Source organism: Megalobrama amblycephala, linkage group LG13, assembly GCF_018812025.1.
Source record: "Megalobrama amblycephala isolate DHTTF-2021 linkage group LG13, ASM1881202v1, whole genome shotgun sequence".
Taxonomy (NCBI): Eukaryota; Metazoa; Chordata; class Actinopteri; order Cypriniformes; family Xenocyprididae; genus Megalobrama; species Megalobrama amblycephala.
The window spans coordinates 34,792,293-34,862,187 of NC_063056.1; the positions used below are offsets into that span (position 1 = coordinate 34,792,293).

The 69,895-nt window shown below is 37.4% G+C and overlaps 8 protein-coding genes across 11 annotated transcripts; all 8 read left to right on the forward strand.

Annotated features, from left to right (window-relative positions):
* The first annotated feature begins 12,069 nt into the window (after nt 1-12,069).
* LOC125244030 (apolipoprotein A-I-like) lies at nt 12,070-13,916 on the forward strand. Its single transcript, XM_048153946.1, has 4 exons — nt 12,070-12,173; nt 12,322-12,376; nt 12,686-12,836; nt 12,931-13,916. Exons 2-4 carry the CDS (start codon nt 12,337-12,339, stop codon nt 13,505-13,507), a joined length of 768 nt encoding a protein of 255 aa, XP_048009903.1. The 5' UTR covers nt 12,070-12,173; nt 12,322-12,336; the 3' UTR covers nt 13,508-13,916.
* Nucleotides 13,917-22,983: 9,067 nt separating this feature from the next.
* Nucleotides 22,984-24,467, forward strand: LOC125243921 (apolipoprotein A-I-like). Its single transcript, XM_048153781.1, has 4 exons — nt 22,984-23,045; nt 23,150-23,205; nt 23,306-23,456; nt 23,549-24,467. The coding sequence occupies exons 2-4, from the start codon at nt 23,166-23,168 to the stop codon at nt 24,123-24,125; spliced, it is 768 nt and encodes a 255-aa protein (XP_048009738.1). The 5' UTR covers nt 22,984-23,045; nt 23,150-23,165; the 3' UTR covers nt 24,126-24,467.
* LOC125243920 (apolipoprotein A-I-like) lies at nt 23,009-28,327 on the forward strand. Of its 2 annotated transcripts, none has more exons than XM_048153780.1 (4): nt 23,009-23,045; nt 26,973-27,028; nt 27,129-27,279; nt 27,372-28,327. In XM_048153780.1, exons 2-4 carry the CDS (start codon nt 26,989-26,991, stop codon nt 27,946-27,948), a joined length of 768 nt encoding a protein of 255 aa, XP_048009737.1. In that variant the 5' UTR covers nt 23,009-23,045; nt 26,973-26,988; the 3' UTR covers nt 27,949-28,327. The 2 variants fall into 2 exon arrangements, with proteins under 2 accessions (XP_048009737.1, XP_048009736.1); XM_048153779.1 differs by lacking the exon at nt 23,009-23,045 and adding an exon at nt 26,776-26,874.
* A 667-nt stretch (nt 28,328-28,994) lies between these two features.
* LOC125243963 (apolipoprotein A-IV-like) lies at nt 28,995-33,787 on the forward strand. 2 transcript variants are annotated; one of them, XM_048153847.1, is made up of 4 exons: nt 28,995-29,117; nt 29,224-29,280; nt 30,445-30,595; nt 32,850-33,787. In XM_048153847.1, the coding sequence occupies exons 2-4, from the start codon at nt 29,241-29,243 to the stop codon at nt 33,424-33,426; spliced, it is 768 nt and encodes a 255-aa protein (XP_048009804.1). In that variant the 5' UTR covers nt 28,995-29,117; nt 29,224-29,240; the 3' UTR covers nt 33,427-33,787. The 2 variants fall into 2 exon arrangements, with proteins under 2 accessions (XP_048009804.1, XP_048009803.1); XM_048153846.1 differs by lacking the exons at nt 28,995-29,117; nt 29,224-29,280; nt 30,445-30,595 and adding exons at nt 32,251-32,345; nt 32,444-32,499; nt 32,607-32,757.
* A 3,258-nt stretch (nt 33,788-37,045) lies between these two features.
* LOC125243950 (apolipoprotein A-I-like) lies at nt 37,046-38,490 on the forward strand. Its single transcript, XM_048153823.1, has 4 exons — nt 37,046-37,149; nt 37,248-37,303; nt 37,411-37,561; nt 37,654-38,490. The coding sequence occupies exons 2-4, from the start codon at nt 37,264-37,266 to the stop codon at nt 38,228-38,230; spliced, it is 768 nt and encodes a 255-aa protein (XP_048009780.1). The 5' UTR covers nt 37,046-37,149; nt 37,248-37,263; the 3' UTR covers nt 38,231-38,490.
* Nucleotides 38,491-39,397: 907 nt separating this feature from the next.
* si:dkey-7f3.14 (apolipoprotein A-I-like) lies at nt 39,398-41,041 on the forward strand. The gene is made up of 4 exons (XM_048153824.1): nt 39,398-39,494; nt 39,585-39,640; nt 39,968-40,118; nt 40,227-41,041. The coding sequence occupies exons 2-4, from the start codon at nt 39,601-39,603 to the stop codon at nt 40,525-40,527; spliced, it is 492 nt and encodes a 163-aa protein (XP_048009781.1). The 5' UTR covers nt 39,398-39,494; nt 39,585-39,600; the 3' UTR covers nt 40,528-41,041.
* Nucleotides 41,042-46,296: 5,255 nt separating this feature from the next.
* Nucleotides 46,297-47,735, forward strand: LOC125244108 (apolipoprotein A-I-like). The gene is made up of 4 exons (XM_048154080.1): nt 46,297-46,394; nt 46,493-46,548; nt 46,649-46,799; nt 46,892-47,735. The coding sequence occupies exons 2-4, from the start codon at nt 46,509-46,511 to the stop codon at nt 47,466-47,468; spliced, it is 768 nt and encodes a 255-aa protein (XP_048010037.1). The 5' UTR covers nt 46,297-46,394; nt 46,493-46,508; the 3' UTR covers nt 47,469-47,735.
* Nucleotides 47,736-51,982: 4,247 nt separating this feature from the next.
* On the forward strand, nt 51,983-67,290 carry apoeb (apolipoprotein Eb). Of its 2 annotated transcripts, none has more exons than XM_048153367.1 (5): nt 51,983-52,224; nt 52,623-52,687; nt 65,759-65,912; nt 66,034-66,321; nt 66,447-67,290. In XM_048153367.1, the coding sequence occupies exons 2-5, from the start codon at nt 52,645-52,647 to the stop codon at nt 66,805-66,807; spliced, it is 846 nt and encodes a 281-aa protein (XP_048009324.1). In that variant the 5' UTR covers nt 51,983-52,224; nt 52,623-52,644; the 3' UTR covers nt 66,808-67,290. The 2 variants fall into 2 exon arrangements, with proteins under 2 accessions (XP_048009324.1, XP_048009323.1); XM_048153366.1 differs by lacking the exons at nt 51,983-52,224; nt 52,623-52,687 and adding exons at nt 64,982-65,076; nt 65,478-65,542.
* The last annotated feature ends 2,605 nt before the right edge of the window (nt 67,291-69,895 follow it).

The following is a 69,895-nucleotide window of genomic DNA, read 5'->3' on the forward strand; positions in this document are numbered from 1 at the left end:
TCTCATCTTATTTGCAAATGCTTAAACACAGCAAGTCAGAAATGAAGACCCAATGTTCCAATCTTTAAATATAGGATAAAATCTATACTTTTGCAACAACAGCAGTACTGGAAAAGTACTGGGAAAAATATAAAACAAATACTGAAACAAATGATAAGCATTTTTAATTAGCAGATCACTGAAATATTGAGAAATAGTTTCCAATCTCAGTTGGAGGCACAGTCAGGGGATGAACTTCTTTCCATTACATGGACACACAGTAAAATAGGACTCTTTGAATCGGATTTGTTCAGTGTGGATGAAGAACAACAGAGGAGCAGAGAGAAAATAATATCTGGGTGAGGGAGAGGAATAGATGAAGGAGGAAAGGAGAAGTTGGATCAGGACAAGGGAGAAGAAGAGGTGTAGGAGAGGAGGAAGAATGCTGGACTGTGCATCTCTGTGTTTTTTCACTTACATGTGGAACCTATGAAAGCTTATTTCTGCCATGAATACAAAATAAAAAAGGTAATTATGTCTTTTTATCTCACAATTCTGACTTTTTAAACTCAATTCCTATAGTTTTTATATCACAATTCTGAGGGAAAAAAGTCAGAATTGTAATATGTAAACTCACAATTGCAAAATAAATAAATAAATAAATAAATAAATAAATAAATAGAATTGTGAGATAAAAAGTCACAATTACCTTTTATACTTTTTTTTATTCTGTGGCAGAAAAAAAGCTTCAACAGTAACTAAAGGCCATGTATGTTGGATTTGTTGTTGATCAATGGCAGCAATTTCATGTTTTCATTTCAGTACAAGCTTCATGTAAAGCTTTTACTACAACAATTCCACTACCACTGTTCCATATATGCAGAATATGTGGTCTGCGTAGGGCACTAGCTACCAAGGGGACACCATCCCACCCTCTATGGGCACCATCACACACCCAACCCCAGAAAGAGATTTCAACCAAGGGTCCAACTGAAGTTCTGCGTAGGGGACTCATCTGACCAGTAGTTGCCCTGAGCAGTTCTGTTACTTTCTTCTTCTTCTCTTTTTCTACTGCACATTCTATAAAATAATGACTCACTTCTGTTGCCAAGAATGCACACATTCAACACTCAACCAAAAATGTAGAATGGCTTACATGCATTATACTATTACTGTAGTAAAAGGAAACTGAATTATAAAAACAATGGATTTCATATTTTCTGCAGGTAGAACTGAAACATGACAAGTAAATGCAGTTTTCATAATGCCATCAACTGTTAGTATTTTGACGGTCATTGCACTTTGATTGACTATTTGTTCATGTTGGATAGAAAACTAGTGCTATGTTTTGACAGAACGACTCAATTTTGAATCAGGTTTGCTGTATTTTGATGGATGGATGGTATATGTTGAAAAAGGTTTTTAGCGTTTTGAAATGATGACTTTGTGTTTATATAACAAAATATGGTTTTGGGCAGAAAATTAACTATTTGGCTAACTATGTGATGTTTGTGTGTTGCTGTGTTAAGAGTTTAGAAAAAGTACTTTAAGTATTGCTAAATGCTTGTTAGCAATTGAAAAAAACTGTAAATCAATCAAAAGTGGCAGTAAATACATTTATAATGTTACAAAAGATTAGATTTCAGATAAACACTGTTCTTTTGAACTTTCTATTCATCAAATAATCCTGAAAAAAATATTGTACACAAATATTTTGTACAATTGTACACATTAAATGTTTCTTGAGCAGCAGATCAGCATATTAGAATGATTTCTGAAGGATCATGTGACACTGAAGACTGGAGTAATGATGCTGAAAATTCAGCTTTGCCATCACAGGAATAAATTACTTTGTGAAATATATTCAAATAGAAAACAGTTATTTTAAATTGTAATAATATTTCACAGTATTACTGTTTTTACTGGATTTTTAATTAAATAAATGTAGCCTTGGTGAGCAGACGAAACTTCTTTTAAAAACATTAAAAATCTTAGTGGTTCCAAACTTTTGGACTGTACTGTAGATTTCTGTTGAAGACTCTTGAAAAAGTGACTCAAGTATTGAGAAATGGGTCCTAGCGATTGTAAAAAACTGTAAATAATAAATATATATATAAATAAATATATCATATTTTTAAAAAGATTTTGGAAGACCCTGGCCAACTCTGAAGTAAAAAATAGTAGAAAATTAACTGCCGTCCTTACTGGTGAAAATTACCGATTATCTAATTGTAAACTACCAACTATCAGTTTGCCCTTAACTACAGAATAGTTATATTATTGACTGAGGAGTAAATGCTTAATTCCTCTTTTGCTCTAGATTCTACATAAACTATGAATCGGAATAAAACTATTTAAATCCACTTCAACTCAGTGAAGCAATCTTGATAACATCTTTTAAAACCATCACAAATGGAATAAAACCATCCTGAAGTTTTTGTTTCTGAAATTACACATAAACCAGCATCTGTTCACCATTTCTCGCATGCAGGAACAAGGGTAAATGATGTTCGGTAACACTTTACTTGAAGGGGTGTGCATAAGACTGACATGACACCTTCATAATCTTGACATGACACGTGTCATGAATATGAAGGAGGTTTTATGCATGTTTATGACAACTCTCATTAAATGTCATTCGCTCAATTATGTCATTTTTAATGCAAAGATGACATTGTTTGAGATGTCTTTGTTACGACAACTTGACATAAACCAACACATCATAACCTGTCAGTGTCTTTGTCATGACAACTTGACATTAGCAAAACATCATAACCTGTCATAAACATGACATAGCAGATTAATTATCAAACTTAAAAAAACTACTTAGTTTTATGGGTTAACATTACATTACATTATTTTGGTAACACTTCAGTATAGGGAACACATATATAAATGATTAACTATGACTTTTCCCTCAATAAACTCTTAATTTACTGCTTATTATAGTTAATTGTTAGGTTTAGGTATTGGGTAGGATTAAGAATGTAGAATAAGATCATGCAGAATAAGGCTTTAATATGTGCTTTATAAGTACTAATAAATAGCCAATATTTTAGCCATATGAATGCTAATAGTAATAAGCAACTAGTTAAAAGACCCTAAAATAAAGTGTTACCATTATTTTATAACAGTGTCATCTTTTTTACAAAATGTGAAATTGTCTATTATCTGACCTTCTGTTGGAGGAAACTTAAAAAAAACAAAACACAAAAAAACACAAAAAAAAACATGAAATGAAAAATAGTCATGACGCTGTTATAAAATTATTTGTCAGAGTATTGTCACTTAATGACATTTTAATGACAAGTTCAATTTGTACCACTGTACTTGAGCTCAAGATACATATTTATGACACTATTATAATGGCCTCATGACAGCCAATGTCAAAACCAACGACATGACAGTTTAATGTAATGTTAACCCATAAAGCTAAATAATGTCAAGTTGTCATGACAAAGACACTGACAGGTTATGATGTATTGGTTTATGTCAAGTTGTCATAACTCGGACATCTCAAACAATGTCATCTTTGCATTAAAAATGACATAATTGAGCGAATGACACTTAATGACAGTTGTCATAAACATTCATAAAACCTCCTTCATATTCATGACATGTATCATGTCATGATTATGAAGGTGTCATGTCAGTCTTATGCACACCCCTTCAAGTAAATTGTTACCTGATGTTCATAAAGAACAAATGACAACATTCCCGATATACCTGATTATGATGTTGTACAGTTCATATTAGCTATTTCTCTCTAAAGCTGTTATGCTAGAGGAATCTCTGTTCAAGATTGTAATAGCAGAAGTGATTGAACATGAGTATGAATTTCTGAATCTCTGAATTAAATGACCAACCTTATTATCTATATATAATTTACACGATTTACAGTTCTTGTTCAACTGCTAACATAGTTTTGTCCAATCTGTAGTCAAAACTCTAAACACAATTAGCACAACATCCGTCTGTTGTAACCATACCATTAACACAATTCATGTCGTTTTCACACAAAGTGCAGTTCTAAAATGCTTAAATTTTCTTTTATTACAAGCTTACTCAAAATCATGGATCTTTCTGATCTTATTTACAAATGCTTAAACGCAGCATGTCAGAAATGAAGACCTAATGTTCTAATCTTTAAATATAGTATAAAACCTACTTATGCAACAACAGCAGGTCAAAAGTATTGAAAAATATAAATACTGAAACAATTGATAAGCATTTTTTTAAGTAGCAGATCATTTAAATATTCAGAAATAGCAGATTGCAATCTCAGTTGGAGGCATAGTCAGGTGTTGAAGTTCTTTTCATTACATGGACATACAGTAAAATAGGACTCCTTGAAATGGTTTTGTTCAGTGTGGATACAAAACAACTCAGAGGAAAAAATAATGTCTGGGCTAAGGGAAAGGAATTGTTGAAGGAGGAGAGGAGTAGTCAGAAAGAGATTTCAACCAAGGGGGCAACTGAAGTTCTGCATTAGGGGACTCATTTGACCAATGACCGCCCTGAGCAATTCTGTTACTTTCGTCTTCTTTTCTACTGTACATTCTATAAAGTAAAGACTCATTCATTTTTAGATAGTATGTTGCCAAGAATGCACACATTCAACACTTAACCAAAACTGCAGTAAAAGGAAACTTTTTGAATTTTGAAATGTGTAGAGTTTGTATTTATTTAACAAAATATTGTTTTGGCCTGAAAATGAACTATTTGGCTAATTGTGTGTTGCTGTGGTTATGTTTTTTTGTTTGTTTGTTTTGTTTTTGTTTTGTTTTCTCCAAGTTGCCAGCCAGCACCAGCTTAGTATAATATGACATTAATGGCACACTGTAAATTCTAACAAGTTCAGTTTACTTAAAAAAAGTTTGGAAACCGATTGCCTTATTTTTGCAACGCAAACTTAAAGGGAAAACTGAAGTTAAGTTAATAATCTATTAAAAGTAAAGAAATCTAACTCTTCCCAAGTAAATTAAGTAATAAATATCAAGTTAGTTTAATGTCAATTCTAGTTAACATACTCTAGAATATTTACTAATCTTACTTAAGATTTAATAGTAAGATTACAAGAGAAATTCCATTTAACTACCAGTGTTATATTGTGTTCTGCAAATATCTTTAATACTATTATTCTCAACATGGCTTTCATCTGCCATTTTACGCTACGTAGACTTAAAAAACTATGTGCAATCGGTTTCCACATTTTCTTCAAGTAAAGTGAAAGAAGAATAGTATGTTGTACTGACAAAAGCTTTGTTAGTATAGTTCACTTACACGAGAGTAACTAAAAGAAGAACTGTAGAGAGTACTTAATTTACTTTAAATAAAATTTTATTGTCACCATTGTTGTGGTTTGCATGCTGAATGTTGAGATCTGTGTGTGACTCAAGTGGTCAGCTAGAAGCTACTGTTACAGATACTCAATTAAAAGTTTAACAAGATGTTGATAACATAGTGTTAGCACAGACATTTTAAAACATTACTACTGAATACAAAAATTAAACATCTAACTAAACAACACTCAGTTAAAAATCAGATCATCTCTTAAAAAATATCTTTTTGTTATTTCTCTTCTTTTAAAACCACAAACAATGATTTCTTGATGCATGGCTGCACCAAAATGGAGAGAATTATAAAATCTTCCCAACCAAGTTCCAAGTGCCCAACCAAAGGGAATATGAATCACCATCATGGTAAGTATAAAAAAAAATAAAAAAATAAAAAAATAAATAAATAAAAACTTTTTAGGAATATCAACATCAAACTAATTGATTTTAACTTGGGTTTTCTGAGTAAACAAGCCATTAATAGACAGCAAGAATAGCGTTAACTTTTATTTCACTAAAGTAGATCCACTCTGCAAACATAACGTTGAATCCTCAGTCCATGTGATTCTGCACTGTGTGGAGAATTCTTGAATTTTTTTTGTAATTTTACTCAAATTACATTAGTTATGGGAACTGTTTTTATAGTAAGGAATACTATTTGACTTTGCAGTGCAGAATGATTGTACATGAGTTTGAAGTTTCTGAATCTCTGAATTATATGACCAACCATATAATTTATATATAATTTACATGATTTAACATAGCCTTTGTTTAAAGTATATAAATTTAATGGGTAACTTGTAAATGTTGTTATATATGTATAGCAACACACTGTAGCTGAATTTCAAAGCGGCATTGTTCCCATTAGGTGCATTTTTTTTTTTTTTTGAATGTTTGTCACTTTGAACACTTTAACATGCTGCCTTTGCACTTGGCATTACCCCACTAGAAATTTTACGTTCCCAGAACATTATCAGAACGTCCCCACTGGTGTTAAGGACGCTGTCTAGTAACGTTCCCAGTACGTTCAGAGACGGTCACGATGTGGAGTTCTTTTAAGGTTTGTGGGACGTTATTTGGCGAACCTTCGCGGAACATTCAAGACGTTCTCTGAATGTTTAGGGAACCATAGTTTATTTGGAAATGTTCTCAGAACATCCCTGCTGCCCTTGTCAAAAAATTGAATTGAATTGAAAATTTTAGCTAAATTACAAAAGTGGTTGTTCAAACAAAAACAATTTTTTCTTAAATGTCTTACAAAAAAAAAGCTCTTTACAGGTAATTCCTGGATTAATATTATGAAACCTTTTCTTTAAAATGCAAATCTCTTGCAGTATATCATCAGATATCATCAGCACATGCATGAGCTAATGTAACTGCTGTATCACTGCATCAGCAACTACACAGTAACCGCAGCCTTTAAATAAAGCAACATGCAGCAGAACATCAGTGTTTTTGGATCATCACTGACTGAAGCACAGGCGCTACTCTCCAGCACAACGATAACCTCACAAATCTCAGATAACAGAAACAGAACATTAAACACTAACAGATCTCTCTAGATCTCAGCATCTTCACTTATTACAAACCACTCATTTCTTTCAAAAATCTTCTTAATGAGATGTTGATGTTTTATCAAAATTTATAAATGTCACCGTTACAGAGGTAAGCGCTTGCTTTAGTTGGGTTCCTGACCTTTGACCTTAGATTTTTGTTTGGTTGTAACTGTGCGTTTCTGACGCACATTTGTTACCAAAAAAATGAGGAAAAAAAAGTCTTATTAAATAGATGTGGTTGCTCATTGTTGTATTATCATACAATGTTCTGTTTTGGTTATTTTATGGTTGTGTGATAACATTGTAAAGAGAACGTTTGGGAAGTTAACAGAATGTCCTATGGTAATAGTCCTCTAAACATTCCCAAACCATCCTGAATGTTCCCTGAAGGTTTACCAATTAACGTTCCCCAAACCTTAAAAGAACTCCACATCGTGACCGTCTCTGAACGTACAGGGAACGTCACTAGACAACGTCCTTAACACAGTGGGGACGTCCTGAGAATGTTCTGGGAACGTAAAAATTTCTAGTGAGGTAACCTGTCACTTAGTAACCTTCCCAGAACGTTCAGAGACGGCCACAATGTGGAGTTCTTTTAAGGTTTGGGGAACGTTATTTGGTGGACCTTCAGGGAATGTTTAGGGGACAATTACTATAGGACATTCTGATAACTAACCCTCTTTGTAACGTTCTCGCACGACCATAAAATAACCAAAATCGGGAACGTTATTAAATGACCAACAAAGGACCGTGTCGCAAAGTTCAGTAAATGTCCCAAATATCCTGTAACATTCTTATGTGACCATAAAATTAACCAAATTGGAATGTCCCTCTAAAATCACATAAGGAACCTTGAACTGCAGCACTTTCATTACCAAAAGACGATGTTTTTGTCTCAAATGTTCTGTAAAATTTCAGAATTTTCATAATTTTTAGAGAACTTTTAGGCAAAGTTGCACAAGGTCACGAGAATGTTGCCTTCTACATGTGTGTTTTATAGAAAATAATAAAGTTTGAAGTCACCATTATGGAGGTGAGCATTTGCTTTAGATGGGCTCTTGATTCTTGATACTTTAACATTAGTTTTTCTCTGGCTGCTTTAACTGTGTTTTAAAAACATGTTTGTTATAGCAAAAAAAGAGGAAGTTTGGTCAGATAGGTTTGGTTATTTAATGATTGTGATTCACTAATTCTCTCCAGAGGCTAAACTCTGAGTGTATGAACTGTTAGTTTTGCATTAATTAATGGTTAGTTTTTTGGGGGTTTTTTTCATAGTTTTTATATTTTTTATAAATTCGTTATACGGACAGAGTTTTGAGCAGTGTCTTTGAGACTCACACAGACATCATGAATCAGCGTATGAACCTCAACAATCGTGACACTAAACAAAAATCTTTTTTTGTTGAGGATCATTTGCAGAATCTTGATGTCTGTGTGAAGCTACATGATACTGTCTGAATAATTTCTGCACAATGATAAAAACTTTCAAAATATCAAAGCAGGACAGGATTTTATGCATTGTCATAGGACTATGACAAAATGAAAGAAATACAACATTCAGAGATCAGTGAATAAAGCTACTGTATGATAATAAAATCATCAACAATGAACAACCACATCCATTTGATCAGATGTTTTTCCACAAAGAACATACTTTAGAAACACACAGTTATAACAACTGGAGAAAAATTAAATTTAAAACATCAAGGGTCAGGAGCCCAACTAAAGTAAGCGCTTACCTTCATAACGGTGACATTTATAAATTTTGATAAAACATCAACACCTCATTAAGAAGATTTGTATGAAAGAAATGAGTCAGAGAGGTTTGTAATAAGTGAAGATGCTGAGATCTAGAGAGATCTATTAGTGTTTAATGTTCTGTTTCTGTTATCTGAGTTTTGTGAGGTTACCATTGTGCTGGAGAAAGCCTGTGCTTCAGTCAGTGATGATCCAGAAACACTGAATTACTTGTAATGAGCTGTTTTTTGTAAGACACTTAAGAAAAGTTAGTTTTTGTTTGAATAGCCACTTTTGTTAGTCAATTTAACTAAAATTTTCAATTCAAATTTTTGACAAGGGCAGCAGGGACATTCTGAGAACATTTCCAAATAAAATATAGTTCCTTAAACGTTCAGAGAACGTTCTGAATGTTCCCTGAAGGTTCGCCAAATAACGTCCCCCAAACCTTAAAAGAACTCCACATCATGACCGTCTCTGAACGTACTGGGAATGTTGCTAGACAACGTCCTTAGCAACAATGGGGACGTTCTGAGAATGTTCTGGGAACGTAAAATTTCTTGCGGTGGAGAACGTCACTTTCTACGTGGGTTACCAATTTTGTTGCAATACTGATATTGTTTGTATTTAAGTTGTTGTATAATAAACTGTGTTTTATCTGTGTTTTAAGATAATTCAGTTCACTTTGTATTTATTCACTTGGGTTGATGGAGTTAATATCTGTGAGGTGTTTAATTCTGTTCTACGTTATTTTCCAGTTGTTGCTGCTTTTCCTTTGTTATATGAGCATGATATTATCTTTCCTGTAATTACTGCTTTATCCGTTTCCCATAATAGTAGTGGTCAAATTTCTGGAGAGCGATTAATCTCCAGAAAGAATGGCCATTCTTTCTTAATAAAACTATCAGAGTCTGAGTCATGACGTAATAATGTATTGAAGCGCCATCTGTTGGGGAGCTTATTGAGTATTTAATGTGATGGAAATGGGGACATGGAAGCTGATTATGATTAGATAAATTGTAGTCTCTGTTAGATGCTAGGTGTGAATTACTGGTCAATTCGGGAAAGGGTTAGGGTTTGGGACTGGTGTAAAGATAAAAATTATATTCTCCAACTATCGTCCAGAATGAGTCATGTATTGCTTTATTATTTCTGTAGAATGCAAATTTGGTTGCCTGGGTGTTGTGCAAAGCCTCAAGCTGAACCATGCTTGGAGAACCTAGCAAGTAGAGGCAGTTTGCCTGGTGGCCTCCCTTCTTGTAATGTATCACTCTATAATCAGACAAGTGCATGGAGTCTCCTGGTTCCTGGAGAAGATCTTTGCGCAAGTAGGGTGAAGCACTCTCCCCCATGACTCTAGGGTATTTAAGTAGAGCTTAAGATCCCCTGCAGTTTCCCTAGGGTTGAGTTGCATTGGCAAGATCTGGCTTTTTATTCTGTGTCACTCTTGTAATGCGAAGGTTTTATTCTCCTCCTTGAATGTAGCAGTAGATCGAAGGTTATAGTTGAAATACTCCCTTTAGTAAGATACTCCCTAAGGGTTTGTCCATGCAGAGTATGAACACAGCTAGCTCCTTTATCAGAGCTTTTACTCTTGAGGCCTTTAAGATTCTTGCCTTCCCTGTGAGGGAGGGAGGAAGGTTGCACAGGCCAGGACTTACCTGGCAGCAAGGAATAGAAGGCTGGTTACCTTCTCTTGCTATCTGAGATACTGGGCTCAGGGATTGGCTCCACTAAAGAGTCTTTGAGTCGCATTTGGGCTCTTGGAGTTGCATACAACTTAGTGAGGCAGGCATCTGTTGCATGTATTTGTTGGTCATACTGTAATAAAGTCTGATTTGTTTTACTTTTAGTTCTTTATGGAAAATCAAACACAAGTTGAATCCTCATGAAAATAGGTTTGCACTAATATTTTTACAAAAACAGCACATACCTATAAGAGAGTGACACAGATTGCATGTATTTTTTCCCCTGTGCTCTAAATTCCCAAGGCTACAGTAAATGTTTTTTTATGTGTGGAGGAAATCAGATATCCAGTTGAAGTGTTGTAAGCGGACTCTGCCCCTCCACGCTGGCTGGATGACGGCAGAGGTGTGTCTGGTTTGGGGTTTAACAGAACGTAATGCTGAATGAGTCATTTAGGGTAAACTCTATAGCTTGATTCATGTGAAAACAAAAACTCTCACTTGCAAATCAAAGCTCAACATAAATGATCACATCAAATTATGTACACTGAAAATATACAATCTAAGTGAATATGGGGAGTCAAGTCTCTTAAGTATTAATAAGAGCATTTAAAGAATTTTTGCATCAAATAAGCATTTAGTTTCAAAATCCATATATGTTTTGAACAAAATCTACTCAACAAAAGCACCATTGTCCATGAGCAGAGCTATTTATCACCTGTCCACACTCAAGTCACTTTTCAGATAACACAAAAATCATCTGAATCAGAAAAATGACACATGTAATCCAAAACAAGTATGACCCCATTTAATGCTCCAGTGTTTCCTATGTTGCTATTTTTTATTCAAAACGACTATTTTTTTAAAGGCATAGTTTACATAAATATGAAAATTCTGTCATCATTTACTCACCCTCATGTCATTCCAATCCTCTACTATAATCAGGATGAGATTTGACTTTCTTTCTTGTGGCTTTCAAACCTCAAAAATGACGCTTCAAAAAATAAATAAAAAATAAAAATTACAATAACAAATGATTATTTTTGGTGATTGTCTTTTTCACATAAACATATCATATGGCTTGAGACTTGGAAAAGCTTGCATAAGCAGTCCCCATTATTTAGAAACATTTTTTAAAGCACTTTTTCAAGTCATATGTTTTCTACAGAATCTATCATAACAAAATGTATTCTTATTCTTAATTTTTTTGCCTAGTAAAAGTAAATTGCAAAAAACGTTTACATAAAACATGTTTTCTGATATAAAAGATAAAGTACAAGAAAACTGCCCCCTCAGTTGAAAGTTTACGTCCCAATCTAAATACTGTGGAGGCACAAAGGTCATAACTTTATAGTGCTTAATTAAAAATATGAAATAAAAAAGTAAACTGCGTTTTCTGCCCACTTGCTTATAACAGTATACTTATTTATTTGTAATATTAAACTAAATAAAGGTTAATCAATCATTGATCATCAGTGAATTATAATGACCAATAAACTGTAAATTCAAAAATACCTTTCAAAGATCTCATTATCTAAAGCAAACAACAGAGATTGAGTTCAATTCCCACTGAATACACCATGGCTCTGTCTAGACTCTAGAGAAAGGTTTTTTTTTTTTTTTTTTTTTTTTTTTTTTTAAAAGATTCAGTATCAGTAGGTTCAAAGCACAACATCATGTGACAGCAGGCTGAAGTGATGGTGGGGGAGCGGCACTGACAGCATGGCACTGGATGCTGGACTTTGATTTTTTTTCTGTAGATTATTCAACTGCACGCATACACACACACACACACACACATATATATATATATATAAAGCCTCAGACTGTCTGGACTCACAGAGGCTTACTGAACTAAGCAATACCTGGGGGACTTGAAGGTAATTTAAGCTTAAAAGACTATAAAAATTACTAAAATACTTTTGCAAATAGTATTTTAGTGTCAGTAAAATATATTGTGTAAATAAATATTAAATGTTTTAAACATGTAAATGTAAATAATTAATTTGTTTTTTACTCCTTTTTTAGCAAAAAACTGTGAAGATGAAACTGTATCTGATTCTTGCCTTTGTGGCATTCACAGGTAAATCATGTTGTTGTCTTTTGTGACCAAGAAGCTGAAATGTCCTACCTATTTATCAACACATTTTGTAAAATTAGATAAAGCCTATGTCAAGACTTCAATTGAATTTTAATTTTTACATTTCATGTTGAAAAACTATACTAAAAGAGCAATAAAAAGTATTCAAAAATATGGGGGGAAAAAACAAAAGAGAAATTAATTATACAGAAAAATGCAAACATGAACAAGGACACATACTGCAATGTTTAGCTGTTTGAGCAGATTGGAAACTGTCTGGTGGACTTAGAATTATTTGTATTTTTTTTTCAGGTTGCCAAGCCAACCTTTTTTATGCTGATGAGCCCAAGCCACAGCTGGAGCAGCTGACTGATGCATTCTGGAGTTATGTTGCCCAGGCCACACGCACAGCAGAGGACACCCTGAAAATGATCAGAGAGTCTCAACTGGGTCAAGAAGTCAAGTAAGTAATGTCCAGAAGTCTCACTATATGTTTTAAATACTAAAATCTCAAACTGTATTAACTTAAATACACGTTTTAACTTTTCACCTCCCAGTGTTAGACTGACCCAGAGTGCTGACATGGCCAGTGAATATGCCGTCACCCTCAAGAAACAGATGGATCCTCTGGCTGAAGAGCTGATGACCAAAATCACCAAGGAAGCTGAAGTGTTGAGGGAACGTTTGAGCCAGGACCTGATCACTGTGAGAGACCAGCTGGAGCCCTATGCTGACAAGCTCAAGAGCCAGATCCAGCAGAGAGTGGAGGAGCTCAGGACGGCCATGGCTCCATATGCAGAATCCCTGGATTCTGAGACCCTGAAGGCCACTCTGCTCCAGAAGAGTGAGGAGCTGAGAGGAAACCTGGAGCAGAGCGTGAAGGAGCTGCAGGCTCAGCTGGAGCCCTACACTGCTGAAATCAAGGAGAAGGTTGACCAGCGTCTGCAGGAGTTCCAGAAGACCGTGAGCCCTCTGGCTGAGGATCTTCAGACCCAGATTAGAGAGAGAGCCCAGATGGTCCAGCAGAGTCTCACACCCTACGCTGAAGACCTGAAGGAAAAGCTGGACCCCTACGCACAGGACCTGAAGGACCAGCTCACCTCCCTGTACGAATCCTTCATCAAGAGAAATTAGATGCTTCAAAGACTTCTTCCTGTGTCACTAACAGAACTGTTTTTCCTTCCATGAGCATTGTGACTCCAAATTCCCATTTATCTCCATAACTATGACCTACATTATACTATTAGGCATCAACAAGATCTTTATGGTCTTATATTTTACAGTTGATAGACCAAACACTAATATACAGGAAAGGTGTGTTTTTTGTTTGTTTTTTGCTAAAATCCTGTTGTTTACACCATAACCATTCATTTATACAGATGCAGAATACATTTTGCTCACTTTCTGTTGTATATTTATTTCAGTTTAGCAATTCTTTATTACCTCTGACAGAAAATGTGTTGTTTCTTGGAAATTTATAAATGCCAAGTGTATAATTTGTCTTATTTATCAACAATAAAACACCTGCCATTTATTACCACAATGTTTCTGAATATTATGTCCAATTGTGTAAATCAGCATAGCTGAACTGTCATTCTTAATGTTCATTATGCTTGCAGACAAAATAAAAGTTAGGCTTATTTCTTTAACAAAGAATCTACACACATTGTTATCTACATACATATATAGCAGACAGATTTATACAAAATTTCTAAAAGTCTGTATGAGTGACAAAAGGATTATTTAAATAAAGCAACTCTTAACAAAGGACGTGTAGAAATGATAAAGGTCATCTCAAATGATTTCTTCTAACACATAATAAAGATTAGATAAGTTTGAGAACTTTCCAAAAATGGGAAGGAAATGGAGACGTTAACTGAACTGACGAATTGGGATCTTGTCTGAGAGCCCAGTCACCTTTGAGTGTAAACTGAATGAGCCAATGGACATTGGTGTGTAAGATTTGCATTGTGCATTCCTCCCCTGCAAAGCAGGTATAAAGGAAGAGTGAGTGTAGACACACATTAAGTTTTCGCTGAGGAGCCAAGACAGTGTGTTCCAGCCCTTCAGTGGTGGTACAGCAATTGTGGCAATAAGATGTAATGTCTCTGTACCCTCCTTCAGAGAACGAGGGTTACATACATAACCAAGACGTTCCCTTTCTTTCAGTCACATCTGATGTTATGTCAGAACTGAACTCACGAATTGGGATCCATACCAAAGCGGCACTATTGCTGACCCTTCCAATGCCCTGTATAAGCTGCCAAATCCCCCCGCACCTGCTGGGGCAGAAGAAGGACAGGGCTTAGACAGAAAAATGTCTATCACTGATGTTCTGTACAATGAGACATCCCAGACAGCAAAATATTGTTGGCCCAGATCCGGCCCACATTTGGCCCGTGTGGAATCCACATGTACCAGATGTGGGCTGAATCTGGACCAACACTCTGTTGCTGTCTGGGATTGCATAACACTGGAAAAGCATATCCCTGTAAGTGAATGCTGCAGAGACCACATCCTGCACATAGGAGATATTATGTGGAAATTACACACATGGACTGGCCAATCAGGGAAGTGCTACATATGGAAGGTCTCTGTGGTAGACTCAGCCTAGTTGGGTAAAAACAATACCGAGCAGAGAGCAGCTCTGCCAGGGAAAGACATGGGCTTGCCATGAGGGAAGCCGATCTGTGGAAGAATACACATGTGGGATCACCCAGTAGGGGGAATCACAACTCATGGGCTGACCTTGGGCACACACACAAGTGCTAGACCTAGCGTCTGACGCTCCACCACATCTTGTAAATTCTCACAAACATGTTAGGTGTTGCCCAGCCCACAGCTCTACAAATGTCTGCTATTGAGGCGCCATGCGCCAACGCCCAGGAGGATGCTACACTCCTCGTAGAGTGAGCCCTCACCCCCAGGGGGCACTGCTGATCTTGAGCTTGGTAAGCCAAGACTATGGCATCCACCATTCAGTGGGCAAACCTTTGCTTGGAGACAGCCTTTCCCTTCTGCTGTCCCTATAGCAGACGAAAAGCTGGTCTGAAGTCCTAAAGCTCTGTGTATGGTCCAGGTATAAATGCAAGATGTGGCAACATACACCTTTCAGGGTGGAGGGAGACAGCCTTCACAGGTAGAGGCCTTGTAGAGGTTGCTCTCGCTGAAGTGATGGTGTCTACCACCACGGAGGTAGATCACCCAAGTCCTCCATGTCTCATCCAGAGACCACACGTGGAGGGTCCAAAGGTCTGGACGCGGGTGCCATAGGGTGCCTAATCTCTGAGAAAGCAGATTCTTCCTCAGAGGAATGCGCCATTGTCGTGGGCAGCATTAGTTCTGGGAACCAGGTCCGTTTGGGCCAGTAGGGCTCAACTAGCAAGACCTGCTCCTTGTCCTCCCTGACTTTGCACAGTGTCTGTACGAGAAGGCTCATTATGGGAAACGCATATATGCGTAGGTCCCGAAGCCAGCTGTGTGCCTGTGCATCTATGCCGAGGGTCCTATTGGTCAGGTAATAAAACAACTGGCAGTGGGACGTGTCCCGGAGAGGCAAACAGATCTACCTGTGCTTCCCAAAAGCATCTCCAAATCAGCTGGATCGTCTCAGGGTGGAATCCCCCAGGAGTACAGGCTGTTGTGAGAGCTCACCGAATGCGTGATTAAGCTCGCCCAGGATGTGAATGGCACAAAGCAACCTCAGATGCTTCTGACTCCAAAGAAGGAGATGGCAGGCGAGTTACGATATGTGACGGGAGCATAGACCACCTTGATGGTGAATGTACACAACTTCATGCAGCAGCGGTTTGAAGCGGTGCAGAGCAAGCCATACAGCTAGCATCTCAATGCAACTGATGTATCAATGCAGTCGAGGTCTGTCCAGGAGCCAGATGCTGCATGCCCAGTGCACAAGGCCCCCCAGCCGACATGTTGTCAGGTTGACAGAGTCCAACTCCATACTGAGAAAAAAGGTCCTCTGCACAGGGTGAGTTTGCTCTTTTACCAGTTGATCCGAAGCCCCAGATGGCTGAGGTGTTGGAGCACCAGGTCCCTGTATTCGCACCACGAGTGGGCCTGTATTCACAACCGCAAGTGTGCCAGTGAAAGCCAGTCATCGAGAATGCGAACATTGTGTTCCCTCATAAGAACAAGGGCTGCCTCCATGACTTTTGTGAAGACAAGAGGCGACAGGGAAAGTCTGAAGAGGAGGACTTTGTACTGATATGCTCATCCCTCGAACGCAAAGCATAGAATCGGTCTTCAGGTTGATCTCTGCAAACCAGTCTTGGGGTTGAATGCATTCAAAAACCCGTCCCTGCGTCAACATTTTGAATAGGAGCATATGAAGGGCCCAATTCAAAATGCGCCGGTCCAAGATTGACTGCAACCCTTTCTTGGGTACAAAGAAGTATGGTTTGTAAAACCGTGTCTTCAACATCGGCTGTATCACATTCTTCACCAGTAGGACTACAATCTCTGCCTGCAGGCCAAGATATCGAGCCTGGGGGGGACATCGGTCGAAATTATTCACATAGCCGAGTCTGATTGTCTGAATGAGCCAGCAAAATGGTCTGGGGAGCGCTAGCCAGGCCCTGGTTATTCGCTGAAGTAGTCCTCCCCTGGAAGGAGGAACTAGATCAGGGCATAGCAGAGAGGACTCCACCTCATTTGAGGTACTCAAATCTTTTCATATTTCTATATTATATTGTGACATTTCTAGCATTTTTTTCTGCCATATATTATTATTTGTCACTGATATGTCGTAGATTGCTATACTGTATGTCCAATTCAGAAAAACCCACGAGTTTAATAATTCCTTGATTGCAATATTGATTATGCTAGACTATAGGTGTGTTTGACAATGGCTGCAGTTGCTGCATGCAGTTGGGGAGACACTTGGACACTTTCTGCTTACTGCGTTTTCTCGCACTGCATTTGAATATTTATCACAGTTTAAGTGAAATAAATGCAATATTTGTCAAATACACAGATGTTTCAGGGACATTTTTCATTCAATACTTTATGTACTGCTTACAGCAACTGTTTGTACAAGAATAAAGTTCCACATAAGAATATTGTCACAGAAGAGTGCAGACAGGTAAGTAGAGTATAAACAGTTTATTCAACAGGTCTGTATGAAACACTGGAACTGGATTCAGCAAACGGTGAGTTTAGTTGCATATGAATATCAACTGGTAACTTAGCTGGCAATTCACTGAAATGTCCTTGCAGGTGCACACTGGTAGAGGTGAATGGGAACACAGCAGACTTGGATCTAAAGACAGAAGATGGATGTCTGAAGACAGGACACGGAGGATCAGGTAAGTACACAGGTAAGTACACAGGTAAGTAGCAGGTAAGGGGTCCGTACAAGTTAACAACGAGACCAGACACACTGTTGCAGTTCCCATCTGTTCTGAACTCCATTTCCCACTCCCTGGCCCACACCTGCACTCACTCCACCACTCAGTATTCACCTGCACCTGATCCTCATCATCACCCAATCACCACCAGATACTTAAGCACAGCACTCACTAGTGATGGGAAATCGAAGCTTTCTGAAGCATTTGAGGCTTTCATCAAATTGTGCTGAAAAACGGTTCATTACTCGAAGCTTTTAACACATGCGCATTAGTGACATCTGGTGGTCAGACTTGTTTTCTCCACCATATCTATATCACCGCGGAGCAGATCTACGGTTTGAAAAAGCACGTGACCAAAGCTTCGGAAGTCCGTGACATACGGAATTGCTCTTGATTTGAATTAGTTCTATCTAATCTGATGTAATCTCATTTAAATTAATTTGTGACAATGAGACCACCACTTGTGTCATTTAAATGTAACCTGGTTTCACATACTGATCAATAATATAAAATATACAATGATGTGATCATAACTGACGCGAGTAGTTAAAAAATATTTTGGGTGAGCTGTTTAACCCTTATGTTCTGTTCAGTGTTTCTGAGACCCCATAAAACATGATTTCAGACAGGACCACTTTGGCAAGTTACTTGAGTTTATTGAACACAATTATCTTTGGCGGTATGGTTCCTTATGGGGGTTCTTGCTCCAAAATTAATTGAACATACAAGAGCTTTAACATTAACCCCCCAGAACCATCAGCTTGGAAATACATAGACAATTAAGACACTTAGTAATGTCTTTAAAAGCGAACATGGTAATCGTGTAGATATGGCAGTGGGACGTCTATACTGTAGCTTGGTTATGAGGATGAGTGTCTCTCAGCAGTGAGGTCCATGCCAACCAGGACTTGAAAGCCTTAGTGATCTGAAACAAAAGAAGATGACAACCAGAAGGTGCACAGTAATATGTTCATGCTTGAAATGGGGAGGGAGGGTTGCGAGCATATATGTCCCGGGGGACCTCCGTACCAGTCTGCACCTCCAACCTCACCTGCTAGTAGGTCTCCAGATCGCCCACAACCCACCAGGTTGTTCCATCTACGGCACGTGGACGCGCCTTCCGGGAGGGGGAGGTACTGTTGCAGTTACCATCTGTTCTGGACTCCATTTCCCATGATCCTCCCTGGCCCACACCTGCACTCACTCCACCACTCAGTATTCACCTGCACCTGATGCTCATCATCACCCAATCACCACCAGATACTTAAGCAAAGCACTCACCTCAGTTCACGGTCTGGTCTTGTTGATACAAGGACTTGTCAAGAGAAATGGAGTGTTCTCTTTTAAAGGTGCCCTCGAATGAAAAATTTAATTTATCTTGACATAGTTAAATAACAAGAGTTCAGTACATGGAAATGACATACAGTGAGTCTCAAACTCCATTGTTTCCTCCTTCTTATATAAATCTCATTTGTTTAAAAGACCTCCGAAGAACAGGCGAATCTCAACATAACACTGACTGTTACGTAACAGTCGGGGTGTACGCCCCCAATATTTGCATATGCCAGCCCACGTTTCCAACATTATAAAAGGCATTAGACAAGGGCGGCCAGTATTAACGTCTGGATGTGCACAACCAAATCATCAGACTAGGTAAGCAAGCAAAAACAATAGTGAAAAATGGCAGATGGAGCAATAATAACCAACATGATCCATGATAACATGATATTTTTAGTGATATTTGTAAACTGTCTTTCTAAATGTTTCGTTAGCATGTTGCTAATGTACTGTTAAATGTGGTTAAAGTTACCATCGGTTATTACTGTATTCACGGAGACAAGAGAGCCGTCGCTATTTTCATTTTTAAACACTTGCAGTCTGTATAATGCATAAACACAACTTCATTCTTTATAAATTTCTCCAACGGTGTAGCATTAGCCGTTAGCCACGGAGCACTATCAAACTCATTCAAAATCAGAAGTAAACAATATAACAGTATACAATACTCACATAATCCAACGCATGCATGCCGCATGCATGACAAACACTTTGTAAAGATCCATTTTGAGGGTTATATTAGCTGTGTGAACTTTGTTAAGGCACTGTTTAAGGCAAGCATGAGCTCTGTGGGCGGAGAGCACGGGATTTAAAGGGGCCGCAGCATAAAATCGGCGCGTTTATAATGATGCCCCAAAATAGGCAGTTAAAAAAATTAATAAAAAAAAAATCTATGGGGTATTTTGTGCTGAAACTTCACAGACACATTCAGGGGACACCTTAGACTTATATTACATCTTTTAAAAACATAATCTAGGGCACCTTTAAACAATTTGATAAAGATTTAAATTTATTAAAGATATAATAAAAAGCAGAAAATTGCTGAACTTGGAGAATCTCTGGGGTCTATGAAGTTTTCATAGATGAGACATACAAAAACATATGCTGTGGGCTTGAGTGAAGTGTATAACACATCCTGTAAAGATGACAAATGTTGCATTATGTGTGTAAGTGAACATGGGTTCTGGGGGATAGAAGCATTGCTGTGTGTAACTGATAAGAATGAAGACAGTTAGGAAATAAATGTCTAGCAAGGTAGAAATCTGATAAAAATGTATAATAAAGAAATGTGTGTATTGCTTAAGCTATTGACGCTAATAGAAAATGCATTGACGCAAGTGAAAAAAGGTGATAGACAAGTAACCTAGCAATTGACGCAAGTAGAAACCACATGTGCGTAAATGAAAAGATAAAGTGCGTCAAAAGAGAATATAAGTACAGGGGCCTTTATAGCTCTCTGTGTAGTGGTAGTAGGACTAGTAGTAGTAGTTGTGTAGTTTTGCTGAAGAAAGAAAGAGCATACAAGCAAGCAGCAAGCGGAAGCCAACGCCAGACCACAACCCTCAGAAAATCAAAGAAGACACCTGATTTTCTTAGAGAAAACATATACTGAATAGAGAAGAGGGTAAGCTTTAAAATGTAATTATTTATCTGGCCCATGGAACTTCCAGCTTAGCTGGCATAGAGTGGTGTATTTAGCTTTTGCTGTTGCAAGAAATAATAAAATGAGAATGAGGACTGCCCTCAAACTCTGACAGTATTGTCTCAGTCTGTTTATTGTTGTAGAGTGAGAATCCATTTGGGGTATCAGAAGTTGACTGTCTGAAAAAGATAGATTTTTATAAAGATATCCCGACGGACATTACAAAGTCAGTCAAGGTTGCCAACCAGACGCAACAGAGTGGGCCGTGGGAGTGCATTAGCAGGCATAGCTGTCCTCTGAGGGCGAAGAGCCAGCTGTGGTGCACTGAACGGAAGGCTAACCCACCCCACCCAGGTAGGCTTGGTTGATATCTGAACCTTAGGCCTAGGAGGTACGGTAGTGATCAGAAGTAGACCCTGAGATAATATAATCTAAGAAGAAAATATTATATGCCTACCTGACTCCTCCTGAATCTATAAAGGTAAACCTTTTACAGGAGTTGAGTAATATAAATAGTGGAAGTGGCTTGTGACCAAGATAGTGTTACGTGGTCGCGGCAGAAACCACCCAGGGGGTGATGTGGCGCAGACTACCATTATCCTGGGCGGATCTGGTGATGATGGGTTGATTGCTGTTTGTGGTGGTTGTGACTCCGTGACAAATATACTATTTAAATACCAAAGAAGTGGGGCCTTAAATTTTATCAGTTTTATTTTGATAAACATGACACAATATAGCATCGTGACTACACGAAAATAACTTTTACTGTTATAAAAACACAGATTTGAGAGCATTAGTGGAACTGAAGGTTTCAGAATAAACACAAAATACATGTGATTGTTGCCATGCAGTAAATCCGGCTAATCGTAATACAGCTGTGTCCTCATCAGAGCTCGTGCAGCCACTCTGGAGAAGCTGCGCTGGCTGATCAGCTGACTGCTCTCGAATCGCTTTTGCAGTACTTTGATACAGTCACGTGGCATCGGCACTGCTTCATATGTATTATAATATGTATAGTGACTGATTAAAAACAGTTCATTTTATCACATCACATATTTGAAGAGGCTTGGCCTCCCTTGCCTTCTTGGACCAGTGGCATTTTATGAGCTAGTTTTTTTGTGATCCTTCAATAATTTTGACTCCATCAATATTGTTCTACAGCAGTTTCATTTCAAATTGATTTTTCACTTCAGGCTTGATTTTTAATAATTACTGGTGTACTCATATCACATGATAAATGTTTTGCTTCTGTTATTAATGTAAGCATTTATTTAAAAAACAAACAAACAAACAAAACAAACAAACAGTTTGTTGATAAATGTTTAACAAATCCCATCACTAGTATCACTAACTAACCCCATCACAGCATCACTAGTAGTGGCAGTGCTCTCTAGTGGTGTGAAATGCATTTTTGTCCACTAATCTCTGATTCAAATTAGATTATATGTAGGCCTACTTCTTATGTTAACTTTTGTGAAAGGTATTGTATGATAAAATGACTAATTACCTTACCGTAGTTTAACCAAACAAATATGGTTATTGAATAATTAAACATCTATCTGTTCTTTCAGACCTGGGGTTGAGATCATGACAATTCCATGGGATGCTTATAGAATCCGTTTATGTGGAGTGGAGTCTATTTCCTTTAAAACTGTTTATGTATTACTTAACAAATGTCAAATTATTATAATTGTTAATGAAGCTAATTCCTAGATTCAAAGCTAAAAGACGAGAAAAATGCCAGCAGACGGAATCAAGAAGCTTTGAGTGACGTGTCAGACCTTATCAGGGAATGCAGAACGTCTTTTATCATTTATTGTTTTATTAGGTCAAATGTTCAAACTTGGGGTTCTGTCTGATTAAGTACCTAAGATGGACCTTAAATAATTAGATTATTCTGGATGACTCCTATTAGGCTTTGAGATTTTTACTAAATTAATGTTTCCATATATTTTTATGTATACTTTTCTTGTTTGCTTTGGCAGCTGGGAATTTTAACTTCCCTTTAATGACATTTGTGTTGAGGTGCTAAGGAAAAAAAATATATATATATTTTGACCCAATAAAAATGTAATAAAAAAATTAATTACTGTTTTTAAAGATAATGTTATCATTATCTGCACTGAATCTGAAAGTCTGTGGTGGTTGAAGGTACAGTCAGGGTGTTGATGTGGAGTAGTGACAGCAAGGCACTACCCACTGGACTTTGGGTTTCCACTAAGGCAATCACCTCCACATGGTAGGCTATATAATTACAGATGTGAACCAGCCACCTTCACACTGGTTCTTCAGGCAGGACAGCGTTAATTAAAACACTCTGACAAAGGTAAGAACTTTTGAGTGAACTTTTTAGTAAATTCAAAATACAGCATTTTTTTTACATTTATATAAAAGACAGAGACATTCATAGAAAGTGTTTTTTACTTCTAGACTAAAACTGAACACCATGAAGGTTCTTGTGGTGCTTGCACTTGCTCTATTTACAGGTGAGGAATTCAGAGAAAATTACAATATGAAAAAGGCTTGATAAATTTACAAAGTTTATTAACAAAACCATTTGATTAAACTGAAATGCTCCATCAACAGGTTGCCAGGCCAACCTATTCAATGCTGATGAGCCCAAACCACAGCTGGAGCAGCTGACCGATGCATTCTGGAGCTATGTTTCCAAGGCAACACAAACCGCAGAGGAAACCGTCAAGATGATCAGGTCTTCCCAACTGGGAGAGGAAGTCAAGTAAGTCAAGAATATTTACCTGCAGGACACTGTTATTTAGACTATTTCTTATGCCCTGATATGAAACTCAAACATCATTCTCCATTTAACAGTGCTAGACTGACCCAGAGTGCCGACATGGCCAGCGAATATGCCGTCACTCTCAAGAAACAGATGGATCCTCTGGCTGAAGAGCTGATGACCAAAATCACCAAGGAAGCTGAAGTGTTGAGGGAGCGTTTGGGCCAGGACCTGATCACTGTGAGAGACCAGCTGGAGCCCTATGCTGACAACCTCAAGAGCCAGATCCAGCAGAGAGTGGAGGAGCTCAGGACGGCTATGGCTCCATATGCAGAATCCCTGGATTCTGAGATCCTGAAGGCCACTCTGCTCCAGAAGAGTGAGGAGCTGAGAGGAAACCTGGAGCAGAGTGTGAAGGAGCTGCAGGCTCAGCTGGAGCCCTACACTGCTGAAATCAAGGAGAAGGTTGACCAGCGTCTGCAGGAGTTCCAGAAGACCGTGAGCCCTCTGGCTGAGGATCTTCAGACCCAGATTAGAGAGAGAGCCCAGATGGTCCAGCAGAGTCTCACACCCTACACTGAAGACCTGAAGGAAAAGCTGGACCCCTACGCACAGGACCTGAAGGACCAGCTCACCTCCCTGTACGAATCCTTCATCAAGAGAAATTAGATGCTTCAAAGACTTCTTCTTTTATTAATAGAACTGTTTTTCCTTCCATTTTCCTTTCCTTCCAAATTCCCATTTATCTCCCATAACCATGACCTACATCACGCTATTGGGAATAAACAAGATCTTTTTGGTGTTATATCTTACAGTTGATAGACCAAACACTAACATACAGGAAAGGTGATTTTTTTTTTGTGCTAAAATCCTGTTGTTTACACCATAACCATTCATTTATACAGAAATTTTGCTCTCTGTCTGTTGTGTATTTATTTCAGTTTATCAACTCTTTGACAGAAAATGTGTTGTTTCTTTGAAATTTATAAATGCCAAGTGTATGATTTGTCTTATTTATCAACAATAAAACCTGTGATTTATTAACAAAATGTTTCTGAATATTATATCCAGTTGAGTAGATCAGCATACCTGAGCTGTCATTCTAAATATTACATTTATGCTATTCATACGTTTTTTTTTTTTTTTTTTTAATCTAATTAAGTTTAAGTAGCCCTCTAAAAATGCATAAGGCTTGCATACTTTTTAATAAAATCACCAGACAAAATAGGTGTTATTTCTATAAAAGAATAAGGTCTTGTTACCAACTCATGAGAAGTGTTTTTTATATACAACAGTTACTGTTTGAAAGGTTCAATTGTGGCATTTGACACACACACACACACACACACACACACACACACACACACACACACACACACACACACACACACACACACACACACACACATATTATATATATATATATAACACATACATAAAATTATACATAAACATAGATATAAACAATTATACATAAACATAATTACATAAAATGTGTGTATGTGTGATTTAAACAATATTTCTAAAAGTCTGTATGAGTGTCAAAAGGATTATTTAAATAAACCAACTCCGACAAAGGACATGCATAAATGATAAAGGATAACACATAATATAGATTACAGTAGATAAGGTTCAGAACTGTCCACAAAAATGGACCTCTTCCAGTCACTTTTTTTTTTTTGGAGTTTCATATTTCTATATTATATTGTGATGTTTCTAGCATTTTTTATTGTTATTGCAACAATAAAACATATGCCATATATTGTTATTTGTCACTGATATGTAGAAGATTGCTATATGTCCAATTCAGAAAAACCCATGAGTTTAATAAATCCTTGCTTGCACTGTCTTATGCTAGACTATGTTTTGTGGATGATTGTGGTCATCTTGCACTGTATGAGCATGCAGAAATATTAAAATAAAACACATTTATGTATTATAATATAATATGTATAATAAGAGACTGATTAAACACGACAGTTAATTTTAAATCACATTTCGCTTGCCTCCTCCTTGACCAGAATCAAAATTTATTGATAAATGGTAAAATAACCTATATAGCTTCACTAGTAGTGGCAGTGCTCTCTAGTGGTGAGAAACAGTTTTTTTCCTGATTATAATTAGATTATATGTATAGGCCTACTACTATTGTAAACTTTGGTGAAAGGAATTATATTATAAAATGATGAAATACCTTACTGTAGTTTAACCACAGAAATGTTGTTATTGAATAATTAAACATCTTTCTGTTCTTTCAGACCCGGGGTCGGGATCATGGGATACTTGCAATCAGTTTATGTGGAATGGAGTCTATTTCCTTTTAAACTATTTACGTATTAATTAATGGCAAATTATTATCCGCTTGTTACGTCGTGACATAAGGAACGCCATTTCCGGGTCCAAGCCTCGACTCGTTTCATTTGTGAATGCCATCTCGATGTCCGTTTATGAGTGCTATTTATTCATAATAAACATTTAACATTTTAAAGTTAAACATTTAAAATACTTACAGTCTACACAACAGTCTCCATGGTCACAGCATTACAGATATTAATATTTCAGCGATTTATAAAAGATGAATCACTGTCTGGCCATCTGGGATTTTGGTATGGAGATAAAGGTTATGATTATAATATTTTTGGTAGCATTGTGTGTGTATATTAGCACCGTTTGTTGTTTTCTTGTGGTATGAGATAGAGCGTTTGGACTTGGAAGCGCTGCCGCGTGACGTCAGACTAAACAACCGAATAAATGTTAATACAGTTAACTACTATATTTAAAGCTAAAGAACAAGAGTAACAATGCTTAATGCCAGCAAACAGAATCAAGAGGCTTTGAGTGACGTGTCAGACCTTATCAGGGAATGCAGAACGTCTTTTATCATTTGTTGTTTTATTAGGTCAAATGTTCAAACTTGGGGCTCTGTCTGATTTAAGTACCTAAGATGGACCTTAAATAATTAGATTATTCTGGATGACTCCTTTTCTAGGCGTACATGATTTTTTATTAATTTAATGTTTCCAAATATTTTTACGTACACTTTTCTTTTTTGATTTAGGCAGTTGGGGATTCTATTTTAATTCCCTTTAATGACATCTGTGTAATGTTAAGTGCAAAGCCCTAAAATATTTTATATGCATTTTGATTAGGACCAAATTAAAACTTAAAATATTCACTACTGCTTTTAGAGACAAAGTTCCACTGTTATCATTATCTGCACTGAATCTGAAAGTCTGTGGTGGTTGAAGGTACAGTCAGAGTGTTGATGTGGAGTAGTGACAGCAAGGCACTACCCACTGGACTTTGGGTTTCCACTACAGCAATCATTTCCCCATGCTATATAAATACAGATGTGAACCAGCCACCTTCACACTGGTTCTTCAGACAGGACAGCGTCAATTAAAACACACTGACAAAGGTAAGAAATTTCTCACTTTTTAGTGAATTCAAAATACAACACTTTTTACATTTATGTAAAAGACAGAGACATTCATTGAAAGTGTTTTTTACTTCTAGACTAAAACTGAACACCATGAAGGTTCTTGTGGTGCTTGCACTTGCTGTATTTACAGGTGAGGAATTCAGAGAAAATGACAATATGAAAAAGGCTTGATAAATTTACAAAGTTTATTAACAAAACCAATTGATCAAACTGAAATGCTCCATCAACAGGTTGCCAGGCCAACCTTTTCAATGCTGATGAGCCCAAGCCACAGCTGGAGCAGCTGACTGATGCATTCTGGAGCTATGTTTCCAAGGCAACACAAACTGCAGAGGAAACCGTCAAGATGATCAGGTCTTCCCAACTGGGACAGGAAGTCAAGTAAGTCAAGAATATTTACCTGCAGGACACTGTTATTTAGACTATTTCTTATGTCCTGATATGAACCTCAAACATCCTTCTCCATTTAACAGTGCTAGACTGACCCAGAGTGCCGACATGGCCAGCGAATATGCCGTCACTCTCAAGAAACAGATGGATCCTTTGGCTGAAGAGCTGATGACCAAAATCACCAAGGAAACTGAAGTGTTGAGGGAGCGTTTGAGCCAGGACCTGATCACTGTGAGAGACCAGCTGGAGCCCTATGCTGACAACCTCAAGAGCCAGATCCAGCAGAGAGTGGAGGAGCTCAGGACGGCCATGGCTCCATATGCAGAATCCCTGGATTCTGAGACCCTGAAGGCCACTCTGCTCCAGAAGAGTGAGGAGCTGAGAGGAAACCTGGAGCAGAGCGTGAAGGAGCTGCAGGCTCAGCTGGAGCCCTACACTGCTGAAATCAAGGAGAAGGTTGACCAGCATCTGCAGGAGTTCCAGAAGACCGTGAGCCCTCTGGCTGAAGATCTTCAGACCCAGATTAGAGAGAGAGCCCAGATGGTCCAGCAGAGTCTCACACCCTACGCTGAAGACCTAAAGGAAAAGCTGGACCCCTACGCACAGGACCTGAAGGACCAGCTCACCTCCCTGTACGAATCCTTCATCAAGAGAAATTAGATGCTTCAAAGACTTCTTCCTGTGTCACTAACAGAACTGTTTTTCCTTCCATGAGCATTGTGACTCCAAATTCCCATTTATCTCCCATAACCATGACCTACATCACACTATTGGGAATCAACAAGACACGATCTTTTTGGTGTTATATCTTACAATTGATAGACCAAACACTAATATACAGGAAAGGTGATTTTTGACTAAAATCCTGTTGTTTACACCATAACCATCTATACAAAATGTGGAGAAATTTTGTTCTCTTTCTGTTGTGTATTTATTTCAGTTTATGACCTCTGACAGAAAATGTGTTGTTTCTTGGAAATTTATAAATGCTACGTGTATCATTTGTCTTATTTATCAACAATAAAACACCTGCCATTTATTAACATGTTTCTGAATACTATGTCCAGTTGCGTAGATCAGCATAGCTGAGCTGTCGTTCTAAATATTACATTTATGCTATTCACATTTTTTTTTTAAAAATCTAATTAAGTAGCCCTCTGAAAATGCATAAAGCTTGCATACTTTTTAATAAAATCACCAGACAAATTATAATTTTTTTCACAGTCTGGTTTGAAAGGTTCAAATCTCTCTCTCTCTCTCTCTCTCTCTCTCTCTCTCTCTCTCTCTCTCTATATATATATATATATATATATATATATATAGAAAGAGAGAGAGAGAGAGAGAGAGAGAGAGACAAACACATATACATACATAACAGACAGATTTAAACAATATTTCTAAAAGTCTGTATGAGTGTCAAAAGGATTATTTAAATAAACCAACTCTGACAAAGGACATGCAGAAATGATAAAGGTCATCTCAAATGATTTCTTGTAACGCATAATAAAGATTAGATAAAGTTGAGAACTTTCCAAATATGGACCACTTCCCGTCACTTTTGGTTGTACTAATGACAGATCATACATTATGTTAATGTCCCAACTTCATTATCAGTGCTGACTCATACAGTGTACACAGTAACTCATGGGCCTGTTCCTTTCAAATGACGTCCAGAACTGCACATCTTGTCACATAGGGTCTGTAGTCACAACATAACTAGATAAAAACATCCACTGGAGATTAAAATATATTCCTTATGGTATTTAAATACAGATATAAAACAACCATCACCGCATTTGCTATTCACACTGGACATCATACTGACAAAGGTAAGAAGATGAATTTACTAAATACCAGATTAAAATATGTTTTATGTAAAATATTCTACATTATATTAAATTGTTTAAATTAACAAAATGTGTTGTTATTTTACAGGCTAAGCACTGAAAACTATGAAGGCTCTTGTGATTCTTGCATTGGCTGTTTTTACAGGTTAGATATATAACTATTGATATAAATTACTTTAAAAAAAGAAAGAAAGAAAGAAAGAAAGAAAGAAAGAAAGAAAGAAAGAAAGAAAGAAAGAAAGAAAAACAGGGTTCCAAATTTCAAACAGGATATTAAATTATTATACATGTTAAAGGGATAGTTCACCCAAAAATGAAAATTCTGTCATCATTTACTCCCCCTCAAGCTGTTCCAAATCTTTATAAATTTCTTTGTTCTGCTGCACACAAAGAAAGATATTTGGAAGCAGTGGCGTAACTTTGTTGACATAGACATCATGTTTAATATAATAGTTTCATCCTTACATCTACTATAATACAATATATTGTTAGTCTCGAGAGTATTTACATTAGTCAATAAATACATGGATCCGCATTTAATGATAGCTAGTCTAGATGGCCTAGTGGTAGAATTTTTGTTCAGCATGCCAGAGGTTCTGGGTTCTAATCCGCCCTCGTGTCATTTTTTTTTTCTTCTCATTAAAACCAAAGATGTTCAACGGTGATTGTATATGATGACCAGGGACATGTTTATGTGCATTTTGTTTTGTGATTTCACCGGAACAAATAGAGACTCTCTGATAGATGGAAGCACTCGTCCGTGTGAAGACTACACAGTGTGCACGAGTGCCAAGAGAACATTGTTGCGCCACTGATAACAGCGGCAATGAGCACTCGGCATTATTTCAAAAATAACACATCCCAGCGAAAGATCGCCTTTTATTTAATTTTCATTTTTGGGTGAACTATCCCTTTAACTTACATTAATGTTCCTTCCTACTGGATAAGACATAATACATCATGTTCTACCAGACAAAAGTTTGGATACATGATTTTTTTTTTTTTTTTTTCTTGTGATCTTAAAATACTTTTGATCTAGGCTTGTGTGTACATGATTGACAATAGTTTTGTAGGCAAATATAAATTATGCCTATATGAATTCCTTTACAAAATGAACATTTAAAATTACTATTTTGTAATGGAGTTGGTATGGCAGTAAAGAAAAACATCCTCTTTCCACATTGTTTGAAGAAGCTAAATTACAAGAATATAAAATAAAATATTATATTAATGTGATCTTTTTTTTTTTTAACCTCAAAAATGGCTAAATAATTTTTGAATTATCTGATATGTTCAATTCTCACAACAGGTTGCCAAGCCAACTTATCTAATGAAGAGAAGCCAAATCCACATCTGGATCACTTAATACATGCATTCTGGAACTATATTGCCCAAGCAGTACAAACTACTGATGAACCTTCACAGATGATAAGTACATCTCAGCTGGGACAGGAAGTCAAGTAAGTCATAATTACCAGCAGTATTGTTTTAGCACAATTAGAAATGTTTTCTGTTACAACACATAAATTAAACCTTTCCCCTCCGCATCACCACACTAGACTAACAATGACTCCTCCATCTGAAGATCTGATGAACAAAATGACCAAAGAGGCTGAAGTGTTGAGGGAGCGTTTGGGCCAGGACCTGAACACCATGAGAGACAAACTGGAGCCCTATGCTGACAACCTCAAGAGCCAGATCCAGCAGAGAGTGGAGGAGCTCAGGATGGCCATGGCTCCATATGCAGAATCCCTGGACTCTGAGACCCTGAAGGCCACTCTGCTCCAGAAGAGTGAGGAGCTGAGAGGAAACCTGGAGCAGAGTGTGAAGGAGCTGCAAGCTCAGCTGGAGCCCTACACCGCTGAACTCAAGGAGAATGTGCACCAAAATCTGCAGGAGATGAAAAAATCTTTTGCTGCATCAACTGAAGACCTCCAGGCCCAGATTTAATCCACAGTTGTTGTTTTTTCTTTTTTTTTATTTATTTCTTTTTTTTAATATATATTATTGTGATGTTTCTAGCATTTTTTTCTTGTTCAGAAAAAATAAATAAATTGAGCCCTCTAAATTCAGAAAAACCCAGTTTAATAAATCCTTGCTTGCACTGTTGCACTGTCTTTTACTAGACTATTGGTCATCTTGAATTGTATGAGCATGCAGAAATGTTAAAAAAATACATCTATGTATTATAATATAATATGTATAATAAGTGACTGATCAAAAACAGTTAATTTTAATCAACATCTCCCTTGCCTCCTTGGCCAGAATCAAAATGTGTTGATAAATGGTAAAATAACCCATATAGCATCACTGGTAAGTGCTCTCTAGTGGTGAGAAACACTCATCTCTGATTAAAATTAGATTATATGTATAGGCCTACTTCTTTTGTCAGCTTTAGTGAAAGGAATTATATGATAAAATGATGAATTACCTTACCGTAGTTCAACCAGACAAATATTGCTATTGAATAATTAAACATCAGTCTATTTCAATTGAAACTACGTATTACTTTAATGGCAAATTACTGGCAAATTATTATAAATGTTAATACAGTTAACTCCTAGATTTAAAGCTAAAGAATAAGAGTAACAATGCTTAATGCCAGCAAACAGAATCAAGAGGCTTTGAGTGACGTGTCAGACCTTATCAGGGAATGCAGAACGTCTTTTATCATTTGTTGATTTATTAGGTCAAATGTTCAAACTTGGGGCTCTGTCTGATTTAAGTACCTAAGATGGACCTTAAATAATTAGATTATTCTGGATGACTCCTTTTCTAGGCTTTATGATTTTTATTAATTTAATGTTTCCAAATATTTTTATGTACACTTTTCTTTTTTGTTTTAGGCAGTTGGGGATTCTATTTTAATTCCCTTTAATGACATCTGTGTAATGTTAAGTGCTAAGACCTAAAATATTTTATATGTATTTTGATTTTGACCAAATAAAAACTTAATTAAAATACTCACTACTGCTTTTAGAGACAAAGTTCCACTGTTATCATTATCTGCACTGAATCTGAAAGTCTGTGGTGGTTGAAGGTACAGTCAGGGTGTTGATGTGGAGTAGTGACAGCAAGGCACTACCCACTGGACTTTGGGTTTCCACTACAGCAATCATTTCCCCATGCTATATAAATACAGATGTGAACCAGCCACCTTCACACTGGTTCTTCAGACAGGACAGCGTCAATTAAAACACTCTGACAAAGGTAAGAACTTTCAAACTTTTTAGTAAATTCAAAATACAACAATTTTTACATTTATGTAAAAGACAGAGACATTCATTGAAAGTGTTTTTTACTTCTAGACTAAAACTGAACACCATGAAGGTTCTTGTGGTGCTTGCACTTGCTGTATTTACAGGTGAAGAATTCAGATAAAATTACAATATGAAAATGTTTTAAGGCTTGATAAATTTATACTGTCTATTAACAAAACCATTTGATCAAACCGAAATGCTCTATCAACAGGTTGCCAGGCCAACCTTTTCAATGCTGATGAGCCCAAGCCACAGCTGGAGCAGCTGACTGATGCATTCTGGAGCTATGTTTCCAAGGCAACACAAACTGCAGAGGAAACCGTCAAGATGATCAGGTCTTCCCAACTGGGACAGGAAGTCAAGTAAGTCAAGAATATTTACCTGCAGGACACTGTTATTTAGACTATTTCTTATGCCCTGATATGAACCTCAAACATCCTTCTCCATTTAACAGTGCTAGACTGACCCAGAGTGCCGACATGGCCAGCGAATATGCCGTCACCCTCAAGAAACAGATGGATCCTCTGGCTGAAGAGCTGATGACCAAAATCACCAAAGAAGCTGAAGTGTTGAGGGAGCGTTTGAGCCAGGACCTGATCACTGTGAGAGACCAGCTGGAGCCCTATGCTGACAACCTCAAGAGCCAGATCCAGCAGAGAGTGGAGGAGCTCAGGACGGCCATGGCTCCATATGCAGAATCCCTGGATTCTGAGACCCTGAAGGCCACTCTGCTCCAGAAGAGTGAGGAGCTGAGAGGAAACCTGGAGCAGAGCGTGAAGGAGCTGCAGGCTCAGCTGGAGCCCTACACTGCTGAAATCAAGGAGAAGGTTGACCAGCATCTGCAGGAGTTCCAGAAGACCGTGAGCCCTCTGGCTGAGGATCTTCAGACCCAGATTAGAGAGAGAGCCCAGATGGTCCAGCAGAGTCTCACACCCTACGCTGAAGACCTGAAGGAAAAGCTGGACCCCTACGCACAGGACCTGAAGGACCAGCTCACCTCCCTGTACGAATCCTTCATTAAGAGAAATTAGATGCTTCAAAGACTTCTTCCTGTGTCACTAACAGAACTGTTTTTCCGTCCATGAGCATTGTGACTCCAAATTCCCATTTATCTCCATAACCAACACCTACATCATACTGTTGGGCATCTTTTTGGTGTTATATCTTACAGTTGATAAACCACTAATATATAAGAAAGGTGATTTTTGGCTAAAATCCTATTGTTTACACCATAACCATTCATCTATACAGATGCAGAAATTTTGCTCTCTTTCTGTTGTGTATTTATTTCAGTTTATGACCTCTGACAGAAAATGTGTTGTTTCTTGGAAATTTATAAATGCCAAGTGCATCATTTGTCTTATTTGTCAACAATAAAACATCTGCCATTTATTGACGCGTTTCTGAATATTATGTCCAGTTGCATAGATCAGCATAGCTGAGCTGTCATTCTAAATATCACATTTATGCTATTCACATTTTTTTCACATTTGGGACGTTCCTAAAACATCCTCTTTTGGTAATGAAAGTGCTGCAGTTCAAGGTTCCTTATATGACTTTAGGGGGATGTTCCATTTAGGTTATTTTATGGTCAAAAAAGAATGTTACAAAGAGGACATTTGGGACATAAACAGAATGTTAATTGGGGGACGTTATTTGGTGGACCTTCAGGGAACATTCAGGACATTCTGAGAATGTTTAGGGCACTATTACTATAGGACGTTCTGTTAACTTCCCAAATGTCCTCTTTGTAACGTTCTCGCGCGGCCATAAAACATCCAAAATAGAACGTCCCCCTAAACTCACCGGGAACGTTATTAAATGACCAACAGAGGACCATGTGGCAACGTTCAGTTAATGTCCCAAGTATCCTCTTTGTAACGTTTTTATGTGACCATAAAATTAACCAAATTGGAATGTCCCCCTAAAATCATATAAGGAACCTTGAACTGCAGCACTTTCATTACCAAAAGAGGACGTTTTATGTCCCAAATGTTCTGTAAAATTTCAGAATTTTCATCATTTTTATAGAACTTTTAGGCAAAGTTGCGCAAGGTCACGAGAATGTTGCCTTCTACGTGGGTGTTTTATAGAGAATAATAAAGTTTGAAGTCACAGTTATTGAGGTGAGCGTTTGCTATAGATGGGCTCTTTATTCTTGATATTTTAACATTACATTTTCTCTGGCTGCTTATCATGACATGTTAGTTAAAGCAAAAAACATATGAGAAATTCTGATCAGATGAATTGGGTTGTTTAATGTTGGTGATTCAATCATCATGGAGTGTCCTGATTCACTGATCTTTTCCAGAGACCAAACTATGAGTGTATTATATGTCTAGCATTAATTAACTGGGGGTTTTTTGTACAAGTTTTTTTTTTTTTTTTTAAATTCATTATACAGACAGTTTGATCAGTGTCTTTTAGACTCACACAGACATCATGAATCAGTGTATGAATCTCAAAAATGGTGACAATAAACACAAATCTTTTTTTGTGACTTCAGTAGCTTGTTGTGATGCTCAGAGTTAATGTTTATCTGAAAATTGTCACCATTGTTGAGGATCATACGCTGAATCTTGATGTATATGTGAATCTACATGACGCTGTCTGAAAAATGATAAAAGCTTTCAAATTATCAAAGCAGGACAGTGTTTTATGCATTATCATAAAACTACAAACATATTAAAGAAAACACATTATTCAGAGATCAGTGAATAAGATCACTGCATGAAGATAAAATCATCCACAATGTCCAACCAAATCCATTTGATCAACTTTTTTTTTGTAATAAATGCTTTAGAAACACACTGTTACATCAATTGGAGAAAAAATAAAATCAAAAGGTCAAGGGTCAGGAGGCCAACTAAAGCAAGCGCTTACCTCCGTAACAGTGACATTTATAAATTTTGATAAAACATCAACTCCTCATTAAGAAGATTTGTATGAAAGAAACAAAGTCAGAGTGGTTTGTAATAAGTGAAGATGCTGAGATCTAGAGAGAACTGTTAGTGTTTAATGTTCTGTTTCTGTTATCAGAGTTTTGTGAGGTTACCATTGTGCTGGAGAGTAGCGCCTGTGCTTCAGTCAGTAACTGTGTAGTTGCTGATGCAATCATGCAGCAGTTACATTAACTCATGCATGTGCTGTTGTGAGCTAATGATTTACTGCAATATTTGCATTTTAAAGAAAGGTCTTATAATGTTAATCCAGGAATTACCAGTAAAGATCTTTTTTGTAGAACATTTAAAAAAAATTGTTTTTGCTTGAACAGCCACTTTTGTTAATCAACAAATTTTCAATTCACTTTTTTGACAAGGGCAGCAGGGACGTTCTGAAAACATTTCCAAATAAAATATGGTTCCCTAAACGTTCAGAGAACATCTTGAATGTTCTGTGAAGGTCCACCAAATAACGTCCCCCAAACCTTAAAAGAGCTCCACATCGTGGCCGTCTCTGAACGTACAGATCAAAGCACTGTTGAATATCAAATGTCAAGTGTCCCCAACTAAGCAAGCCAAAGGCGACAGCGGCAAGGAACCCAAACTCCAACAGGTGACATCAAAATGTCTGTGTGAGTCTACATGATCTTGTTTGAATGACATCTGCATAATGATAAAAACTTTCAAAACATCAAAGCAGGACATGATTTTATGCATTATCATATGACTATATGAAAGAAAATACAATATTCAGAGACCAGTGAATAAGACCACTGTATGACAATAAAATCATCAACAATAAGCAACCATATCAATTTGATCAGATTTTTATTTTCTCACAATCTTTTTTTTTTTTTTTGTAGTAACAAATGCTTTAGAAACAATTACAACAATTAGAGAAAAAATAAAGTCAAAATGTCAAGGGTCAGGAGCCCAACTAAAGCAAGCGCTTACCTCTGTAATGGTGACATTTATTAATTTTGATAAAACATCAACACCTCTTTAAGAACTGTTAGTGTTTAATGTTCTGTTTCTGTGAGCTGAGTTTTGTGAGGTTACCATTGTGCTGGAGAGTAGCGCCTGTGCTTCAGTCAGTGATGATCCAAAAAAAATGGTCACCATCTCTGTTTGAAACCTGCAATTGCAGTCGTATGCAGAACAGTTATCTGTACGTGCGTTGTGCATCGGCACAGCGCGGATGAATCTAACGTTTGCTGTCAGTCACCGCATGTGGATACTGTATTTCAGAATCACAGATTCTATGTCTTGAAAATATGACCAATATAAGAATTTTCACTGGAAAATATCAACTGAACAAGTAAGTAACATTTCTGCCACTTTTGTTCTGACCGACTGAGGAAAAAAGCATTAGGCCTACAATAAATCATGCTTCCAATGATGATTAAATCTAACGATCGCTTAGCTCGGATCATGCCAAACCATGCAAATTTTAGGCAGTTGGGGATTCTATTTTAATTCCCTTTAATGACATTTGTGTAATGTTAAGTGCTAAGACCTAAAATATTTTATGTATTTTGATTTTGACCTAATTAAAACCTAAAATAGTCACTACTGCTTTTAAAGACAAAGTTCCACTGTTATCATTATCTGCACTGAATCTGAAAGTCTGTGGTGGTTGAAGGTACAGTCAGGGTGTTGATGTGGAGTAGTGACAGCAAGGCACTACCCACTGGACTTTGGGTTTCCACTACAGCAATCATTTCCCCATGCTATATAAATACAGATGTGAACCAGCCACCTTCACACTGGTTCTTCAGACAGGACAGCGTCAATTAAAACACACTGACAAAGGTAAGAGCTTTCTCACTTTTTAGTAAATTCAAAATACAACACTTTTTACATTTATGTAAAAGATAGAGACATTCATTGAAAGTTTTTTTTACTTCTAGACTAAAACTGAACACCATGAAGGTTCTTGTGGTGCTTGCACTTGCTGTATTTACAGGTGAGGAATTCAGAGAAAATTACAATATGAAAATATTTTAAGGCTTGATAAATTTACAGAATCTATTAACAAAACCATTTGATTAAACTGAAATGCTCAATCAACAGGTTGCCAGGCCAACCTATTCTACGCTGATGAGCCCAAGCCACAGCTGGAGCAGCTGACTGATGCATTCTGGAGCTATGTTTCCAAGGCAACACAAACCGCAGAGGAAACCGTCAAGATGATCAGGTCTTCCCAACTGGGACAGGAAGTCAAGTAAGTCAAGAATATTTACCCACAGGACACTGTTATTTAGATTATTTCTTATGCCCTGATATGAACCTCAAATATCCTTCCCCATTTAACAGTGCTAGACTGACCCAGAGTGCCGACATGGCCAGCGAATATGCCGTCACTCTCAAGAAACAGATGGATCCTCTGGCTGAAGAGCTGATGACCAAAATCACCAAGGAAGCTGAAGTGTTGAGGGAGCGTTTGGGCCAGGACCTGATCACTGTGAGAGACCAGCTGGAGCCCTATGCTGACAACCTCAAGAGCCAGATCCAGCAGAGAGTGGAGGAGCTCAGGACGGCCATGGCTCCATATGCAGAATCCCTGGATTCTGAGACCCTGAAGGCCACTCTGCTCCAGAAGAGTGAGGAACTGAGAGGAAACCTGGAGCAGAGCGTGAAGGAGCTGCAGGCTCAGCTGGAGCCCTACAGTGCTGAAATCAAGGAGAAGGTTGACCAGCATCTGCAGGAGTTCCAGAAGACCGTGAGCCCTCTGGCTGAGGATCTTCAGACCCAGATTAGAGAGAGAGCCCAGATGGTCCAGCAGAGTCTCACACCTTATGGCGAAGACCTGAAGGAAAAGCTGGACCCCTACGCACAGGACCTGAAGAACCAGCTCACCTCCCTGTACGAATCCTTCATCAAGAGAAATTAGATGCTTCAAAGACTTCTTCTTTCACTAACAGAACTACATAATTACTCATGATCTTCAAAATGTTACATATTTGATCCATGTTTTCCTCCATTTATCCTACCATGCTCTATACTAGAGCAAAAAAAAAAAAAAAAAGGTTTGATAAAGTCTCATAAATTCCAGTATGCAATATCCAATGTCCTTTACATTTGCAAATTCTCTATTTTTTCTGTGTAACAGTGGTTATTTATTTAGAATAAATACATTATCTCTGAGAAAAATGTGTTTTGTTCCTGTTTCTTGCAAGTTTACAAATGTCACATTTTAATTTAGTTATATATCAATAACAAATAAACAAAATAAAAAATATATATTTACAGAATGGTGCTTTTGTAGAAATGTGTATGTGAGACATCCATATTGGCAAATCAAATAGCAAATCTTTGACAAGAAAAAAAAAAAAGGCTGCAAAAACAAAGGACATTATTGCATGGGCATTCTTGTCACAGAATGCACAGAGACAAGAAGGTAAGATCCAAATGCAGCTTTAATGGGGTAATCCAAAGTCATAATCCAGACAGGCAAGGGTCAAACTCCACAGAACAGTCCATACAAAAACAAGAAAACACAAACCGAGACCAGTGACCGTAAAAGAAACCTCAATAACAAAAGCAGAAACAAACAGGGTATAAATAGACAGACACTAATGATAAAACACAAAACAGCTGAGTGCAATGACCGGATAATGAGTCCGGGAAGTGGGTTATGGGAATTGAAGTCCAAGTGAGGTGAGACAATAGTCCATGTTGGAGAGCCCTCTAGTGGCTAACTAGGGCACTCCAACTGGTGATCATGACAATTCTTGTCAACAGCCCTAAATTAAACACAAGAACTTTAAATATAGTACTCCATGAGTGTTCACAATCATAGTCCTTCTCCAATCTAAACAGTAAATTGGCCCTTTAAACATGTAAACAGGAACAAATTCTGCCAAAATACCAGTTGTTGTGATGTGACATCAAAGGCCTTGTTCTTAAGTGTTCATTGCTTTAGCTACACAGTCTGGCAGCCTTTATGGTTTGCTTTGAACGTGAGGATCTGATGTGACAAAACGTTCCAGGAAATTTTGATATGGAGTAATCATGACAGTCAGGCAATACCCACTGGACTTTGGATTTTTATTGTGACAATCACTACTTTCTGGTATATAAATGGAGATATGCAACCACTACCTCCACAATACCACTTTGGATTGAACAGCGTGAATATAAACACACTGACACAGGTAATTAATAAAGGTTAATAATTATATTTACTTTTATTTTACTTAACAAGTAAATAATGTAAGTAACTCATATCTGTCATTTCCTTACAGGCCAAAACTGAAAACGATGCAGGTTTTCCTGGTCACTGCATTGCTGTTGTGTACAGGTTAGTCATATTACAAAAACAAATTTCACAAATATGAACAGAAATATCTGTACTGTCTTTAAATATATTATACGCACCCTATTCATATGACATTTCTTTGTGGAAGGCAGAAAATATGTGCATAAAAGGGATTGTTCACCAAAAAATAACAATTCTGAATAAATCAAGAAATTTCAGAATTACAATTAAGAATTACAGAATTTTTATTTTTGGGTGAGCTATCCCTATAAAGATGACAGAAATGTTTGTATAAGTCATAATTATGAAACATTATATATCTTGAACATATACATTATTGATATGAAATGCTCCCTGCACTCTCATCAGGTTGCCAAGCCAACCTATTCTATGCTGATGAGCCCAAGACACAGCTGGAAAAGCTGACTGATGCATTCAAGAGCTATGTTGACCAGGCCACACGCACCACTGATGAAACTGTCAAGAAGATTAGGACTTCCCAGCTGGGACAGGATATCAAGTAAGTTATTATGTACCTGCAGGAAACTGTTGCTACTAATAACTTCCTTCAGCATTTCTAATGAAAATAAATGACAATGATAGACTAACAAAAAATGTCAATATCCAGCCAGTACACCACCAACCTGAAGGAACAAATGGATCCTTTGGCTAAAGATCTGATGACCAAAATCACTAATGGTGCTGACATGCTGAAGGAGCGCATAGAAGTGGAAGTGAGCACTGTGAGGTGTGCACTAAAGCCCTACCTTGAATATGTCACCAGTCCATTTCAACGGGGAGCGGATTACATAAGAGACCTGAATTTTGAGGACCTGAAGGCCACACTGCTCCAAAAGAGTGAGGAGCTAAGAGAGAGCCTGGAGCAGAGCATAAAGGAGCTGCAGGCTAAGCAGGACCCCTCTACCTGAGAGAAAAGATGGATCTTTACACTCCTGAAGATCAAAGAGCACCTGAGAAATTTGGATGATTTGATTTGTTTTATTGTTGCCATTTTTTTCTATGAATTAACATTTTGATTCCAAAATCAAATATATAAGTGTTCATGCTTATTTTATCCAGCACTAAGCACTCAAACAGTCCAAAATGTAGATTCCCTCCAAAAATATGTAATGATGGTCTGTTAATGAAAGCTAGAAGGCAAATACATATGCAGAAAACATATGAACGTTTTAATATAGTATGTCTATTTCTGAATCATGTACATTCACCATTGCATTGATTATTCTTTTCATCTCCACTTGTAGAATGTACAAAATGTATCTGTTTTAGAAAGTAATGACAGAGAGATTTCTTGAAAGAGCTTTTCATTTTCGTTATGTGACCACGAGACACCAATAATGTTTTAATGTTAAACTGTATCAGATGTGCTATAGGCCTATATATATTCAAAATGGAAAGCACAATAAATTCTCTAGAAAAATATACATGATTCTTCAAGGTCAAGATGTCTGAAATGAAAATATAAAAGAACATGACAAAGAACATTAGACACCACTGATAAACATGATCACAGGCACTTAAACAACAGCAGCCCATAAAGGGATAGTTCACCCAAAAATGAAAATTCTGTCATTATTTACTCACCCTAAGGTAGTCCCAAACCTGTATGAATTTCTTTGTTTTGATGAACACAAAGGAACATATTTGGAAGAATGTCAGTAACCAAACAGGGCCCACCCACCATTGACAACCATGGTACTTATTTTCCCTACTATGGAAGTAAATGGGGGGCGAGATCTGTTTGGTTACTGGCATTCTTCCAAATATCTTCCTAGGAGTTCAGCAGAACAAATAAATTCATACAGGTTTGGAATTACTTGAGTAAATGATGACAGAATTTTAATTTTTGAGTGACTTACCTCTTTTAAGAACAAAAAATATTCATAATTTATATTCATAACAATTTATATTTACACACTAGTTTTTTGTTTGGTTTGTTTTTTGTTTTGTTTTTTAAATAGGCCTACATAAATTAAATTTTTTATTTAAGAACATTTAAATGCATTTTTGCACTTATTATTTCACTTTGTGGGCTCTTTGAACATCCAAAACGCATTTTTAGTTCAAGCTAGAGGAGTGCAAGGGAAGAGCACACAAGGGCACCATGGCACGTTTTGAAATATTTTCAACTTGACACATGGAACAAGACACTGTAAATAAGACATCCCGTTCCGTGCAGATTAAAAAGTAAGGGAGTGCAAGAACGCGTCCTGGGTGAACTCGCTGGATGAAAGCAACGTAAAGCAGCCATTCGCAGTATGGAATACATTTACAGGTGACGTGCATAGGAAGTTTATTCCTTACTTTGAAGTTGATAATGATGACACGATGATAATACAAGTTGCGTTTGTTCCCTTCGATCCAATTTTCAATGGCGAAACTAGTGCGGACAGTTCATTGGGAAGCTAAATAATAAAATGATTTAAAAATTCCTTGGCAAGCAGCGTCCTCTATTGGCCAAAATAAACACCACGTGAAAAATTATGCTTGGCACGATTTTTATGCTGCCTTCACTTGCTATCGGAAATTTGATAATTCCCACTTCTTAAGTCATGATTACGAGCTCATCGCATTCAAGTTATATAAATAGGAGGGCGTTCATGTGCAATTTTTACCTAGGAAACTCGTATTTATAATAATTCTAAGAGCACGTGAAGGCAGCGTATGCTGCATTCACGCTAACTCGTATTTACTGGAATCTTGAGATGACAACACGTGACGTTATATTCGGACCTGTTCACGTCCTTTTTGGTCCTTGGACTGGGAATTGTGCGTTTCCATGGCACCACTATCAATGCCTAAATGAATCTACGGCGGTCAGGTGGTACAGCAGCCACGTGGTACATGTGGGAGTTTTCAGAAAACTCCCAGCTTACAAGCTGTAATTACGAGCTATACGAGGACGTGAACGCTTTTTACAAGCTAGAATCTCGTAACTACAGGAATTACAAGGCCGCGTGAAGGCACCTTCAATCTCTGAGTTTACAAGTTGGGGGCTGTGACATTGTCTTTTTATTTACAACAAAATAAGCTAATTATCTGCACAAAATAGAATTGCATTGTAATATAACATTATAATAATAAATAAAGTTTACAGTGGCTTCATGAAATAATTAAAAATAAAAAAAAGCAAAAAATACCTGATCCACATTCTTTGTTCTTCGTTTTCTAGAAGTAGAGTTTAAAAACCTGAATTTTGTGAATTTTGCGTACTTAAGAGAAGCCACCATCTTGATCCGATGAAAGTGACTTAAAGGGATAGTTCACCCAAAAATGAAAATTATGTCATTAATGATGTCATGTCGTTCCAAACCCGTAAGACCTCCGTTCATCTTCGGAACACAGTTTAAGATATTTTAGATTTATTCCGAGAGCTTTCTGTCCCTCCATTGAAAATGTATGTACGGTATACTGTCCATGTCCAGAAAGGTAATAAAAACATCATCAAAGTAGTCCATGTGACATCAGAGGGTCAGTTAGAATTTTTTGAAACATCGAAAATACATTTTGGTCCAAAAATAACAAAAACTACGACTTTATTCAGCATTGTCTTCTCTTCCGGGTCTGTTGTCAATCCGCATTCACGACCCTGCAGTGACGCTGCTGGCGTAATGTCATCTCATCTGCTGAATGTTCAACATGTTCCAGCTACGGCATTACTGGGCTCTCAAGTGTCACGCATTGAGCGTGACAGTCACTCATTTCGGTCTTTTGTCACGCACTCCCGCCACACATTGTATTTCTCACGCAGAAAAACTATTTATCATATATTTAATATGCCACAGCGCCTAAAATGTATCTGGCCGCGCCGCTTTCTCTATGGAACCGGGCAGGAATCAAGCGCGTCTCCCCTGGAGTTCTTAGTCGAGCCTGCCACTTATCAGCCAATCAAAAAAAGAAAGAGGCTACACAATAGCCAATCAGAAAATAGCACCATTGTATCAGGGTAAGATTTAACGCAACAACCAATGAAAAAAAAGCATATCCTGGAATTTATAATGCTTGGAGCTCCACTTTGAGCACAGAGTAAGTCATGATCTCCTGTTTTAATGTTACAACTAATTCACAACTTTTAGACATGTTTGCGAAGGTTGTTTTGTTTACAGCGTGCGTCTCCCTCAGACTGTAAATGAAGCTCGGGTGCACCAGATAACACGTCAGCAGCGTCACTGTGGAGTCGTGAATGCGGATTGACAGCAGACCCGGAAGAGAATACAATGCTGAATAAAGTCGTAGTTTTTGTTATTTTTGGACCAAAAAGTATTTTCGACGCTTCAAAAAATTCTAACTAACCCACTGATGTGATGTCACATGGACTACTTTGATGATGTTTTTATTACCTTTCTGGACATGGACAGTGCACCGTACCTACACTTTCAATGGAGGGACAGAAAGCTCTCGGACTAAATCTAAAATATCTTAAACTGTGTTCCGAAGATGAACAGAGGTCTTACGGGTTAGGAACGACATGAGGGTGAGTCAGTAATGACATAATTTTCATGAATGCACTTGAATGCACCAGTAGAACGCTCAAAATTGTACCTCGTGATCACTGTACCACCTGCAAATTTATTTTGGCATTGATAGTGTTGCCATAGAAATGCATAATTCTGAGACAGAGGGCATGAACAGCTCTGAGTAGAACGTCACAGGTTGTCATTTCATAATTATGGTAATTATGACATGTAAATGCACCTAGAGCAAACAAACAGGTGTACTTTGTGTATCAGAAGGTGGGAGTACAGCTGCCATATTTAGCGTTTAAACTATCTCTGGTAGTATTTCACTTTGTGGGCTGTTTGAACATCCATAAAAACAGGAACTTGTAAGGAACCCTGCATTGGCCCAAAAACGGAATCCGACGCGCCCGGGCGAAGGTTAACGCGTGTATGCCTTTTCAGCATCTCTATTAAGTTCACTTAATTTCACTTGTTTAATCTGACTCCAATTTCAAATGATTCTTATTCTTAGGTTGTGTTTCCAATTAGAAATTAACCATTAGTTATGCCTTAATTTAGATTTTTGATTATTCTGAGTAGTCTTCAGACATTCACCCATCTCTGTGGGGGCCTCTGGCTACAGATGATCCCCCCCTGACTGCTTTGCAATTTACCTTATATACAGACCAAACAAAAGAGTTATAAATATTTACTACACCAACACCTGTTTTGGGGGGAGAGAAGTGGTTTTTCACAAAATGCCCCACCCAAAGATAGGACAGAATTTTCCTTTGTTTTCAGTCTTCTTCATAATACCAGTGACTGCTGTGAAATTGAGACCATTTTACCAATCGCACTGAGACATTTAAAATGATACCAAACATGAAAGGGAAAAACAATATATATACAAGTTACATTATACATAGAATATAAACTTTCAGTGACTTGAGGCAGGGGGAAGGAGAGTTTGTGTGTGTGTGTGTGTGTGTGTGTGTGTGTGTGTGTGTGGGCTGGGGGGAGAGGGGGGGGGGGGGTTGCATACTGTAGATGTGTGGGGGCAAGGCATTGTCCTATGCTATTCTTTTAAGATCTTCTCTCCAGATAAGCTTTATTGCTTTATTGCAGGATGCTTGATCTCAGTTTTTGTTTAGCAGGAAAATCAAGCCTTACAAACTCTTTAAATGATGAAATGTTGATTTGCTCATCTCAGCAAACCAGTGGTAAAAACAAATGAATAATGGCAAGTTAAGGTCTCTTCAAATTTTCAAGGGTAAATTATGCATGCATAATCAATAGGCTTATCATTTAAGGAGAAATTAACCTTAGACAAACCTAACAGATCCCTGAAAGTCATCAGAGTCAACTTTCAGGGATAATCTTTAAGTTACTCAAATAGCATTGACAAATGTTAACTTCACCTTCTGTGTGTCATTTTGTTTGTGCTCTCTTTTACCTAAAAAAAAAAAAAAAATGTAAACAATACTCCCATGTATTCTGCATTTTTTAAATGTTAGGAAAGTCAGACATCCTTCAGCAGCAGTAGCATGATTCTAAGTCAAACAACCACCCTTATCTCTTTAGCAGGCATGTGTAACATGGACAGATTATTACGTGTATGCTCCCTGACTCTGATAATAACTCCTCCTAAGAATCAATTTAAGTCAGTTTACAGCTCTGGACAGGTTAATAAAAATACAATGAACTGAAAAGACTTTTAAGACATAAGAGTAGGAAATATATCCTTCTTCTTAGAACAGAGCTCAACAATTCATCCAGGATCAAAAAACATATCTATTTGAGTGATGTGTCAAATCTTATCAGGAAGCGAACAAAGTCTGGTATCATTTGTTACTGTTATTAGTTCAAAGGTTCAAAATCAGCTTCTGTCTGGTTTTATAGATTAAGTAAATGGCAGTATTCACAATATCTTTATATTAAAATGAATTATTTTACAATGAGATTGTCCATGTTAAAAAACAAAATCAATTATGAGTCTACAGAAACACTTCCAGAAATACTATCATTCCTTTATTAAGAAAACTCTTTTACTTAGAGATTTTACTGAATAGTCTTATGTGTTCATCTAAAACAATATTGGCATTTAGTACAGTTTATTGTCCAAGAGTTATGATAGTCTATAGTGAATTCAGGAATCTTTGGTGATAATAAGTACAGTCAGGGCATAATGATATAGTGACAGCAAGACACTACCCACTGGACTTTGGGTTTCCACTACAGCAATCATTTCCCCATGCTATATAAATTCAGATGTGAACCAGCCACCTTCACACTGGTTCTTCAGACAGGACAGCGTCAATTAAAACACTCTGACAAAGGTAAGAACTTTCAAACTTTTTAGTAAATTCAAAATACAGCACTTTTTACATTTATGTAAAAGACAGAGACATTCATTGAAAGTGTTTTTTACTTCTAGACTAAAACTGAACACCATGAAGGTTCTTGTGGTGCTTGCACTTGCTGTATTTACGGGTGAGGAACATATTACAATATGAAAATGTTTTAAGGCTTGATAAATTTATACTGTCTATTAACAAAACCATTTGATTAAACTGAAATTCTCTATCAACAGGTTGCCAGGCCAACCTATTCTACGCTGATGAGCCCAAGCCACAGCTGGAGCAGCTGACTGATGCATTCTGGAGCTATGTTTCCAAGGCAACACAAACCGCAGAGGAAACCGTCAAGATGATCAGGTCTTCCCAACTGGGACAGGAAGTCAAGTAAGTCAAGAATATTTATCTGCAGGACATTGTTATTTAGACTAGTTCTTATGCCCTGATATGAACCTCAAACATCCTTCTCCATTTAACAGTGCTAGACTGACCCAGAGTGCCGACATGGCCAGCGAATATGCCGTCACCCTCAAGAAACAGATGGATCCTCTGGCTGAAGAGCTGATGACCAAAATCACCAAGGAAGCTGAAGTGTTGAGGGAGCGTTTGGGCCAGGACCTGATCACTGTGAGAGACCAGCTGGAGCCCTATGCTGACAACCTCAAGAGCCAGATCCAGCAGAGAGTGGAGGAGCTCAGGACGGCCATGGTTCCATATGCAGAATCCCTGGATTCTGAGACCCTGAAGGCCACTCTGCTCCAGAAGAGCGAGGAGCTGAGAGGAAACCTGGAGCAGAGCGTGAAGGAGCTGCAGGCTCAGCTGGAGCCCTACACTGCTGAAATCAAGGAGAAGGTTGACCAGCGTCTGCAGGAGTTCCAGAAGACCGTGAGCCCTCTGGCTGAGGATCTTCAGACCCAGATTAGAGAGAGAGCCCAGATGGTCCAGCAGAGTCTCACACCCTACGCTGAAGACCTGAAGGAAAAGCTGGACCCCTACGCACAGGACCTGAAGGACCAGCTCACCTCCCTGTACGAATCCTTCATCAAGAGAAATTAGATGCTACCAACAGACTTTTGCCAATTGCTGCTAATGTAATTAGATCTTAGATAAAGTTCAATGTGAAAGTGGTTTCTTCACTGTCTGTGGTTAACATTAACAACTGCTGCTGACATTACAGTGACCTGATGGAAGTATTTATTCACAGCCATGAAACAAAACACAAAGGTCCAATGAAAAACGTGCATCTACATTTACACAGTGATTTTTATGTAATATTTGAAAGATTACTTTTAATTTAAATGAAATAAATATTTTGTTAACGAATGAGTCTCAAATGTTTCATTACAGGGTGACAGAATGACGATGTATGACAAGTTTTAATTCACAGTTATATCCACTCTATCATTTTCAAATAAATACATAAGGAAAGCTAAATGATGTCAAATATCATCTGTTAAGAAATAAACTTGGTTTCGAGGTATGTCTGATCTTTTGATGCTTGCTTTTATACCTGCATATGCTTAGGGAAATGATAAATTATAAACATGCATATATGTTAAATGCATACTTTTAAATTTATTTGACTTTTTGCTTAAATTTCCACACAAAATAAGAAAACTCTTCATGATGTCAAATACAGTAGTATTTCAGATATTACCTTTTGAAGACAGCAACAAACTTCTGAAGTTTTGTTGAGGTTTGGATATATACGCTATTCCATTCAAAACTTTTGGCTCAGTAAACATTTTAAACCTTTTTGAAGAAGCCTCTTATGCTCACCAAGGATGCATTTATTTGATCAGAAATACAGTAAATATTGCCAGATAGTATTACAATTTAAAATAACTGTTTTCATTTTTAATATATTTTAACATAATTTATTCCTGTCATGGCAAAGCTGAATTATTAGCAGCCATTGCTTTGTTTTCTTATTATTATCAATGTTAAAAACAGCTGTGCTGCTTAATATTTTTGGAAACTAAGATGGAGGGTTTTTTTTAATGAATAGAAAGATATAAATATAATGTCGTCTGAGACAGCAGAGAGTAGGCCTATCTAGTCAATCAATCACGCTCTGTAGAGGAGTTTGTCTGTTTAGGACTACTGTAGAAACATTATTTTGCATTATATTGCATTTCTGTCAATAGATCCACCTAAAATCTACACATTGCACCTTTAAATTCATGAGTGTAAAGTACTCAATTAGTTGTGTCAAGTTAGGATAGGACGGTATTTGTCTTAACAGTGAAATGACTGGATAATTTTATAGCATAAGATAATCAGTTATGCATGATACAGTCAAATAATACAGTCTTTCAAAATAAGTGAAAAACAATAAGCATTATTTCACAATAAATTATTTTTTAAAGCCTATTTCAGGGGTGTCCAAACTCTGTCCTGGAGGGCCACTGTCCTGCAGAGTTTAGCTCCAACTTACCACAACACACCTGCCTGGAAGTTTCCTGTATGCCTAAAAACCTCGATTAGCTGGTTCAGGTGTGTTTAATTGGGGTTGGAGCTAAACTCTCCAGGACAGTGACCCTCCAGGAGCAGGATTGGACACCCCTGGCCTATTTGATAATGGACCTCTGGAACTATAGGTCATTGGAATAATAGCCTATTTATAAAATAAGGGCTGGACGCTTAATCAGACACTTAATTTCTATCCAATCACTGAGTTATGTGGACAAAGGTGCTGCCAGTTTTGTGCATCACACATGCCACCTAGTGGATGCCCACTATCATTTCACTACAAAAAAAAAAAAAAGAAAAATAATTAAGATTTACAGGTCAGGCAACGCATTTGTTGTCGACTGATTGCCAGTACCTTTTTAATGGATGCATGAAGACACATGCGTGCTGCCAGAACATTCATAAACACCCACAGCAAGATCAACACATAAAAATCCCACAAAAATGCCAGCGGCAACATGTCAGGAGCTGTCCTTGCAGGCAAAAGTACCTGTCCTGCCAAGACTTCCAAGAGTCTCCCACACACTTCCATCAGAACAAAAAAACTTTTTTTTTTTTTTTTACCTATACATAAAGAAGCTAATCCTGACATTTCCAAGAGTTCATTCAAGCATGTCATCATTATCAAGACACTGTCTTCCTGAGAAAACAGCTGTAACCAGCCTAAGCTGGTTTCTAGATGCTCTAGCTGGTCTCCTAGCCTGCACAGCTGACGACTGCACAACCAGAAAAATAGACTAGCCTGAGCATCTTAGGATGGTTTAAAGTGTGTTTTTCAGCTGCAGAGATGGTGCGACACCAATATTTTAGGTTTAATTCCCAGGGAAGGCATAAACGGATATTAAATGCAGCTGCTAAATGTGTAAACTGAAGTGAACTTAAACAGGAACCTGATACTGTGAACTAAGACTCTTGTTTCATTTGCATTACTGTTCAACTTTTCAACTTTTACATTTAAGTTGACTGAATTTTATAGGGTATTTTATAGGGATATAGGGTGGTCTATTTACTTGTATTCTTATTTTTGTGGGTCATTTGCATTTTCCGCACTGATGTAAGTACATAGTAAAGACCAAATCACTTTTTTGCACAGAGACGAGGGGGTCGAGACACAGATTAAGATGCAGATGGTTGATTTCTCTGACACAAAGCAGCTGAGAGCCCTTTGACCTGGAATGTCTGACTGTTGAAAACAATGACTAATGCAGACAACCTTCCCCTAACCAATGACACAACTAAGGACTGAATCACACACCACAGAAAGCAAGAAAAGAGAAAAACAAAGAGTCAGAGTCACTAGAGTTCATCAGCCCTCACTGTAGAGCACTTGTGCTGTGTTTGTGTTGGATAAATCCAGTCAGTGCATATCTGCTTGAGTCGTGGCTGTGATGAAGAATAGATGCTATCAGCACATAGACCCTCTCACACTGGACCTAGCAGCCCTATTCTGCAAAATGATGAGTTGGCCGAGGTTACATGCGTTCATTACTTACTGTTCACCTTTCACACATTTATCCAAAAACCACATGGGACATAAACAACCAAGTCCTTTCATGAGCTTATAATTAAATCATCACGCTGAATTTATTTTTGTTTGTTTTCGAAGACAGTGTAGTCATAATTTTTTCTGCCACATTTTCTCCAATTTCATTATTCATTAGATGCAATCTTCATCAGGAAAATTCAGTACAAAAAAAAGTTCACCACTACCTAATTGAAAACCCACAAAAAATATTTTGTCCAACAATTGGCACTGATCTTCCCCTTATGAAAGAACTGTTATCAAAAACAGAAAAAACAATTAGAGAGAGAGCTCTGTTTGCAATGCTTTCATCTAACTAATCCATTAAGAGGGTAATACAAAAGCATGGGAAGGGCCTGAAGCAACCAAAACAGTCATAATTCTTTCTTAATCTTGCCTTTTTTGTTTTTCTTTTGTAGAAAACATTCTTTTGTTTGGAGGCCATTGAAGTCCACTATAAGGAGAATAATCCTGCAATGTTTTCATCAAAAACCTTCATTTCTTTTTCGACCGGCTAAAGAAGGACATGAACATCTTGGATGACATGGGGGTGAGTAAACAATCAGGAAAATTTTATTTGAAAGTGGACTAATCCTTTAAACTACGCCAGAGCGCGTACACACCTCACGCACCGGATGCCGTGTATGCGCTCAAGACAGTTGGACATAGTGGTGTATTAGAGGTAAAAAATTATATAAATACTGTTCGATTTCTTACACAAACCGATCGTTTCATGTCGTAGGACATCAATGTGTCGTCACGAGCTGCAGAGTTTAATTTGGATTTGTCTGTGCATGTTTTTTTTTACTCTCATAGATTTTGTTACCATTGACATTAAACAACTGACAGACGGCAACGGTTGGAGTTAAAAATCATTATTTGTGTTCTGCTGAAGAAACAAAGTCACCTACATCTTGGATGCCCTGGGGGTAAGCAGATAAACATCAAATTTTCATTTTTGGGTGAACTATCCCTTTAACGTTGAAAGATAGTCAGGTAAGATGTAAATAGTGAAACATTTAATAGGCCTATATGTCAACTGTTTTACGATTGAAATGTTAATCGACCGACAGTAACATCCAGTGATGCAAACTTCTCTTTTTTTCTCAAATATGGATGTTTTGAATTGAAAGTTTATGTGATTCATTTAACTCCTAACAGAGTGACGAGACCAAAAACGTTTTTGACATATTAGGCATACAAATAAAAGTGCATATTTTAATGAAAATTAATGCATATATTAGCTATTTGCAAATAGTTCAAAATGATATTTTCTCAAGTAGAATTAGACTAAGAATTTTTTCTTCACTGGTCCAGACATGGTGGCAAATAATTAAATAAATAAATAAAAAAATAGCCTACAAATAAAACAATAATATTATTAAATACTTGTTAGTCAAGACAAGCATATTTATAACCAACGATATGCTTTTTAAATATCTATTTAAACTATTAAAACTATTAAACTAGCTATTTAACAGAGTAGCCTATAATAAATTATATAGGCTAGGCTAAGCTGGGGACGCAAAGTAGCTGTATTGTAATAGTCAGAACATACATGAGCATTTCGTGAACACAATATGAAAGAAGATGTGCCCCTAAAATTTTCGAAAAGAAATTATATAAATTGCGCAATTTATCTCTACCTGGTGCGAAAAGATGCGGACTTCGCACACTTGCTGCAGTCAGTGACGCGTGGGATGATGCGCGAGCCCTGAAAAAAGGCAGTGATTGTGAAGGCAGCGGGTCCGTCCTGGGACTGTATAAAAGACCTAACATCCCCAGCCCCTCTACACGAAGGAAAATCACACTTCTCAGGTGAGTAATACTCTCTCTTTACTCATTAAGTAATCAACAGCTTATTATCATGTAGCTTATATGCAGAATGACCAGTTTGTTAGTAAAACTATTACACTTCCAGTTAACGGTCACTAAAACGCGTATGAGTGAAGCAAATCCTGCATACTCGTACCTTCAGATGCTGTTTTCTGTTTTGCTTTGTTTTGGTGCATTTTCAGAAAGGGCTTTAAAAAATACCGTTTAGATTGACATTATTTTAATACCTGTAATATGAGTTAATAAGATCAAAGTTCCCATTTCCAAAGTTAATACTTTTTGTTGACTTTGATCTAATTTGTTTCTCTTTAAAGATCTTATACGTTTTGTGCCAGTGGTTTAAGATGTAATGCTTTTTTTGTGTGTTGATCTTTCCTCAGGTGTACTTGTCTGTCCATCAAAATGAGGTCTCTTGTGTTGATCTGTGTTCTGGCAGTTTTTACTGATAAGGGGTAAAAAACTCCATTCACTCGTGGTTTAGTTCTTCTATCTGTTTTGATTATCAGTGCACAATGATATGTTTTATAATGCATCTCATCAACTACATCACAATTTATACAGGTCATCTGCTAAGCTTTGTAAAACTAGGCACGTGCACAGGTAGGGCTCAACCTGGGCAGAGCACATGCCCTTTTTGTCCTTTTATTTTTTCGGAGGTGTTTTATGTTATTTATTTCCTTAAATAAATCAATGCTATTGGTCACCGTTTAGGCTACGTCTGTCTTTCTGATTTACAAATATATTTAGCCTAATAAAGGTATTAAAAAGAGCTTGTGACAAAATCTTTTTAGATCCGCTCAAACTGTCAGTCAAACCTCTTAACTCCGCCCCCTGAGTGCAGCGAACTGAACTTCCACAGCAGAGCAGCTGAACGTCGGTAAATAAATATCTTGTTGTTTGAATAAGTTGGCTACAACGTTGTCTTTACGAAAGAAACACTAGTAAGTCTATAAAGTTTCATATTTTATGCATTTCAGGCCTGAGACCGGTGGCGGAGAGAGATTTGCCATCTAAGTTAGTCATAGCCTTAAATTGCCTGTGCATACAGTCAGGGTGCGATTTGTAGGGGGGACGGGGGGAATTTCCCCCCTTCTGGTCTATGTACCCTGCCTCTGCTGAATTATTTTTATCCCCGGGGGGATAAAAAAATATCCCTCCCGGATGATGCTACTCCACAAACCACCAACAGAGCATATAAAATACCAAGTAAAACGCTGCGTTTATATAGAACTGTCTCTTTACGACCACAACAAACGGGACACTTTTCAGACGCGCATTCTGACTTCGCATCAGCGGTGAGGACGAGGGAGCTTCAGTTGAACAACAGTGAACTGCGGTCAGATGAGATGTTGTCAGGCTATGTCGGTAAAACTCAGAAAAAAATACATGACTGTCCAATCAGCCGTTATACTGTGCTCGTGGCGCGCACTCAAGAATTGCATGCGCAAATGCGCCGGCGCGCGCTGCATAACTACTTTATTATAGCTTAAATAAAGCGCAAAAGAAACTACGAACAATGACCGTCGTTGTTCTTTTGTAAGTTAAGTCATGAAATTACCAAACATGCGATCAAAGCTGCCTCAAAACTCTGCATGTATGTTTTTGTTGACATTGTTTTAAATTGTTATCCAATTTGTTGGCCTTAAAACGTATTAAAACTGCTGCACATATGTACACCAGGGAAATCAAAATTTTCTCAGGGAGCATGCCCCCGAACCCCCCTAGCAAACTACATTTTCTGACCTCGGTAATTATGAAACCCTGCGTACGGCCCGGCTTATATTCTATCTAATAAAATATGAGGTAAATGTGCATTTCTCCAAATGTGCGCACTTTTGGACTAAAAGTTTGTATGTGTAGGCCTATGCTCTGAGATCAAAAATAAATGGGGCCAAACGCGATTGAATGTAAAGGTTTGTGTCTCGTTATTCTATTAATAACTACCGATTGATTTTGCATTTCTATCAGAAATGAAGATTTATTAGTGTCATTGTAAATAGTGGTGCAAAAATCTAAGCTATCTAATACTTCAAATCTCAAGGTTAAATCAGAAGATTTAAGATTTTTTTACCAATTTATATACTAAAAATAGAATATAGCTCCACTGGTTTTTAACAAATTTTCACAAATCGCACCCTGCATACAGTACAGTAGTAGCCTATTACATCTTTTATAAATTGAGATTTTGGCCAAACGTATTTTACAACAGGAAAAACTGAGCGCTCATAACTGATGATGACGTAGCCTAATGTGATGCCGTCGTTTTAATGACAAATTGCACATTTGCACATATTCGCTGGTCAAAAACCCGGCGTAATAATGTTAATGTTTACGATGTTAATATGTATTTGCTCTCTAGATAATTTTTTTAATCTAGTATTGTATAGGCTACTCCCCGCTCGTCTTCACATGTATAAAAATGGTTTTACTACAGTAATGTACAAACTAAAAACATTACAGAATCATCAGGTCACTGTGCCTTTTTATATTTTATCATGCAGAAAGTAGTGTGTGTGTTATTGTGTGTTGATAGGGACATCTCAGTGGATCACAGTGAAGTCATAAACATCTTCAAGCACATGGCTCACAGAAGATTGCTGTATAATTAGTTTTAAAGAAGTCCTGAAACACTGTATATATATAGGTGCCCCTTTTCAGTTTCAGCACATGCCCTTCAAAAGGTCTGTGCACGGCCCTGGTAATCACTGTAAATTATCTAGCTCACTCATTTGTGAATAACTTAGTAATATAACAAAGTTAACAGTCTCTTCACACCCCTTGTATAGGCTGCCATGCTCGTACCGTTCCATGCTGATGAACCCATGTGGGAGGATATGGTGGATGGCTTCTGGGAGTTTGTGTCCGAACTCAACAAATTTGGATATTTGATGAGGGACTTCTTGAACTATGGGTCATTAGAAATTTAGTCAAGACACCTAATTTCTATCCAATCACTGAGTTATTATGTGGACAAATGTGCTGCCATTATGTACTACTTTTGTGCATCACACATGCCACCTAGTGGATGCCATGTAGCAGACTTCAAGTGTTAACCTCCGGACACCACAGAAACATGACCACACCATAAATGGGATGATGGATATGCAGATTTTTTTCCTTAAACAGAGTAGTGAGGCAAGATTAGAATACACAGACATCAGAAGGCCTACTCTCTCATCCCTCTGCTTCTCCATTCACATACACCATGCATCTGAGCGCGAGAGCTTAAAGAATGATATATATAGAAGCAATATATAATATTTAACATGAGTAAATGCAGTGCTGAATTATCTCACATAACATGACAGCACAAATAATAAATGTAAATGGTAAATACATAACATTTGTAAAAGTTAACATTCAAATATCCTGTAAACTCTAAATTGCATTAAACTCTGATTGCTTTACTATGTGTACAATAAAGGTCTTTTTTTACAAAATAAAAAAATGTTGGTGTCGTATAGAGACGATGCATCAAAACCTGAAAACCACACCCACGAGGGGGTTGGGGACAATCTAACCGTCTCCATTGACTTTATACTGCGTGAAGCTGCCTCCTTGTAATTTCTGATTTAAATAAAAAAACAGAACAATGTCTAAAAGCTGCTATGGGACAGGGTGAACAGCAAACCAGCTAAAACACCCAGAACTAAGTTTTTATAAGCTGTCGACCCAAAAAAACAAGAGTTTAAGCAGGGGCGTGTTTAGTGTTTAGGTTATTGGGGGCCCTAAGCAAATCTCCAGAAGGGGGCCCCGTGATCCCGTTCCGGGGTGGGGGTCTGGTTTTTTGTAGTGAGTATACTGTGATTTTTCCCTCCCAGCCTCATACTCACCCATCCCAGAGCGACACCCCATAAGCACCACCACACTCACAGATGCATTTAGTATGCATCTGATCTAAGCTTCATGTAATTGAGAGCATTCTGAAAGACTGCTTATGTGTGTGTTATCAACATGTCAATTTATTATAAAGACTTTAACACCCAATGACATTTATAGCTGGAGATCTGGACTAATTTTCTACTGTTTAGCGTCAATCACCATCTAACTTTTATCAGCTGGCAATTTTTAATGCACATTTAAGAGTGCAAGTTGCAACTATTATTAACAATAATTGAAAGATGAGGCTTATCCGTATGTCACAATATCACCCTGTTTTTTTTTCTGTTTTCCACCATTTCCTGCCAGTCTGTCATCATTTATGCATTTCGATTCACAAGCTGGCAATTCGATTTGATATCAGTTATTTTGGATAAACTATATCAGATACAGTACATGGCACAGTTTCTGAAGAAAAAAAAATCAACTAATGCTGTATAATATACATGGGAATCACTTGGTACTATATTAATATTGAAGGTTAAAATGAACTGATTTGTATACAAACTTAAGGAAATATTTATAAGAATAAAGTTATAATAGGCCTACTAACTTTAGAATTATTTCTACTCCAGTTCGTTTTTTGAAATATAAACATTTAAATGGTGGCTGTCAACTTGATGGATTTATTCAAACATGCATTAGGATTAGGCTATATAGGCTATTAAAGAACATTAAAAATTACAATTAATTTGTAATATGGTGCATATATTTAGTTAAATGCTCCTCTCTATAGTTAATTTTTTTAGCTGACTAACGAGTTTATGGTCACTGAATATGTTTGTTCTGAGGTAAATGTGACGTTTGTTTACAAACTTTTTTAACGTCTTTCCGCGGTTGAAACACTGATTAAGCGATTACACAAGACATGATACGGATTTCGGTAAGTTGTACTGTATCTTTTAACATACCTTTAGATGTTCATTTGTGTTTATTTCAAGCTGTAACTGGTATAAAAGCAGAGGAGAGGATCAGTAAACGTGTGCTTCAGGGCAGGCTGCTGCTTCTCTTGAACTGAGGCTACAGCGATCTGTCACGCCACATTAAAGAGCGCCAAATCCGTATACTTTTTTTAAGTGGGTATATGGAAATCTTTGACCTTTTCTAGTGGGTATATGGCATATACCTGCCTACACGTAGATTTCATCACTGGGGGGTCCCCCTTGGGAGAAATCACACTAAGTTATTGCATTTAAGGACACAAAAGTGAATACAGGCAATTGAGACAGAGCGCAGCGTGCATATTACACTGAGAATTACACCCACTGGAGGGAAACGTAATCGCCGACAGGAAATGCTTTAAAATATTTTTAACTAAAAAATGACAAAAAAGTTTACTGACAAAATGTTTACTGCACACATAGGCATACTGAGTGTCAGGATCCCACAATATACCCATTCTTCCTGCTGATGCCTCACGTCTTATTGCCTGTATCCACTTTTGCCTCAAAGTCTGGCTTTTACGGTTCGGTATTTTATTAAAACTTAGTTCTGGGTTTTTTTGTTGTTGTTTTATTTTAGCTTGTTTGCAGTACAGCCTGTCACACAGCAGCTTTTAGACATTGTTCTGTCTTTTGTTGCAAGCAAGAAATGACAAGGAGGCAGCTTCACATTGTAAATGGAGAGAGTTGGATTGTTTTCCCCGGTATGGGCGTGGCCTAAATGCGCTCTGTCTCTATGGGACGCAAAGGCCGCTTTTCCACCTTTTGACCACAAGGTGTCGTTAGTGTGCACGGTGTTGAAAAGCTTCAAATAATGAACCGTTTTTTCACTTCAACTTCAGAAAGCCTCGGTTTACCATCACTAGTAAATGCAAGATGAGAGAGAAAAACTACCTCTGCTTCTCCGTTCGTATACATACACCGTGCATCTGAGAGCGAACGCAAAGGAGAAGCTTCAGTGTCCCACTAATTAAAGCCCCACCTACAACAATTGATTAGGAACTCCCGATCGAAAACATTGAAAATATCATTTAATACAGGTTTTGCTTAAGTTAAGTGCTGAACATTTCTCCTTGGAAATGAAAAAAAAAAAAAAAAATCATAAATATATCAATAGTCAAAAAATATCAATAGTCAACTGGCTACACCCACTATCATTTCAAGTCACTACAAAAATAAGATGATTAAGATTTGCAGGTCAGGCAATGCATTTGTTATTAACTGATTGCCGGTTCCTTTTTAATGGATGCATGAAGACACATGCTGCCCAAACATTCATTAAACACCCACAGCAAGATCAACACATGAAAATCCCACATAAATGCCAGCGGCAACATGTCGGGAGCTGTCCTTGCAGGCAAAAGTACCTACTCTTCCAAGACTTCCAAGACTCTCCCACACACTTCCATCGGAACAAAAAAACAAAAAACAAAAAAACAACCTTCATCTTTTACCTATACACACAGAAGCTAATCCTGGCATTTCCAAGAGTTCATTCAAGCATGTCATCATTATCAAGACACTGTCTTCCTGGAAAAACAGCTGTAACCAGCCTAAGCTGGTCTCCCAGCCTCCACAGCTGACAAGTGCACTAATAAACCAGAAAACTATAGCCTGAGCATCTTAGGGTGGTTTAAAGTGTGTTTTTCAGCAGCAGAGATGGTGCGACAACAAGGTTTTAGGTTTAATTCCCAAGGAAGGCATAAACTGACTCTTTAAATGCAGCTGCTAAATGTGTAAACTGAAGTGACCTTAAAACAGGAACCTGATACTGTGAACTAAAACTCTTGTTTCATTTGCATTATTGTTGGTTCACTTTTACATTTAAGTTGACTGAATTTTCAAAGTCTGATGATATAGGGTGGCCTGTTTACTTGTATTCTTATTTTTGTGGGTTATTTGCAGACAGCTGAACTACACAGCAGAATAGACTCAATTTTGCATTTTTTCACACTGATGTTGAGGGAAACAAATTGATTTGAAAATAGTAAAATAAATTGTTAAACATGACTGAGAGTACTGCATTCTTATTGGTAACTGGAAGCATGATCAAATTAGCCTAAATGTTTCATTTTAAAAGCATGCAAGTGATTTCTCCTGATTGTAGAAGTTTGTGAATGCTCCAGTTCTGCTGTTTTCTGCATGTTGGCCTGGTTATTTGTACTTTACAAAATAACTGGTCCCATTTTATATTAAGTGTAATGTACTAACATTTAAATTAATCATTTGATACACTGCACTTATTTAGCACATACACGTTTTTACATTATTTAAAAATACCTGCATCTGAAACCCTATTGTAATTGTAAGGATTTTTATAATTTTTCTTCCACTGTAAAACTGATTGTGCAGACCAAACCATAAGGCATAGAGATTTGAAACTTAAAGGTGCCTAAGCGATGTCACGCGTTTTTAGGCCAAAACATTTTTTGTCACATACAGCAAACATCTCCACACTATCCGCTAGCTGCCTGTCCCCTGATCAACAACGCAAAACTGCTCATAACTCCTAAACAGTTTGTTGTAGACTCAAGTGTCTTATATCATTGGAATCCTTTGCTCAAGACGAACAAAAAAATAAATACAATTTCATTTCAGCCATTCAAATGTTCCCACCATTTTGAATTTTCTGAAAAATCTACTTTTTCAAACTCATCAGAGACCGTTTGTCCAATTCACTTGAAACTTGGTATACATCATCTAGAGACCTTCCTGGCAAAAAGGTATTAAAAGTATTTTAATCGGTGATTCATGCTTGTGACAGGATGCCAAAACGTTCAAAGTAGGCAGGGCCACTTTCACTTAAATGGCTATAAATCTTGAACGAAATTGCCACCAAAACGTTCGAAATAGGCAGGGTCAGTTTCACTTAAATGGTTATAGCTCTTGAACAAAATTGATGCCAAAACGTTCGAAGTAGGCAGGACCATTTTCACTTAAATGGTTATAACTCTTGAACGAAATTGATGCCAAAATGTTCGGAGTAGGCAGAGCCACTTTCACTTAAATGGTTATAGCTCTTGAACGAAATTGACGCCAAAACATTCGAAGTAGGCAGGGCCATTTTCACTTAAATGGTTATAACTCTTGAACGAAATGAGATATTTTCACCAAACTTGTCATACTCATATACGAGTTCATTCTGTGGTCATACAAAAAATTGCGGAGATTTACCACTACGAATAAAACATAAAAAACAGCTATAACTACGTTAGTCCAATTGACTTGAAAATTGGCATGCGCTGTCTTTGTCCAAGTTTGCCTTGATGATTTATGATGACATTCGTGTATCTCGAAAAACATGGCTGCCATCGGTCTATAAACTTTGAGCACCTCTTAGACCAGGTTAATGGAGGCCGATCTGGGCAAAACTCGGTGGGACTGTCTGACTCGTGGCCCTAGAGGTCTGTGCGAAGTTTGAAAGAAAACAACCACTGGGTGGCGCAATCATGTTTTAGAACAGTGTTTCTCAACCCTGGTCCTGGAGGACCCCCAACACTGCACATTTTGAAAGTCTCCTCTGTCTGACACACTCATTTCAGGTAGTGGAGTTTCTTCTAATGAGCTGATGAGTTGAATCAGGTGTGTTTAATTAGGGAGAAAGACAAAACCTTTTTTAGGTTTTAGAACCTATATATCATGCAAAGTATCACACATACACACAATATTATATCATATGTTGAATCTCCTCATTCTGAACAACTTTGCCTCAAGAACCACTGCTGTCAATCAAATTGTTTGTTAAACATTTGCAGTTATTTGAAAAATCTACTTTTTCGAATTGCTCATAGGCCTTTGTGCATTTTGTTCAAAACTTGACATGCATCATCTAGAAACACTCATGGCAAAAAGTTATCAAAAGAATTTCGATTGGTGATTCAGGTTCACAACAGACCACCAAAAGTTTGAAGTAGCAGTTGCCTTTTAATAAAATGGTTATATCTCTTGATTGCAATGAGATATTTTCACCGAATATGGTACATGTGTGTACAAGCTCAGTCCGAGGTCACAGTAAAAAAACACTTTACAAAAAGGGTACATGAATAATCATGTACGAATTGAACTAAGCATGAACTAATGAAGAGCTAACCTTAACTACGACAGGAGTCATATGGATTCATGCATTAATAACGGCAGCCTTAACTACATGTTAGTACATGATTGATAGTTAATGCATAATTAACATTTATGGATAAACCAAATCAAACAGCCTTTTTGAGAAGGAATAAGATGTAATCTGACTTTGAAACAAATTTAAATAATATTATCAGTTTTAAATTTTGACTGCAGCTTTGTCAAAAACATTACTGAGTAGCACAGAATTGATCCTCCTCATCAAATGTAGAAAACACTAAAAACACTAATAACTGATCTTAAAAGGTCTTTATCTGTTTTGTGTTGCTCTCTTTCCCTTCAAACTCACCCTACTGCAACTTATGCACAGCTAAATAAAAAATAAAAATTCAAAACCCACAAAGAACATTTATGGAACAGTTCCCAAAGAAACAATCAAACTGAACATTTGCTAGGATCAGTACAGTTCAATCTCTATCCAGACGCAGGCCGTAATGATACTGGACCTCGACTCTCTGACTTCTTGAAAAGCCACACAACATCACTTTACTGGCCTGAATACTAGTTGTGTTTTTACATGTGTATTTGATAGTAAGTTTTTGATAAATAATGTGCTGAATTTAGTAAGTTGTTAACAGTGAATTAATTATGATTGGGCCCTCTCAAGTAAAGTCATTACAAAGTAATGCATTAACAAGGCATGAGTTGATGTTAGTTAATAATGAGTTAGTACTGATTGGGCCCCTCAAAGAAGTCATGACACAATGATGCACTAACAAATCATTAAATAATATCTGATTAAACATGCAGTAAGTGTGTCATTCTTATTCCTTTACACCACCAGTACAAAAAAACAGATGATAATGATTATCTGGAGTTCTTTTATTATTTATTTACATCAAACATATATGGACTCAAAAGAACATAACTGCAAATACACATAAGCAAAGTTTACAATCAAATAGGGCACGTCCACAAGCTAAAAACAGGCAAAGGGTCAAAAATACACAGGAAGGCAGTCCAAATAAACAACAAGGCAGAAACACACAGGTAGACAGGGAAATCTAAGAGACAGGAAAAAATACGGTCGTATCATAGTATATGCATTCAGAGGATTATAATGCTAAAAATCAGTTTAAACTGTCATTATGTTTGTGGTCTTCCACAGTTTTAAAATCGGTTAAGATTTGAAAATCGTCTAGTGTGTCCCAAGCCTAATATAAAGTTTGATTAAATCACTTTTTGCACAGAGGGGGTCAAGACACAGATTAAGATGCAGATGACTGATTTCTCTGACACAAAGCATCTGAGAGCCCTTTGACCTGGAATGCCTGACTGTTGAAAACAATGACTAATGTAGACAACCTTCCCAAAAGACACAACTGAGGACTGAATCACACACCACAGAAAGCAAGAAGAGAAAAACAAAGAGTCAGAGTCACTAGAGTTCATCAGCCCTCACTGTAGAGCACTTGTGCTGTGTTTGTGTTGGATAAATCCAGTCAGTGCATATCTGCTTGAGTCGTGGCTGTGATGAAGAATAGATGCTATCAGCACATAGACCCTCTCACACTGGACCTAGCAGCCCTATTCTGCAAAATGATGAGTTGGCCGAGGTTACATGCGTTCATTACTTACTGTTCACCTTTCACACATTTATCCAAAAACCACATGGGACATAAACAACCAAGTCCTTTCATGAGCTCATAATTAAATCATCACGCTGAATTTATTTTTGTTTTTGTTTTTTTTAAACAGTATAGTCAATTTTTCAGCCACATTTTCTCCAGTTTCATTATTTATTAGATGCAACACCAAATAATTAAATAATCACTCTGGTGAAACCACAAGTCAAATACTTCATCAGGAAAATTCAGTATAAAAAAAATGTGTTCACCACTACCTAATTGTAAATCCAACACTTGGCACGGATCCAACACTTTTTGTCCAACAATTGGCACTGATCTTCCCCTTATGAAAGAACTGCTATCAAAAACAGAAAAAGGAATTAGAGAGAGAGCTCTGTTTGCAATGCTTTCATCTAACTAATCCATTAAGAGGGTAATACAAAAGCATGGGAAGGGCCTGAAGCAACCAAAACAGTCATAATTCTTTCTTAATCTTGTCTTTTTTGTTTTTCTTTTGTAGTCAGTTAAAATGTCTTTTGTATACACTGTAGGGCATTATAGTTTGCAATATTTAAATGTTGCCCTGTACTCTCTATTTCAAAAAAATAGAAATCAAAAAATGGGAAGTATCTATTTTGATATAATGCATCAGCATTTTGATGACAACGCCTAGACGTTTCATCAGTGTCGGTGGTCACTTTGGTACACAGAATAAATGTCATTGCTCAAAATTATCTTACATTTACAATAATCCAATTAGCAGATGCTTTTTATCAGAAGCGTCATATGAGGTGTGACAACCTGATTCATCCTTAGGAGGCGGAAACATCCAAGAATACAAAAAATAGTTTCAAAATTGACCATAAAATAAATTAGTTTTATAAGTTTGAGTTTAGTATAAATGTCTCACTAAAATAAAATCTATTTGCAGAAGGATTAACAGTAAATTGAACGTACAGAGGAGTATAAATAATAGTGGATGTCTGCATGTGCAGTGATCATACTGGGCCCTCTGCATACTAAAGCCATGTTTGTTTTCATCAGCTGCATGGGGTGAATCAGACAGAGCTGAGCCAGGAGAAAAGGACAAGTTGGGACAAGAGGCTAAAGATCACTGAATAGGTGGAATCAAATTGTGGGTGATAAGGCTTTCTTGTGTTGTCACGGAAAAAAACATAATTACCTAAGGCTTTTTGGCCGGAAAAAAGATTAGTTTTACAAAAGAACGCGATCTTGTTTAGTGGTGTTATGTTCGGAATAGAATTGCTGAAGCAAATATGTGGCTGTATTCATTATGTTAAATCTTTACAGGGAATACTAATGACTGTCTTATCTTTACAGATAAACACTAGGCCATTCAAACGTGGAAGGGCATTGTGATCAAATGGACTGCAATCAGCAGTAGTTTGAAATTTGTGACATTATTACACATTATTACATAACTTGCTAAACAAAATTACAAGGAATGCACTAGATTTTATATTGAAACATTTGTTTTTACTTATTATATATAGGCCTAATATAAAATGCACTATTGTTGTTGTTGTGACCACCATTGCCATTGCCATTGCTTACGTTCATGCTAAAGTGAGCAACAGTATGGCCAATATGTCTCTATAGACATGCTAATAGGCTCATCCATGTTGATAGGCCATTGCAGTAAAACGTTCGAGCAACAATGTGGCGCCAGCAAAAAAAAGTTTACCTTTAGGCTCAGTTGTCTCTTTAATAACTTAGAATTTGTCCCACAGCAACATTTACAGTTGTTAGACTTTGTAAACTGTCTGTTTAAGGATAACAACTTTTTGATCTACGCAGCAGTAGCTACTGAAACTAAATAATTAAATAAAAATATAATAAAACGATAATATTATTAAATACTTGTTAGTAAAGACAAGCATAAAGATTATGCATTCACGGTATTTATAGCCAACGATATGCTTTTTAAATATCTGTCTAGGCTATTTAACAGAGTAGCCTATAATAAATTATATAGGCTAAGCTGGGGACGCAAAGTTGCTGTAATAGTCAGAACATACATGAGCATTTCCTCAACACAATATGAAAGGAGATGTGCCCTTGAAATTTTCAAAAATAAATTATATAAATTGCGCAATTTATCTCCACCTGGTGCGAAAAGTTGCGGACTTCGCACACTTGCTGCAGTCAGTGACGCGTGGGATGATGCGCGAGCCCCGAACAAAGGCGAAATCACGTGGCAGTGATTGTGAAGGCAGCGGGTGCGTCCTGGGACTGTATAAAAGACCTAACATCCCCAGTCCCTCTACACTTAGGAAAATCACACTTCTCAGGTGAGTAACGCTCTCTCTTTACTCATGAAGTAATCAACAGCTTATTATAATGTAGCTTATATGCAGAATAACCAGTTTGTCAGTAAAACTATTGCCTATTACACTTCCAGTTAACGGTCACTAGTATTAAACGCGTATGAGTGAAGCAAATCCTGCATACATACTCGTATCTTCAGATGCTGTTTTCTGTTTTGCTTTGTTTCGGTGCATTTTCAGAAGGGGCTTTTGAAAATACTGTTTAGATTTACATTATTTTAATATCTGTGAATTAATAAGTTTAAAGTTCCCATTTCCAACGTTTATAACTTTGATCTAATTTGTTTCTCTTTAAAGATCTTATACGTTTTGTGCCAGTGGTTTAAGATGTGTTGATTTTTTTTTCTGTGTTGATCTTTCCTCAGGTGTACTTGTCTGTCCATCAAAATGAGGTCTCTTGTGTTGATCTGTGTTCTGGCGGTTTTTACTGGTAAGGGGGAAAAACTCACTCATGGTTTAGTTTTTCTATCTGTTTTGAATATCAGTGCACAATGATATGTTTTATAATGCATCTTTATCAACTGCTACATCACAATCTATACAGGTCATCTGCTAAGCTTTGTAATCACTGTAAATGATCTAGCTCACTCATTTGTGAATAACTTAATATGGCATAAAGTTAACAGTCTCTTCACACCCCTTGTAGGCTGCCATGCTCGTACCCTGTTCCAGGCTGATGCCCCTCAACCCAGGTGGGAAGAGATGGTGGACCGCTTCTGGCAGTATGTGTCCGAAATTAACACACATGCTGACGGTGTGGTGCAGAACATCAAGGACTCCCAGGTCAGCAGAGAGCTTGAGTAAGTTCAGCAGCCTTTTTAACATCTATCTTCAGCACCATCATACTCATCCTCACATTATCAAATAGCACACGTGCTGCTGAAACATTGTATGTGACCAGTGTTTTTTTGTTTTTTGCAGCACCCTAATTACTGACACCATGGCTGAGCTGAGCTCATACAGTGACAGTCTTCAAACCCAGCTGACACCATACGCCTCTGACGCTGCTGGTCAGCTGAGCAAAGATCTCCAGCTCCTGGCGGGCAAACTGCAAACTGACATGACCGATGCTAAGGATCGCTCCACTCAGTACATGCAAGAGCTGAAGACCATGGTGGAGCAGAACGCAGATGAAGTGAAGAACCGTGTCAACACCTACACACGCAAACTGAAGAAACGCCTGAACAAGGACACTGAGGAGATCCGCAAGTAAGTCTGGATGGTTTGAAAGAACTGCAAGTCAAATACACGCTCAACAATTTGGCTAAAGCATTCAACTAATGAAAATTTAGGTCATTTTTAAAAATATTAATCTTTACTTTCATTCCCTGCAGCACCGTGGCAACCTACATGGGTGAGCTGCAGTCTCGTGCTTCCCAAAACGCTGATGCCGTGAAGGACCGTTTAGAGCCATACCTCACCCAGGCCAAGGATGGTGCCAACCAGAAATTGGGTGCCATTACCGAGCTGATGTCATCCCAGGCACGGGAGGTGAGCGACCAATTGGAGGTCCAGGCTGGAGCTCTGAAGGAGAAGCTGGAACAGACCGCCGAGGAACTGCGCACCTCCCTAGAGGGCCGCGTGGATGAGCTGACCAGCCTCCTCGCCCCTTACTCCGAGAAGATCCGTGAGCAGCTGCAGATTGTCATGGATAAGATCAAGGAGGCCTCAGCAGCTCTTCCCACTCAAGTTTAAGAGCTCCACACTTATCTAGTGTTAACACCAAACATAAACAAGAAGGGAGGTTTTGTGTTACTGAAATGTGCTTTTCTCATTCTGTGAGAGGTTGATAAGTGGTTAACAACCAGACTCCATTGGACTAGCACTGTCCATTATTGGACAAAAGAATACCATGTACTCACCATGTTTACTTTCTCAGTATTAACCCACTGTCTGAGGATATACTTTCCATAATGTCTTTCGTTTGCATATAGTAGAGCAATTTTAAGATCAATCAACTTGCCATGGAAGTTATCTAAGAGATTTTTTTGTAGTTATTGGGGCCACTCAAAATAAACAGTAAAAAAAAGTGCCTTCAGCTACTGTACTAAATCAGAATATATGCAAAGATGAGCTTTGGTAGCCACAAATCCACATATAAATGCTCGTTTACTTCATATGTTTGTGCACTGCTGTGTTTGAATTTGTTTGCAATAAATGTGCGTCCTACTACACTAACTAGTTTCTCATTTGATTTTTGTCAAGAGTATTGCAAAGTACATTTCTGTTCCCACCACACTCTTGTTAACAATCCCCCACACAAATACATACATCCCCAACACTAGCATTCAAATGTTTGGGTCAATAAGATTTATTTTTTATTTAGCAAGGATGCATTAAATTGAACAAAAGGGACAGTAAAGACATTTTTAATGTTACAAAAATATTTCTATTTCAAATAAATGCTATTCTTTCCGTTTATCAAAAAAAATCATGAAAATATATCACTTTTTCTATAAAAATATTAAGCAGCACAACCGTTTTCAACATTGATAATAATAAGATCAAATCAGCATATTAGAATGATTTCTGAAGGATCATGTGACACTGAAAACTGGAGTAATGATGCTGAAAATTCCATCACAGGTATAAGTTGCATTCTTAAAAATATATTAAAATAGAAAACAGTTATTTTAAAATGTAATAATATTTCACAATATAGCAGTTTTTACAGCACCCTTGGTGAACATATTCAAAAACATTTTAAAAAATCTTGCTGACCCCAGTGTATCTTACAAAATCAGGGTAATGCTGGTGCCTAAAGTATTGAGGTTGTTTTGCAGTATATTATTTGGCCCGTAATCTGAATTACCATCTTAATAACAGGCTAAGAAATCAGTCAGGCTAAAACATGCACACAACTATAGGCCTGTAACAAGAGTCAGAGAACAACACATACATACATTTGGCCTTGCAAAAAGTCTCACATTTCAGGGTTTTGTATGTTTAGACTTGACTGATCCACTTTTTTTTTGTTATCTGTGTTCGCAATTATGATATAACTTTGGATTCTATTCACCCCCTTATTCCCCCATTTCTAACTTCAGCTCACTGTCACGCATCTCTCTTCCGCCTCCTGGGGTTTCAATAGGACTTGTGTGGACAAGACCAATCTACTGGTCACACCTTTCCTTCTTCACACAGAAACCGGAGATTTAAACCATTCCTCAGTTCTGGAGTTCAAGGAAAGGTCTGCTAATGTTGGATTTTTAAATCATTTTTGCCTTCGCAGAATTATAATCATAATCAAAATCATTTTGTAATCCTCCTATTTATTTGAATTTCTTTAAAAAAATGTGTGTGTGTGTAGACATGGGTTAAAATGTCAACACAACTTATAACACTCTAAGGTAAGTCTAAGGTAAACCCTAAATTTGCATCCAAGGGGAATATTTAGGACTAGAATATATGGAATTCTGGAAACCTAATCAGAAGAATTTGATGTTTTACATTGTCCTTTATGAAAAACAAACAAATATTATAAACACCCTTTTTCTCTTTTCTGATAAACTCTTGCATATGCACAGAACTTTTCACTGTCAGATGCAAGTTTCTCAGCTTTGAGAGTTTCGTGATCAAAGGGTCTGTTCTCAAACTGCTATCCTGTCTTTCTATCCCTCTGTCTCTCTCTCTCTTCTGCTGCTTTGAATCTCAAGAAAGACATGTTGAGATCTGTTGCCAAATTCCATTTGTTTGCCTGCGGGACTGCAGCATAAAGGAACATGCTGTGCCCCTGGTTATGTACACTGTCTTTGTTTTTCCTTTCCTTTTTAATCTCTGCTATCTTGTACTCACATCTGGATAAGCAACACAGAACAAATGCATTGAGACTGCAAACAATGCACTACCAAACGGTTTCATCTGTCTAGTTGGACGTACATTATAGATTCCACCCTTCATTTCACTCTCTATCTTTTTTTCTCTTTTTTACAGTTTTATTTATATCATCATAATTTTAGACAGATTCACAGTTTCAGTCTTTGTAACTCACTTTTGTTATTGCTTTTTTTCTTAATTTGTTCCTCAAAGTCAGTTTAAGTAAAAAAAATACTAAGAAAGAAAAGATTACATAACCAGGTCATTCAGCATCACTCCTGAAAAGATGTGTTGTAATCTTGGTTACTCCCCCTTTTCCAAAGGAAAAAAGTCCCTTTCTTCACTATAGATGGATGGATCTCCTAGTTAGCTTGTGGTGAAACAGAAATACCACAACATTTCTTAAGTTGCAAACTGTGTCCTGATCTGAAGCTTTTAGCTTTCATGCAGGTAGTCTGGCAGAAGAAGAAAAAAATCAGAACAATCTGTAAAAAGCCAAGCCCAGGCCTTTCTGGTTCCTGTATATCAGAAACACCAACTAACTCCCTTTTAATAAATAACATTTTTTTCAGGTTTATACAATTAAATGTAAGTCTTTGAGGAGTTTTCATGTCAAGCAAAACCACATGGCAGTTTTATACAATCTTTCTTAAATGATAAGAGTCACTAGCTCTGAAACATACCTTTTGACTCAAAAGTCAAACAATGAACCTGAGATGGCACAGCATGTCGCCGACTAGACACGATGATAAATCCTTCCATTCTCACATTTAATGAAAGACTATGGTCCATTGAATATGTGAAACAAAGAAAAAGAAGTGGCAAATTATGCATGCATGACAAGGAAAGCTGTAAGCAGTTAGCAAGACTGTGTCTGAATGGCTTTGGTCTAAAAGGTGCTGCAAAGATTGCGGTTCACTAACAATAGAACCCCTTTAAGTCTCCCCTTTCAAAGACTATATGACTG

Bases quoted from the DNA above. Each gene is read 5' to 3' on its own strand.
- LOC125244030 (XM_048153946.1), top strand. From the start codon at position 12,337: ATGAAACTGTATCTGATTCTTGCCTTTGTGGCATTCACAG. The intron at 12,377-12,685 runs GTAAATCATGTT...TTTTTTTTTCAG, and splicing joins TGCCTTTGTGGCATTCACAG to GTTGCCAAGCCAACCTTTTT. The intron at 12,837-12,930 runs GTAAGTAATGTC...TTCACCTCCCAG, and splicing joins CAACTGGGTCAAGAAGTCAA to TGTTAGACTGACCCAGAGTG.
- LOC125243963 (XM_048153847.1), top strand. From the start codon at position 29,241: ATGAAGGCTCTTGTGATTCTTGCATTGGCTGTTTTTACAG. The intron at 29,281-30,444 runs GTTAGATATATA...TTCTCACAACAG, and splicing joins TGCATTGGCTGTTTTTACAG to GTTGCCAAGCCAACTTATCT. The intron at 30,596-32,849 runs GTAAGTCATAAT...TCCATTTAACAG, and splicing joins CAGCTGGGACAGGAAGTCAA to TGCTAGACTGACCCAGAGTG.
- apoeb (XM_048153367.1), top strand. From the start codon at position 52,645: ATGAGGTCTCTTGTGTTGATCTGTGTTCTGGCAGTTTTTACTG. The intron at 65,913-66,033 runs GTAAGTTCAGCA...TGTTTTTTGCAG, and splicing joins CAGGTCAGCAGAGAGCTTGA to CACCCTAATTACTGACACCA. The intron at 66,322-66,446 runs GTAAGTCTGGAT...CATTCCCTGCAG, and splicing joins GACACTGAGGAGATCCGCAA to CACCGTGGCAACCTACATGG.
- LOC125243950 (XM_048153823.1), top strand. From the start codon at position 37,264: ATGAAGGTTCTTGTGGTGCTTGCACTTGCTGTATTTACAG. The intron at 37,304-37,410 runs GTGAGGAATTCA...CTCAATCAACAG, and splicing joins TGCACTTGCTGTATTTACAG to GTTGCCAGGCCAACCTATTC. The intron at 37,562-37,653 runs GTAAGTCAAGAA...CCCATTTAACAG, and splicing joins CAACTGGGACAGGAAGTCAA to TGCTAGACTGACCCAGAGTG.
- si:dkey-7f3.14 (XM_048153824.1), top strand. From the start codon at position 39,601: ATGCAGGTTTTCCTGGTCACTGCATTGCTGTTGTGTACAG. The intron at 39,641-39,967 runs GTTAGTCATATT...CACTCTCATCAG, and splicing joins TGCATTGCTGTTGTGTACAG to GTTGCCAAGCCAACCTATTC. The intron at 40,119-40,226 runs GTAAGTTATTAT...GTCAATATCCAG, and splicing joins CAGCTGGGACAGGATATCAA to CCAGTACACCACCAACCTGA.
- LOC125243920 (XM_048153780.1), top strand. From the start codon at position 26,989: ATGAAGGTTCTTGTGGTGCTTGCACTTGCTGTATTTACAG. The intron at 27,029-27,128 runs GTGAGGAATTCA...CTCCATCAACAG, and splicing joins TGCACTTGCTGTATTTACAG to GTTGCCAGGCCAACCTTTTC. The intron at 27,280-27,371 runs GTAAGTCAAGAA...TCCATTTAACAG, and splicing joins CAACTGGGACAGGAAGTCAA to TGCTAGACTGACCCAGAGTG.
- LOC125244108 (XM_048154080.1), top strand. From the start codon at position 46,509: ATGAAGGTTCTTGTGGTGCTTGCACTTGCTGTATTTACGG. The intron at 46,549-46,648 runs GTGAGGAACATA...CTCTATCAACAG, and splicing joins TGCACTTGCTGTATTTACGG to GTTGCCAGGCCAACCTATTC. The intron at 46,800-46,891 runs GTAAGTCAAGAA...TCCATTTAACAG, and splicing joins CAACTGGGACAGGAAGTCAA to TGCTAGACTGACCCAGAGTG.
- LOC125243921 (XM_048153781.1), top strand. From the start codon at position 23,166: ATGAAGGTTCTTGTGGTGCTTGCACTTGCTCTATTTACAG. The intron at 23,206-23,305 runs GTGAGGAATTCA...CTCCATCAACAG, and splicing joins TGCACTTGCTCTATTTACAG to GTTGCCAGGCCAACCTATTC. The intron at 23,457-23,548 runs GTAAGTCAAGAA...TCCATTTAACAG, and splicing joins CAACTGGGAGAGGAAGTCAA to TGCTAGACTGACCCAGAGTG.